Source organism: Fringilla coelebs (genome assembly GCF_963513975.1).
Source record: "Fringilla coelebs genome assembly, chromosome: 6".
Classification (NCBI taxonomy): Eukaryota; Metazoa; Chordata; class Aves; order Passeriformes; family Fringillidae; genus Fringilla; species Fringilla coelebs.
Window position 1 is genome coordinate 11,203,409 of NC_140034.1, and position 59,931 is coordinate 11,263,339.

General features: G+C 41.7%; 2 protein-coding genes across 3 annotated transcripts in view; one reads left to right on the forward strand and one right to left on the reverse strand.

Moving 5' to 3' along the window:
* The window catches only part of HSP90AA1 (heat shock protein 90 alpha family class A member 1), a gene marked incomplete at its 5' end in the record, with an annotated part of 7,307 nt that extends 4,700 nt beyond the window's left edge, over window positions 1–2,607 (forward strand). For both annotated transcript variants that reach the window (XM_084207546.1, XM_084207545.1), the window contains 5 exons: window positions 143–333; window positions 464–611; window positions 980–1,248; window positions 1,371–1,704; window positions 1,864–2,607. In XM_084207546.1, the coding sequence (XP_084063672.1) occupies window positions 143–333; window positions 464–611; window positions 980–1,248; window positions 1,371–1,704; window positions 1,864–1,973 (1,052 nt within the window). In that variant the 3' untranslated portion in view covers window positions 1,974–2,607. The remainder of the gene's footprint in view (window positions 1–142; window positions 334–463; window positions 612–979; window positions 1,249–1,370; window positions 1,705–1,863) is intronic.
* A 10,202-nt stretch (window positions 2,608–12,809) lies between these two features.
* Window positions 12,810–56,186, reverse strand: DYNC1H1 (dynein cytoplasmic 1 heavy chain 1). Its single transcript, XM_084208363.1, has 78 exons — window positions 55,862–56,186; window positions 53,362–53,449; window positions 52,609–52,782; window positions 52,128–52,383; window positions 51,008–51,194; window positions 50,559–50,830; window positions 50,222–50,449; window positions 48,672–49,748; window positions 48,168–48,347; window positions 47,079–47,228; window positions 46,669–46,815; window positions 46,392–46,532; window positions 46,083–46,259; window positions 45,860–45,970; window positions 45,658–45,777; window positions 45,184–45,423; window positions 44,503–44,658; window positions 44,016–44,129; window positions 43,295–43,405; window positions 43,007–43,216; window positions 42,487–42,633; window positions 42,093–42,259; window positions 41,247–41,420; window positions 40,383–40,548; window positions 40,114–40,302; window positions 39,843–40,031; window positions 38,878–39,160; window positions 37,393–37,493; window positions 37,011–37,170; window positions 36,509–36,752; window positions 36,131–36,314; window positions 35,639–35,851; window positions 35,234–35,472; window positions 34,977–35,133; window positions 34,367–34,594; window positions 33,894–34,124; window positions 33,643–33,783; window positions 33,185–33,418; window positions 32,372–32,578; window positions 32,159–32,280; window positions 31,644–31,809; window positions 31,244–31,407; window positions 30,848–30,977; window positions 29,938–30,071; window positions 29,566–29,680; window positions 29,283–29,444; window positions 28,991–29,205; window positions 28,700–28,904; window positions 28,390–28,563; window positions 28,170–28,289; window positions 27,922–28,042; window positions 27,134–27,329; window positions 26,386–26,503; window positions 25,276–25,491; window positions 24,532–24,744; window positions 24,214–24,341; window positions 23,639–23,792; window positions 22,762–22,908; window positions 22,526–22,676; window positions 22,091–22,344; window positions 21,806–21,940; window positions 21,617–21,711; window positions 21,350–21,524; window positions 20,460–20,535; window positions 19,298–19,458; window positions 18,963–19,074; window positions 18,820–18,880; window positions 18,338–18,461; window positions 17,904–18,017; window positions 17,449–17,619; window positions 17,085–17,302; window positions 16,786–16,889; window positions 16,197–16,408; window positions 15,590–15,743; window positions 14,644–14,786; window positions 14,093–14,261; window positions 13,605–13,732; window positions 12,810–13,183 (listed from the first exon to the last, which is right to left on the reverse strand). The coding sequence occupies exons 1-78, from the start codon at window positions 56,130–56,132 to the stop codon at window positions 13,055–13,057; spliced, it is 13,950 nt and encodes a 4,649-aa protein (XP_084064489.1). The 5' UTR covers window positions 56,133–56,186; the 3' UTR covers window positions 12,810–13,054.
* Between the last annotated feature and the right edge of the window lie 3,745 nt (window positions 56,187–59,931).

A 59,931-nucleotide genomic window follows, 5' to 3' on the forward strand; every position in this document is an offset into this window, starting at 1 on the left:
GAGCAGTTAAAAGGATTGCTTAGTACATGTTTATTGGAATTCTAGAAACTAATTGATAATTTCCAGTGGGCAGAGACACATGCAGGTAGAGTGACTGGTAATATTTGTTCGAGACTAACAAAGGTAATTCAATTGTTTGCAGATTTCATGAGAGGTGTGGTAGACTCTGAGGATTTACCTCTGAATATTTCCCGTGAAATGCTGCAACAAAGCAAGATCCTGAAAGTGATCCGGAAGAACTTGGTGAAGAAGTGCTTGGAACTTTTCACTGAGCTGGCTGAAGACAAGGAGAACTACAAGAAGTTCTATGAACAGTTCTCCAAGAACATCAAGGTTTGTAGTCTTTCTGCTGAACGCTGCTGATATTTGCAGTTGCAGATTGTTGTGCCTGAGCTACTAAGCAGAGTTCAGTATTTACCTGAAGGAATCACTTAGTGATTTTTTTTTTCCTTGCTTTTTGTAGCTTGGCATCCACGAGGACTCGCAGAACCGCAAGAAGCTCTCGGAATTGCTGAGGTACTACACATCTGCATCTGGTGATGAGATGGTTTCCCTGAAGGATTACTGCACTCGGATGAAGGAAAACCAGAAACACGTCTACTACATCACTGGTGAGTTGCGGCCTGAAGTGGTCAGAAAGGCCGGCACTGGAGGTTTACCTGCTGGGGGCTTTATAAATGCTGTTACAGGGCTTCTTCTGCTCCTAACAAGGTCTTGATGTTTAAAGTTCCCTTGCTTGGCAGGAATGGGAAGCATTTTTTACTGGGGATTCCTGGAAGTAAAAATTTGCTTCCAAATCAGTTCAGAGTATTAAATGCTGGAGTGTCAGCTCAAACAGCTTGAGTGTCTTTTGCGCTGTTGGTGCCCTTTTTTTCCCTGTGGTTGGGATGTGGAGCACCACAGCTGTTGCATAGGCTCTGCAAAAACTGAACAAGCTGCTGTTAGTGCTGAGGTTCATCTGTGGTGTTGTTTGTTGCAGGTGAAACAAAGGACCAGGTGGCCAACTCTGCTTTTGTGGAGCGTCTTCGCAAACATGGGCTGGAAGTTATCTACATGATTGAGCCTATTGATGAATACTGTGTGCAGCAGCTGAAGGAATTTGAAGGCAAGACCCTGGTTTCTGTAACAAAAGAGGGTCTGGAGCTTCCAGAAGATGAGGAAGAGAAAAAGAAACAGGAGGAGAAGAAAGCAAAGTTTGAAAATCTTTGCAAGATAATGAAAGATATCCTTGAAAAGAAAGTAGAAAAGGTAAAAGTGTAGTACTTGGTTTACCTGTGTGTTAAAGTCAACCTAAAATTAATTTAGGGTAAATCAGTTGTATTTGCTGAAATGCTTAAGCTGCAAACTTTGGCTTTGTATTTCCTCTGCAGGTTGTTGTGTCTAACCGTTTAGTTACTTCTCCATGCTGCATTGTAACAAGCACGTATGGCTGGACTGCCAACATGGAGAGGATCATGAAAGCGCAGGCGTTAAGGGACAACTCCACAATGGGATACATGGCAGCAAAGAAACACCTGGAGATCAATCCTGATCATTCCATCATTGAAACACTGAGGCAGAAAGCAGAGGCTGATAAGAATGACAAGTCTGTGAAGGATCTTGTCATCTTGCTGTATGAGACAGCTCTCCTGTCCTCTGGCTTCAGCTTAGAAGACCCTCAGACACATGCCAACCGCATTTATAGAATGATCAAACTTGGGCTGGGTAAGTTACCAAATCTGTCCGGGCTCCTGTGAACTCGGGGTGTATTGTCTTGGTCCTGCTTGATAGTGTGGAAAATGAACCCTCAGGTGGCTGAAGTACTGTGGAGAGGAAGGGTTTGAGTTGTGCTGTCAGCATTAATGGGTGTTGTTTCCTGCACAGGCATTGATGAAGATGACACTGCTGCAGAAGAAGCCAGTCCAGCAGTCACTGAGGAGATGCCGCCTCTTGAAGGAGATGATGACACATCACGCATGGAGGAGGTGGATTAAACGAGTTTACAGGAACTCATGAATGTTTCCTTGGCTAGTATGAATAAGTTATATTTTGTATATTATGAATGTTACCTGCCAAAAAAAATCTTTGACACTTTGTCTGCATTCCCTCTTTATATTTATTTTCGAAGATGTTATACCTTTATTTTTGTTACATTGCTTTTTCAGCTGATGTGAGATAAAAATGCCATTGAGGGAATATTTTCTTTAACACTGTACAACCCTAAACAGGCAAGTAAGGAGTAGTTATTTTTGTCTGTATTAGCTGGTTGCAGGTGGCAGGGTTTTTGACTTATTCTTAATTGCCAGAAATGTGGAAAGAAGTAACGAAGATGGGAAGACATCAGGGTGTTCAAGTTTGTTTAGTGTTACACAGCTCTTCAATTCTTAAGTGTCTAACATACAGTACCTAGTAACTAGGTATCTAGGAGAGCTGAATCTCTTGGGGAAGCTTTAATCCTTCTGCTCCTAACAAGGTCTTGATGTTTAAAGTTGTTTTTTTATACTGTTCAAGGATTCTGGATTGCACTCTACCATAGAATAGAATCCACTGTAAATCTCTATTGTGACTTATGCAACTCTGCATGTACAGTTCAAACCTAGAACTGTAAGAATAAAAGTGTTAAGAATTGAGCTGTGTCACTGATGTGTTTGTTCACACTAAAACAAAACTGCTCTGCCCATGCCCACATGAGCTGCTATGTATAATGAATAGAGTGTGCTTGGGGATCCCACTACAAAACCAAGTGCCACACCTGAGCAGGAAGGGTATGTGGAAAAGTGATCTGCTCTGAGTTGGGGTATAATTCATGGGATGGTTCAGCAATTGTTCTGAAGTCTGGCTGAATGGAGCTGCAGCCCTGTTCCATGGTGCTGCTGGGAGGTGATCAACTTTTACTTGAGAAGTTTCCAGTAACGTCACAGAGCCTGCCAGGGAGCTAGGTGGTTGTGCTGCATTCAGTACTCCTTGGCACGTCTTGGAATAATGAAGAGAAATTAAATTCTTAGTAAACAGCTCCATTCAGCAATTTGCCCTTGGTGCCCTTTAGCTGACTTTAGGCAGATTGGATTTGGTACAATGTCTTAAATTCAATTAACCAATTTGGGAGGAGGAGGGGTTTAAGGGCAAATTCTGACCAGCTCACCCTGCAGGTTTTGTGTGTCCATTTGTTCTGCTCCATGATGGAGGAGTTCCCAGTATAAAGTAATTCACGTATATATTACAATAGTGTGTTGGTGGTCTTTGGAGTAGTAAGGCGACAAGATGGAGTTTCTGGTCCTAAGTGTATTTCACAGGTACCTAAACTTGGTTTCATGCAAACCAATTCAAAATGAGTTGGACAAGGTGAGGTTTGTAAGGAGATCTTTATGTCACAGCAGCACTCAGGGTGGGGAGAGGCCGACCCCTATTTTATGGATACACTGCAAGCTGAGGAATTCAAGCTGGTGTCCCCATATGTCAGTTCAGTACACTGAGGTGATCACACTGCTCCAAATCTGAATTTGGTATCAAAGATGAGAAACTAAGAGGATGGGTATGAAAATCAGCTGCTTCAATGCTGCTGACACAACTGCTGAAGCCTGAATGTGTGTAACAAGTGGGGCATTTGTAACACCTCACATTCTGTATCATGACATGAAATGTTCAAAATCACTTCACATTATGGTTACCTCATTATAAGTCTGCAGAAGAGACCAGTGCCTGCACATCAGTGAAAGTAGCACTGTCAAAGCAAGGACATCATTTTCTCGGGCAGTGAGGCAGGAGCTGTGGCTCCCCCACAGCCCAGCCTGGGGACTCTGAGGTGTGCTCTGATCTCAAGTGTCCTGTGCCTCGCAGGAGCTGTTTGCTCAGCCTGGGTGAGGTGTTGGTGTGTTCCATCCCCACCCCTCCCTGATGGATGTACTGCAGCTGCTACAACAAACATGGCATCAAGCCAGATGCAGAAAGGGAGTTAGAGTTTCTAGTGTGTGCACCACTACTGAATTCCAGTTTAGGGTGAGGGTGACAGAAGCAATGATCAGGAGGAAAAGACTTCCTTCTTTGATGTTCAGTCTTGGAGGTTATCAGAAGAGCAGACTTCAGCAAGCTTTATATTGCTTCAAGACCTCAGTGTTAAAAAATAGGATTCAATAGTATCAAAACTAAGGGAGATTTCAAGGTATATGTGACTTGTAACTAAGATATATTCTACAAGATCTTCCATAATGTGTAAAAAATAGTAAAAATATCTTCCAGTTAGTAACACTGGGATTTAAAATTTACAGGGATAATGCTAAAGATTTTTCCTCTTGGTCATTGATGACACAAGTCTTAACCTCTCTTGAAAACTAATTTAAGAGAATAATTCAGGTGAAACGTGCATGTTATCTCCACTATTTCTTGCCCTCTCAGAACGTGTTAGGTGTTTCTGAGTCATTCCCTGCATTACCCTGAGCAGCCACACCATAAGAAACCTGGACCTAAGGGAAATCAGAGCTTGCTGGGGCTGGCACAAGTTCTGTGCAGGGCTAAGAGTGACGAGGAGAGGCAGAGCACTGGGAAACGATGGGAATGAACCCTGGAGCGAGCATTGCTGCACCCCTGGGACCCTCGGGCCACCTCCTCATTCCCAGTGCAGCCGCAGGGCTCAGCGATGGCATCACCCGTGTGCCCTGGGAGGGGACACCCAGGTCTCCCTTGGAATGCTGCTGTGCGGCTGCCGCTGCTGCCCGGCCCTGCCCAGAAGGGCACGGGGGTGCTGGGGGGGCCTCGGGCTGGGCTCTTCACCTGCAGCCCCTCGCAGACCGAGCATGGAGCCCAGGGCTTTGCTGCTAGCAAGAATCTGTAGCTAATTTTGGGCAGCCTTTTGTGGGAGTAACGACTCCCAGCCCTGTATTTGGGTGGAGCATGATGGTCATTTGTGCTCATTGAGCTCAGCTGGAGCTGCAGGCACTAACACTGAGCCTCCTCGGCTCCCCCTTCAGCGGTGGGAGGTGCTGTGGGGCGGTTGCTATGTTTTGAAAATGGTTTGAGATTGTGAGAAGAAGGAATAATCATCAGATGGTTTTAGTCTGGGTAGAGAAGGTAAGGAGATGAAGGTAAGGGGAGAAAAGAGCTGTAAGCAACAGTCTCTAGCTCAGCTGGAGGCAGAAATGGGGTGAAGGCTTGCAAGCTGCTCCCGGTACAGCTGCTGTCACTGTCACCCCCACTGGGACTCGTTCCTGGTGCCTTTTCAGCGCAACAACCCACTGCTGGCTTTAGAGTGAGATGTTTGTTTTGCTGAGGTTTTTATACACTAGTCCCTTCTGCACTGTGTAGAAAGATGCAAGAAAGCCAGGTAGGAAAGAGATAATGGCAAGAAAAGGAATTTGATTTGGAATAAAAGTAAGTAAAGATAGTTCCTCATTTCCTATAAAAAGAACAAGAAAGGGAATGGAGATGTGGCTTTTAAAGGGTTAATTCAGATCTGCTTTTTTGTGAAAAACAGACCTGATCCATAGTTCTCCAGTAACTCTGAAAAATACAGTTCCTGGTACTTAAGAACAGTAAAATTGCTGTGCTGGATTGTAAATGATTAAGAAGATGCTCAGAAAGCTCTGTGTGTCCAGCTACAACTGTTCCTCTGCTATAGGGGAGATCATCTGCCCCAGCAAATCACAGGAATAAACATCTTTGGTCACCCTGGCTGCCTCTGGAGGGAACAGGGCGGTGAAGAGGGGGCTCCCCTTCACTGTTGGCTCTTCTGTCAGCCTGAGGGTCCTGTGAGGGAAATGGGGCTCCAGAAAATAAACTGGTGAGAGCAGAGGGGAAGCGTCACATCCCGGGCCACCAGGCCTTGCAAACTGGGGGTGTGTGCTTTTAAATATACATCTATAATATATATATATATATATATATATATATATGTGTGTGTGTGTGTATTTTATATGCACGGGGGAAATGCAGTGACTAAAGGAGCGCAGGCCCACAGAGGCAGCGCTGCTGCCGGGCACCCGGAGCCTTGCAGCGGCACGAAGGATTTCCGTGCACGGGAGGGTTTCACTCCCGAGTTTTCTTGCCTAATTCCCCGTGTTTGGAAGGAGCAGCTCTCCAGGTGGAGGAGGGCGAGCGGGGCCTGTGTGAGGGTGCGGGCCCAGCCCATAAAGCTGCAGGGGCGGGAGGCGCCGGGGCCGGGATGGCCTCGACTGGGAAGAGGCAGCGGCGGAGGAAGAGGCGGGAGGCTGGGCAGGCCATGGAGGGTACGGCAGGGAGGGAGGGAGGGAGGGAGGGAGCCCCGGTAACAGAGCCCTGAGCCCCTGTAACAGAGCCCTGAGCGGGGGAAGGGGATGCCTGAGTGTACAGGGACTGAATTTTGGGAGTGGGGACCTGGAACAGGGGGGTGGCTTATGGCGCAGCTTTGCATTTATCCCTCTCTGCTCTCGTTGGGTGTGTTCAGCACCAATACCTCTTTAAGGATTTAGAAAACTTGCAGTGCCTATAAGAAAGGGAAAAAACCTTCTATGGTCTGGTATAAGCTTCTATTAAAAAATATTTTCCTCACGCTGCATGAAGGAGAAATGAACGAAGTCTTGTTGTGGTAGAATACAGTGGCTGCTTCTTATTTTTTTTTAAACAGAAGCTGCCTTTGATTGTCTATGCGAGGGACTGATCAACTTTTCTAGCATAAAGGGAGTAGCTGTGTCTGGGCATTTTATCTCAGAGAATGTTTTCTCTCATGTGCTCTCCTACCCTCTACCTGTTTCAGTGGATGTTCAGGAAAAGGAGGATTCTGTTAAAAGCCCAGACTGTGTGGAAAGACTGGCACGGAAATACATGGTAACTTTTTAAATTGCTACTTTCTCTACCTGCCTATTAAAAGACAATTCAGAAATGTTTGTTGGTTTGCCCTTGGCCTGATGGTGCAGCTGCCTCGGCTGGAAAAGATTGCATGAAGAACAGGTGTGGATGAATTAATTTAAATGGGAGGGATGGAGGCAACTCCTCCACTTCTGTGCTACCCTGGGGATGAGGGGAGCCGTTTGTTTGTAAGGTCTCTTTCTGAGCAAGAGCTTTAGAAAAGATGAGGGTGTTCATCTGCAGTTACATTTCTGAGCTGTAGGGTTACCAAATGCAAAGAAACAAACAGGACCACAGTGCAAACTAAAAAATGTTTTGTCAAGTTACTCTCAAGGCTGGAGTAACCATTGTTACTCAAGTGTGAGGCATGTTCTGTAATGCTTCCCTTTGTGGTTTTGGGGTGAGGAGTGATGAGAGAGGCTTCTATTTTCCCCTTATGTCTCACTTGCACAACCCAACCAGCACCACAACTGTGGGATATTTGGGAAGACAAGCTGGCTTCAGATGGGGAAGATTTGGAGAAACTCAGCACCTACAGCTGCTGCTAGAACTTCAGCTTCAGCCTGAAGCTGCAGTAGCTTCTACTTTGAGTGGATTTTCTTTCCTTTCCTCCCCTGCAGCAGAAGTGCACAGTGGAGTCAAGCACAGAGTCTGAGTCTGAATCCAGGGCAGAGGTAAGGACTGACTCTGCAGTGTTCTGATGGTGAAGTGACTCCCTGATGTGTATCCAACTCTTCCTTCAGCCTCAATCCAAGGCACGTTGTGGGGTGTTGATTTTGTGTCTGGAAAAAACCCCAAACAACCCCAAACCCAATACTCCCCTTTCCATCAGGCTCTTTCTTACAACTGTTACTAGCTTTGGAAAAGCTGATTCTAAGGGGGTGAGGCAGGAAAGAGGCAGTGTTTTAGGCAGGCACATGCTAAGAAAGTGCTGACCTGAGCTGTTATTGGTGGTTAACTTTCAGCAGCTCTGGTCCAGCGAGATTTCTGCAGCTCTGGGTGGAGAACCTCTACCTTCTGACTGTCCCTTTTAGAGGAGATTAGGAGCAGCTCTGTTGCTGTGGCAATTAGTTATGGATATTGGTAACTTAAATATTGTTCTGTCAAACTTGTGTGTTTAGTGCTGATGAAAAAAGACCTGATGCTGGAGTGGAGAACAAAATACTTAATTTGTGGGTAAAACTCTGTGGAATTGATGCTCACTGTTGGTCCATGTGAATCACTGTGCTTTGTGACTTGGAGAAGCTGCTTGCCAGGAATCTGCTGCCGCTTCACCTTCCAGAAAGGTCAGGGCAAGGCTGGAGTTGTCTGTTCTCCTGTGAGAAACCAGGCTGGAAGTGCAGCTGTGTGAAGGCTGGGTGGGGTGGAAGGGGGGGCTTGGACAGGTCCCAGCCTGAACAAAGAGCTGGCTGCTCTCAGTGAGGCTGCTGAGGAAGGGGCCAGGACTGGGGCATTTCTGTGCTCTTTGGAAAAGCAGAAGGGCTTTGTGGGGGTGTCTCTGTCCTTGAAGCAGCACAAGAATACAAGGTCACAAATGGGCTTGGACTTCAGCTCCTCTGATAAAGCCTTTGGTTTCCTGTTGAGCCCAGATTCCTGAGCCCTCCTCTGTCTCAGCTCTGCTCAGTTCTTCCCCTTCCCACTGGAAGCAGCATGGCACTGACTGGCAGGGTGTTTTCTGAACACTTGGGGTAGATCCTTCTCAAGAAAGAACTTTCCCACTTTCCTTGCTGTTAACTTCTTTTCTGTTGTGAGACTTGGAACCTGGAGTTTGCTTTCTAAAGGGAGTCTCCCTATGTGACCTTTTTTTTTTTAATTAATAGGTCCAGACTCTAAGCACGATTTCAGGATTTCAAATCATCCCCATGTGAAAGAACAGAAAGGGACCTGAGTGGGAGGGAAGGTCTCTAAACTCTAAATTGTATCCTGACTACTTTTATTGAAGTGCTAGTTTGGTCTAGTTTTCTGGTGGCCTGTAATTACTCATTGTTCTCCTTAGTGCAATGCTTTAAGTGCACTAAGACTTACCCTAGCTCTATTTTAGGCTAACTTTACCAAGCCTTTAAAAGTTAGACTGAGACACACTTTTTATTGTCTTTTAGCATAGTGATAATCTGGCTTCCTCCTCTCTAGGATTTCCACCTACTCTGTTTTTCATTTGGCAACTTAAGGGAAAGTGCTTTATAAACCTGTGTTAACTTCTCTTAAATAGGTTGTGCCTAGCCAGCTTGCTGGAGGACCCAAGAAAGCAAAGGAATCCACGGGACTGCAAGTAGGTTTTGGGTATCACACAGTTCTTGGTGTAGCATCCAAAAACTAAAACAGAGGCAGGGAGTGTGTGGATAAACAGAAAAGCTTCCACAGTAAGTCTGTGACTTAGGTTGGAAGGGATTTTAAAGTCCATTTTATGTTGCATCTTGTTTGGTTTGGTTTTTTTTTAGGGACAAATAATCATCCACCATGTTTAGAGATGTTTATTTTAGTTTTTAGATCCTTATGATGGTGATTCAGAAGATGCATCTGTTCACACTGACTGTAGTATGAAAGATGCATCATGGAGAAACAGTGCCTCAAAAGCAGTGCCTTTGGAGGATGCTGATACTTCAGAAGATGAAGAATCCTTCTGTAACCCTCCAGATGTCAGAGAAATTCAGGCAGTAAATGACTGTAGAGCAGCCCTGGAGCTTCCTGGCCTGGAGAAGGATCTGTTGCCATCACCTGAGCCACCTGCAGGCACAGAAGCATTTACCCCCACGGGGCTGACACCTGACCCCGCCTTACCGAGCCTTGTTAACCCTTCAGTCTCCGCGGATCTCCCTGCAGTCCTGGCTGACACTGCTCCACAGCCCCTGCTCGCACCTCACTGTGCTGGCACAACGGCCGAGCAGCCCATAATTAAAAGAAAACAAGGGACTCCTGCTCCAGAGGGGGCTAGTGAAAAACTAAAGAGAAAGAAATTCCGTGCAACTTAATCTAAGGCATGAATAAATAATTGGACAGACTGTTCTGAAGGATCATTCTGGTAGAGATTTCTTTTGCAGCGTGTACCTGAACTAACCAGACTGCCTGAAGCCTGTTACAAATGCACTGCACTGCAGAGTAAGCTCTGAGATCCACCTGAAAAACTGAATCAAAAAAGTTGTGTGGCAATTCCAGTGGAAACTAGCAAAGGTATGACAGACAAGCTCGGTGCCCAGGTCCTCTGGAAGCAGCAGCCCCAGCTCCTGTGTGCAGTACCTGAAGGCAGCTGCTCAGTTTCAGTGTAATTTCACAACACTGACAAGGGTTTGTCGAGGAGGGAAAGAAGAATAACCCCTTGGCTGCAATTACCTTCCAACAGCTATGGCTTGTCTGGCACCTGCTTCATGTCTTGTTTGGCTCCTGCCCTGTCTGACCTCCCTCCGAGTGATGAATGATACAGGTTTGACTACCAACAGCTGAACTGCATCACGCTGAACTGACTGCAACCACTGGCAATCCAGCATTTATTTTCTCCTTCAAAGGGGGAGAAATTGTCTAGTTGCTGTTAACACAGCTGCTCCTTCCTTGTTTGACCAATGTTTTGGGCAGTTTCTGTGTAGCTGCCAGAATAGTGTTTACAATGTGATGTGGAACACATTAACTCAGGTTGCTGAAAGCAATCATTCAGGAGCTCCAGGAATGGTGCCCACAGATGGGAGGCCAGTTAGGGAGCAAAACCTGTCTCTCTGATCTCCCTTTCCTGTATGGTAATTTCTTTAATCAGGTTTAGAATCTGGTTAGTCCATTTGTGTGGGAGGGGAACTACTAAGTATGAAAGTATAATGATGGCTTGAAAGATGTTAGTACCAGCAACTTGTGGAAGCATTTGTTTTGTACAACTGGCAGAGATGTTTTTTAGTTTCCAATTTCTTTCATAGGATGGAAAGCCACTAAAAACATTATTTAACTGCTAACGTTGCACCCTTCCACCTGTGTATTTATTTTATTAAAGCAACTTTTCTTTCATCCTTATTCCCCTAGCTGGAAATGGTTTTTAATCAGCTTGGAACATATGTGGTTAAACAGTAAGTTTCAGAGGCCTTTGCCCTAAGCCAGAGCTACTGTGGTTGCCCCTTGACTTGTCCAGAGGCAGACTGCTGCAGTGAAAAAGGTGAAGTTAATTGAAAAAACCCCAAACAAACCAACAACCAACCACTTGCAGCTATAGATTTGTGTGTACTGCAACTAGGCCACAGCTCTCTCTGGAATGAAGGTGTGTGAAAAGCTTAAGAGTACAACATTGTGAGGCAGCCAAGCCCCTCATTTTAAGTCCTAGCTATCAGACACTCTAGCTATCAGCCCCATAAGCTAAAGCTAAATAAAACTGAACCCCCCTGACTTTCAAACTGCAGACAAAACCCCTAAACTTACCTGAAGAGGATTTCACTTAAAGCAGCTGTTTCACACAGCATGGGAAAAACACAACAGGAGAGGAAGGAAGGAAGTGGAAAGGTAAGCCACATAGGACAGTATCTACTCATAGGAATTTGTTTATTCAGTATGAGAATCCAGATGTGGATTAACTTGTGACCTGAAATTGTACCTTTTGTTAATTTGGGCCTAATGCAGAAGTTAACATAAAAGAGCTGAAGAGTTTGGGAAGCTCAAGCTCTAGGATAGTTGAGACTCTTGATCTCCCCATCAGTGTTTGCCAGTAGGTGGAACTGGTTTAGGCAGAGTTTTAGTAGTAGCTGTAGGTGGTACCACAGCCCAGGTCAAGGAGCTGGGCACAAACAGCAGCTGCTAAAAGGAATGTGCAGGTTCAGTGGAGCTGCCAACAGCCAGCTCTTGATTTAAGCTAATACTTCATACTGCAGCTGGTGCCCAGAGCATGCTGCTAGCAGGAGGTGCTTTTTTCTGTACAATACAATTGAAACTATGCTGGAGGCAGTGATACCAGTTCCACACATATTCTGGTGCTGGAAAGCAAAGTCTGTCATAAAGGCTGAGACAAAGCAAAGGTGTTATAGTTACAACTCATCTTGGATTGTGATGCATGTAGTTCTCATCTCTGTTCCTCACAACTGGGTAAGAACTGCACAAAGGTTATTAAACTGCACGTGATTCACTGGTCTGGGATTCACACTTTGTAAAGTAACAAAATCAGGACAGTTCAATCACAGGGATTAACTTTGCAAAACAGTAGAGAGAGGGCAGACAGCAGAATTCTGTTTTAGTAAACAGCAAGCACTGACCAAAACAAGTATGTGAGGCAGGCTGAGATAGCAATTTTTCTTCCCAGTCCACGCTTGTACAATGGAACCCCTTATCACAGAAAAATTCTAGAGCTGATGAAAGTCACTGCTTTCATAGGAGCAACTGGGGAGGAAGGGGCTCCTAAGATTTCAGTTTTGAGATTAGAAAGCTGTGTACCTGCATTCTTCATACACATCTTTGAACACTTGAATTCAGCCACTGTCAGAGAGGACAGTTGTGCTGAGAGGATGGTCAGAAAGGTAGAAATGCTTAGCCAACGAATTCAGGATCAGAAAAAGCAAGTAAATGCCCAAACTATTACAGCAACCCAAGCAATTAGCAGGAACTCTCAGCTTTCCTAATTTAGCAACGGTTGGTCACATGTGAGAGTCTCAAATAATATTGTAACTCCTTGTGTAAGCATTTAATAGCCTCCTCTTGAGTTACTGAGACATAAATCTGGGGATATATTTCACCATAAAAGCACTTTGAGAAAGAGGAAGCTCTGTGGTCAATAGGACAAGAAAGTTTAGTTCAGGATGCTCCAGCTTCTCAATGCATTGTAGCAGGTTACTTCAAGTAAGACCCAGTCCATTGCAAGTAATTAATGCAATGGCCTGAAATGTAACAGCAGATGTCAGGTTTTGTGTCTTACTGCACTACAGACTTACATTCCAAGGTTCCTGTTACTGGAGGTTAGTTTGAAGAGCAATTCATAAGTATTCTCTGAAAAGATCGTGGGTATAGCAAAATCATCGCTAAGAATTAGATTAACAGAAATAGATGGTCAAAATTTTTGCTATATATTTTATTTAATATAACATAATCCATCAAATATCACACCTACCAATAACCCTCTAAAAACCTCATTCAATCTTCCTTCAAAGAAATCTCTCTGGCCTATCATCTTCCCATTGCACTGTCACCTTTCCAGCCAACTTGACACAAATCCATCTGCTAACCTACCCTGATTACAGAAGTACAGGTGAGCACTACGTAGAAGACTGACACTTACTACAGCATTAACCAGTGAAAATAGATTTGTTCACTCAGTGCAGAGAACTGCAACACCACGCTCATAGAAGCTGCGGGGATCTTCCTTGGTGGCTATTTCAAAGTCAACGGTGAAAATCAGATCAGCACGAGTGAAGTTCAGATAAACTGGTAAAGTAACCTGGGGAAAAAACAAGAATATAGGAGAGTTCTGTAAGACAGCTGAAGAGTGTCACAGGTTTCTCTAACACTGTATGATACCAGTGAGATGAGAATTCAGTCTCAGATAACTCAGTACTCAAATATGAGGGGAAAACCCCAAGACCTAATAAATTTATAGATGCTGCTATAGATATAAATTTGACTTTTGACTTGAACAGCACTGAACAGCATTTTTGAATGTCTCTCCTTTTTATCTATCTACAAAGGAAAGACATAGTCAGCACTAGGTCTGTTTGCTGCTAGCCCTGAAATCAGATCCCAACTGACACCAAGAGTAATTAAGAGAACACCAATTTGATTTGTTGTGCCCAGTACGAGTATCCATAAAGCCTTAGGGCAGAATTGCTAAGGGATATCTAAATATTTTCATCAATACTTACAACATTTGCTTTTTTATCAGCGTTTGTCTGCTTGATCCAGCGAAGCTGTGTAATGGGCAGGACAGTTGAAATAGCATTTGAAAGTGACAGCTTGTTGTTACTGCATGTAGCTCCCTGAAGCTTCAGGCCTGCAAATTGCAATGCAGTTTAGAGTTCTAAGAGCTTTCATACATCCAAAGGTTGTCTCTCTATGTATCATTTAAGGACTAAGTCCACTAGATGAGAAATATTTCATACTGCAAAATGAAAAAGTTGTAGGTGACACACTATGCAGTACCACTTCAATATATACTGATCCTGGTATTGAGATTTATTAGCATTGGAAGTACTTCCCTAATAACTAATGTCAAACTAATTTGAAAATACCTTCAGAAAGTGTGTATTAACTTTTTCAACAATAGCGTCTTTTTCATTTGACGTAGCCCATTTAATATCAGAAGCTTCTAAAAACATTTCAGAGGAAGGTCTCTTCCTTCAGCTCAGTTTACCTGTGACTCCAAAGCTGCAGGCATCCAGGACTGCGTTCTGGGTAGTTGTAACATTGACCTCAAGACAGAGCTCTTCAAGGGACCAACTGTTTGCCTGGGCAACATATTGTCTTGTAGCAGTAATATATGCCTCTGGTACAAACAGGCCACCCAGGCACACATGGATGTTCTATTTGAGGGGGGAAAATATAGGGAAAAAAAGTATTTCAGCTGCAGTATTAATTAATGACTATTATAAATACTTCAGCAGTCTATTTACATTAAAATGTTCCTGCTACTACTGGAACAGTGTAACTGCTAAGATGCTTTTTGCTCTAAGGCTTTGTCTCCCACTGTTCCACAACACTAATGCTCCCTCTGATCTCTGTGCACAGTTACCCTGCTAAGCCTCATCACACTCTGATCAGGAGACGCTCAGCAGTATTTAGAGACATTTCAGAGAACACTGTTCAAGTTCATTGACTGAGGGGCAATTAGAAGTCCTGATGTGAAGACTCCAGAAAGCAGTTACACAGCTCCACCAATAAACCCGAGAAGTCAGCACAAGGTACCTTCAGTTCTTTTGCTCCACCAGATGCAGCTGCCTGGGAAATATTCTGGAGCTGTTTGATGCGCTCACTGAAGTCAGATACCCACTGGATAACAGTCATACCAGCTGGCACCGTGTAATGAGACCAGCTACGAGGCAAAATACCTACAAAGATGTGATTAGAATTAAGTTTTGTTCATATACAGGTTGAAATTACACACTATATTGAAACTTTGAAGACTTGGACTGGAATATTAGCCTCTATTTTAAAAGGCACTTAGTAAGTGAAAACACTTTCAAAGATTAGAGAGCAAATGGCCTCTAGGTCTACTCTGTATTTAAAATGCCACACAATTACAGACACCCTTCAAGAGAAGCTGCAGTTACACACAGCTATTTACTGCAAGACTTAATCTTCAGCTCTGCAAGAAGATTTGAGTTCTTTAGAAAAAGCTGAAGAGGTCAAGTATCTGCATTTCAGAAAATGCTTTTGTCCAAATCACCATGTATTACAACATGCAGCATGTCTGTGAAAATTCCACATGTACAATCTTTAAATAGAAATTCAGAGAGCTTGAATATTTTCTAGATTTTATAGGACCAATACTGCTCATTTGGTGGTATAAATAACTTTGTTCTGTGACAAGTCAGAAACTGAGAGAACTTAGGAAGATTTCAATCTAGAAATTAAGCTGCTAATATAAATTGTACAAAAAAGCCTAATAATATTACTATTAAAGCCAAACTATTATATTATTATTATTGCCTGATTAGGCTCAACTTGGAATCTCATATCAAGCCAATGGAAATTTTATGATCAAATTTAAGTATTACTTCTGTCAAATGACTAAGTCTATCCACATTTTTCTACCATTTTTGGTTTTTTTTTAAGCTGCTGACCACAGCAGCCTCTTACAGAGTGCAAGAAGCAAAGAGAGCCCTGGAGATGCTAGTTGGAACTGCCATACCTTTCACCAGCTCATTTATCAGTGTACGCAGATAGTTGGTTTGTTTCTTTTTCCCTTCGCACACTTGAACCACGTCCGCCAGGTCCTGACGAACATCCTGGAGCAGCTTAGCTCCCATTTTCACCTCTCTCTCAAAGAACCGGAACAGAGGATCCTGATGGTCAAAACATTAAAAGTAAGCCACAGATCTAAGTTCTTGTTGCAAAACTGCTAAGAAAAACAACCCCCAAATTCTGGGTGGATGGAGCAGTAACACTGACTACAAGCACTGAACTGAAGATGCAGCCTGTGGTGCAGAAAGTGATTACAGAAGCTGTTTTATAACCAACAATCTCCTCTCCCTTGGAGAAGCAAGAAAGTAGAAGTTGCAGTTAAACAATTAATGCAGACTGCCTGGCTAGACTGTTTGCCATTGCATTTCTTCAAATGCTACCCAAAAGACATAAACCAGGTTTTAGGAGCAGGTCATTACATGGCTATGACACTCAAAATCAGTGTCGACACAGGTCCCATTGACCCCTCAGCAGTGTAATTGGTAGTTCCAAATCACAATGCACCTGAACTTGTGCTTTTCCTATGTCCCCATTAAATAAAACATAGTTCTTACTTTAATGTTTTCCACAGTCCGCTTCAGATGGTTCAGAGTTTGTGGGATAAGGTGAAGCCAGTTAGAGGCTGTGGTATGCAGTGTTCTCATCCAGGCTGGGCGTCCATCTGATGTAGAATCAGTTCTTGTCTTCTTCTCTGTTTCTGCATAAGCCAGATCATCCTCATCCTCCAGCATCTGCATTTTCAGCATTTTACTGATCATATCTATGCCTAAAACAGAAGATTTGCTGTTAGAGAAGCAGTGGCATCAAGGCTAAAACATCCTACTACATGCAAGAACCAGGACTTTCCATTATTCCTCGTCTAGACCTAAGACTCAGAACTGCCCAGCTGTAGGTGGCTCCAGAAGCTTACAATAAAGCTTTCCAGAATCAAGTTAGGAGCTTGCCACCTGGAAGACTCAATGTAACTGGCTTTTTTTGATTCACAGGCTCCTGGTCAGTTTTTGGATTACTCAAAAACCATTTATGTTGAGGGAGAAGGAGAAAGCTAAAGACTCTTTAACAAAACTTGTATTCCTCCTCTGCTTTTTAGTTAAAATGGTGGCCTGGTACTCTATGGAAGACATTGCTAAGTTCTAGATTTACCTTGTGTGGTGAGAAGAACTTTCTCTGCATTATTTGGCAGTCCCAGCCATGATGGTGTTTGTGTATCTGGGAGCATCTCAACCCACTGGACAAACTCTTCGCGCCTGCAAGGCAGAGCAGAGTTTTAATATTCATTAAAGGGTTTCCTCTGCTAGAATGCCAAGGTAATGCTTTGCCTGAGACAGATGTTTACACAGCACAGAAATACAGGTTATGTGCTTGTTTTTTTTCATCTTTGTGTGCAGTTTTCCAATTAAAAAAAGTTTTACATAAGAGATCACGATAAGGAAATATGATACCTGATTCCATCTGGCATCTGAATATCTTTGTGTCCATCAACCTTGCAAGCCAGTTTGAATTCACTGTCAAAACTTAAGGTGGTGAACAGACGTTCCAAGAAAGTGTTTAACAAACGCTGATCAAATTCATTATCGATACGACCTCCATAGATAGACTGGGCCATCAGTGTCTTCAGTGCAGACCAGGGGATCTTATCAGGGGAAATGTTCTGGCGACCCTATAATTAGCAGGAAACAATTGTTGAATTGCCAACAGGTTTTTTGTGCCTGCTCATTTAATTTCCTTAATTTTTCCAGAACAGACTGTTTCAGTAAAGATCCAAAGTAATGTGTTACTTGTGCCTAAGCACACAACACTACTTGCCTTTGCTGTGTCATCCAGCCAGGTATCCACTGTGTCACAGGCAGATCTCAGGTCAGACTCTCCAAACTCGTACTTCTTGGACCAGCCCAAGGGAGCATAGCGCAGGCGCTCTTGGATAATGGCATGGAACCAGGCAAGCAGGAAATACAAACGAGCACGCTCATTTGGAGACTAGAAGTGGGGAGGAAAAAACCAACACAAAACCAAACAACTGTTACTCCAGTGAACTGATAAAACCAAAGCCTGCTAAAAGACTAGAAAGTATGAGATTTAATGCTAGATTGCTACTGAAACTGAATACATTCTACCAACAGAAAAAGCAACTACTACTTTGCTTGGGTGAGGAGAGAAAAAACACTTCAGGGACATCCTAGTAGCTGAGGTTTTATCATCTAAGGTAAGACTTCAACAAACATTCTTCCATTTAGTTTCATCAAGACAAACCACAGTCTCACCTTGCACATCCTAGAAACTGGAATGCTACTGAAGGTCCTCAGCATGTTTGCCTTTACACCAGGAGGAGGCTCAAACACAAAGATCCGGCCGGCACGTAACAAATTCACTGGCACCTAGAGAAGATCAATAAGCTCAAATCCAGCTGCTTTAGCCTGCACTAAATTAAATCCCAGCACAATTTGCATTAGCTTCAAAACCTCATGGTGAGCACATGAAATACTTGGAGATTAGGGAAATCAGCAAAAGGAACAGTATCAAGTTCACAGCCACAGTTCAGTCATCAGGAAGCAAGGATAATAACTGCCCTGACAGGTGAGTATTTTCCTTCTTCTTTACTGCAGAAGGCAGTCATGAGAGAGCCTTCACTGGGGAGCACTCTTAGCTGTGCTAGCCAGTTACTCAGCAAGATAATAAAATTTTAGATCACTGTTACCTTTGGATTAATCTCCATGGTAAGGAAGAGCCTGAAGCAAGCATGGGGTTGCAGGGAATGTAGTTTCTTTTCTAGCTGCATGAGCCACCCAGGAGCCAGGTGAACGTTCTTCAGCATTACCCATCTGTGAATTTTTGAAACAAAACAAGTACTTTTTAGTGAACAGCTTATGGATCCTAGCTGTGATCATCACAAAGAGCAACAGAATGTATCAATGCTACAGATTTTCCTCCCTCTTTTAAACTTGCCTTCTACATAGAATCAGTTACTATGTACTATAAATTACTTAACTTTCTTGTTTGCAGATACAACCTACTTCTCCTGAAAATATTTAAACAGATATGCTTGCTAATAAAAACTTAAATTCAAAAGATAGGCCTACTCTTTTGTTCTACTCACAGTTTTATCCCTTTAACCAATAAACTTCCCCCTTTTACCTTTCCACTAGGCAGTATTCTAGCTGAAAATGAAACAGAACTTACCTTCCAGATTTCACTGCTGTGTTTATTGCTTTATCTGCTTGGTTAAACCCTTCAGCAGAACCTAAAAGACAGAAGAGTTGCTAAATCTCTTACTGCTAACAATTTCATTTATGCTTAGATGTTGAAATAAGGTATGCTCTTACCAATAGCAATAGAAGTAATCTGTGTATTCTGCTCAGCTGCAAGGTCTTCAACATGACCACTGGCATCATAGCCAGGCACTGAACACATCAGCACAGGGGTATTTGGTTTCACCTGTGCTCCAAGAAGTTGAAAAGGATATGAATCAATCACAAGATAAATACGAGAATGCAGTAAGCTCAGGGTTTCTTCCCTCTGTACAACTAAAACTATGCTGTTACTCTTAGTTTTACTTTAAAAAAAAATCCACTCATACCAGAGAAGAGAAAGTGGAAGAAATGTTCATTGTGGAACGCATGCAAAGTGGCCCATAGCATTTCAAAACCAAGTAGCTTACCTCTGTATCCACAATGTGTGTCAGATCCAAAGGCTGCTCCATGATGGACATGAAAGACTCTCCAAGATTTGTTGAAACAAAGGTATGTGCCATGGCCAACAAACGATCTGGACGGAAGGCCTGGATCAGAAGCAAGCGATGAATGGCCTGTCCAATGGGAGCTGGAAACAGGAGACAGGATTAGATGGACCCTCCTCTCTTCAATTCTCCATTCAATTTCTCCCCATCTTGTTCTGAAGACTACATATTTAGAAAGTTAATTATCCTTTTGGAAGATCTGATGCAACTTTTTAATGAAATGCTTAATATTTTGTTTTCAATTTGACAACTGAAAAAAAAAAATAGCAGCTTCAGCTGGTTTACAAAATCTACAGGCTAAAATTACTGACTTGAGTGACTTTCATTTCCAGGGACAACAGATCTTTTCACATCTTCTCACTCACAAAATGCTTGACTAGCATGGAGAGGGTAGATAACCTAGAGCTGCTTCAGTTAATGTTCCAGCAATTTCAGTAAGCAGCTAGTAAATATGAGCTTAGAATCCTTAATTTAGAAAGCTACAGGAATGAGCATGGAATGATCAAAGACAGCAACACTTCCTGAAGTTACCCTTCAGATAGGGGAGGAACTGAAGGGCAACAGTTACTCTCAAGTACTAATTAAAAAATTAGCACTGACAACTAATGTAGCCAGAGGTAACTTCATGCTTAGGTACAACTGCAGGTCTAAAACTCTATTAGACCAGCCCCTCAGAAGATCTGTGTCTTGGAGCTTTTTAGAGTATTGAGATATCTCCAGACTGGCAATCACCAAGGTTAATCCAAACTATTATGCAATCTAATGAGATTGTAGAATTACGTTTCATCCTCAGTGGAAGACCAGATCACAAGTTAAGGTGCAGCAACCAAGTGTAGTAACTACTGCTTAGAACAATTTGGTTTAAAAAAATCCAGTGAAAACAAACAAACCTCCAAAAAAAACCAGAACCAGAACCAAACCAGAACCAAACCCACTAGACTTGAGATTCTTATACAATCTCAACTTTATGATTTTCTCAACCATTAAGGTCCAAAATTAAGTTCTTCTTTAGAATTCCTTTTAAAATCGTAATAACTACTTAGTGCAGTAGGACAGATATGGACAACAGTGCACATTCACTTACTTGCAGGTTTTTCTTCAGTCCAAAGGTATGGTACAGTCTGTTCTGGGGAACTGCTGTCCAGCCAGATACAGAATTGCTGTATTGAAAAAAAAAATGCAAAAATCCTGAAGTTGACTTTCAATATATCAGAAACGTACAGCAAGGATATGTAAAACCCAAATTACACTTTGTCTATTATCCTATCTTTAGATATGCCAAATCATTTCACTGATATGCCTCATTTCACTGATAGCCTCCAGCACACTGGATTCTACAGATCTCTATCAAGTCCCAGGCCAAGCTGTAAGCTATTTTACCTCAGGCAGAACAGTTTGAGAAAAATTAGATGTAAAGAGAGTTCAACTTCTAATATAAAAATTATAAAACCCCAGGTACTATTTAAGATATGGATGTAATTTATGACATACAGTTTCACAGTCAAGACAAAGATGAATTACTCTTTGAACACTTCAGTCATGAGAAGGAGCAGCATTCAGCAGCTGAGTACTATCCAAATTGATTCCACTTAGGCACGTCCAAGAGCCCACCATAATGAAGTTACGTGTGGCTGAGGCTGCTTCCCTCTACTGCATATTATCACACAATAGTGAGGCAGCAAAATCCATGCAGTGTCACACTTTCTGCAACTATGGGAACCAAAGCTGGTCAGCCACAAAGCCAGAGGCATGGTGAAACTGTTTCTGAATGATGAACTGTGCTGGTCTTTACAAGTTTCACTGGGTTATGAGGGAAATAAGAACATTCATTTCCACAGCTACAACTAGTTAATCTTTAGGACTTCCCTTTTCACAGCAGGAGAGCTTGCCTGTAAGCATGAAGCTTTTCAAGCAGACACCTGAAAAGCTTAACAAGATAGTTCAGTGGAAAAACAGAACCTAGGCAACACTCACCTCATCAGCCTGAACTTTTGAAACAAGGTCCTTAAATGCAGGTAGGCAGCTCAACCTCATCATTGCCTCTGTCTGCTCTACAGTCAAACCATTGATTTTGGGGAGAGATGCAGTGTTTAGTACAATCTCCTTCCCTCTCAAGAAGTGCTGGAATTCTGCATCATATGTAGGCTCCCTAATGTTAAGGGAAAAGAAGACTTTAGCTAGATGCCTTCAAGACAGCCATCCCTTCTTCAACTAAAGTGAAGCAAGAAAACAAACATTTACCCAATGGTGCCTTTCAGTTTGATCCGGGCCAACAACATGGCAAATGTTATGTGATCCTGGTGCAGCATGCCACGTGCCACTCGGTTGAAGGCCACCTAGGAACAAAACAGAGTAGTAGTGTAAGAAGCTTTCAACCCTGACCCTTCAAAAATTATTAAAGAATTACATTTATTAATTAAAAAACTGAACCTGAAAGAGATCCTTTGTGATGATTGAGAGACGATGAGTATGGTCTGTAATTCCCTTCAGATTTGGGTTCTCATACAAGACATTGTGATAGATGTCCAAGAAAAACTGGAGGGAGTATTGGTACAGGAAATGTATCTGAAAGAGAATAGAGTTTATTTTTCCTCTCCACAACCGTGCTGTTTGATAACCAACAGAGTATGCCTACCAAACTGCAATATTGGGCAATGCCTATTTAGCTTTAACCAGTAAACACTCAAAGCTCCTGAGAGGAAGAACTCAACCTACCTGTTTCAGTGACTCCATGGTAAAGTAGATACTGCTACAAGCTGTAGAAAGAGGCAAGTACTGCTGAGAAACAGTCTCCACTTCTTGCATGACAATATCAGTCTCTTCTACTTTTCTGGTGACCTCTGCTGCTTCCTTCTTCAGGTTCTCAAGTGTAGTAATGATGGTGTCATCATCCAGGATACGTCCCTTCACTTCATTAAGTGCTTGGAGCAGGGATTTTTCCAACTGACGTAAGCGCAGCTGAAATTCACCTTAATTAGAAGGAAAAAAAAAGTCATACATACATATGTACAGATATCTTAAAGAATTATGTGAATTGTGCGTAGTTTGCCATTGGGCATCCTGAAAAAAGAGTATGAAGACACATTGTACTCTTAGAGTATTGAACTGTATTCTATTAGAACAGGAGGAAGTTAATTTTGATAAACATACCCTGAAGCTTGAGGAGGTCAGAGCGTTTTTCATCGACATCTGGTCTTTCAGCTTTCAGGACTTCATTCAGACACTGGCTCTGCAAGCTGCTGCGAGTTACCGTGAAGTTTACAAACGTGACACGAGAGCAGAGGTCTGGTGGGAATTCAACCTGTCACAGGAAACATGAAAAGGTTTTCTCAGGTCTCTTCATGCCATTTCTACAAACAGGACTGCTTTTGATCGATTTTACTTACTGTTGGATCTCTGGTGGAAAGGAAGATAACGAAGGATGGTGACAAATCAATATCTTGGTCTCCCAGAGTAATCAGAACTCTGCCTCCAGTTCTTCGGACTTCACGATTCAGAACAGGATTCAGAACTGGATCATAGCTCTCCACATCCTAGAAAGACAGACATGTTAAAGACTGTTGTTCGCAAATGTCTCAAGCTAAAATTCCCAATCCAGGAGGGGCTTAAAATTCTGGTAAGCAAACAATTGGCAGTTGGTTTGGAATAGGGATCACATTCAGAAGGTATCTGTATCTGCACTTTAGATGTGTAGTTGAGCTGCACAGGTACAGAAGAGAAGTATTATTAGTGGCTGTAATTTTGTTAGCTCTACTGCAGGTAAGCCCTACTCTAAACAGCACAAACAACAGTTACTGATCTTTTCCATTTCCATACTAAGAAGTGAAAAACATACCCATTTCAAGTGAAAGTCAATTATTCCTACAGCTGCCTATTTCTTCATATTACTGAAATTTCTCCCTGATACTCAGAGCAGATTTAGTGCTATATAACTAACCATATTAGTTTTTGTTGTCTATGGCTAGAGAAACCACATAAAAACAAAGGAACAGATAGACAGGTTGCAAGTAATTTTATAGTATGGAAAGATAATTTCAAAATAAAAGAATTTCATCTTGAAATGGTGGAAAAAGAAATACCTTCTTTTGATTTTGTAGCTCACTAATTCTTCTCAGGACTTACACCACATGTATCACTAGTTTACTTGTTAAGTTGTAAATTGAAAATAAAGTTGCTTGCATGTTACTAAGAGAACAACTGCGAACTTATACATAGGACAGAATTCAAGAATTTAAATAGCTTCTACACAATCATACCACTAACCTGAACTAGAAGTGGGTTACCAAATCTCAAGGCACTTTCCAAATTCTTCCTGAAAGCGTCATCCAAGAAGCTTGTACGAGTTATCTTACGGTCTTTATATTCATTCATGATAAACTCTGTAGCTTGCCCAGAGGGATCGATGATCAACGGATACCTTAAGTTAATAATAAAACACTTTCATTAGTTAGATTTTGATTGCAGAAAGTGTCTAAGCAATTTTATGAATTTACATTTTATTATTCGTCTCAACTCTAAAACCTTATTTAATTCCTTCACTGAGGCATGTTCAATGACTCACTTTAGTTTTGAAGATAAGTTTGTATTTGGGCAACAAAATAGTTCAAATTTTAAAATACCTCAAGCCAATTTATTTTAACAGCTAAGCATAACAAAAAAGGCAAGCAAAGGTGAATGAGAGTTTTTATGTTTACACATGGTTGAGAAGCTTTTATGAACATTAGAACTTCACACCCCAGTGAAACAGTGCTTCGCAGGAGCTACTGAGATTCAACAGGTGCAAGCCCTGCCTGCTGCAAGAACGTTGCTTAAGAAGTTCACATCTTAGAATGAAGTACCTGTTGAAGCGTTTGAGCATGATGGCATTCTCTGTGCACAGGTCATCTGCAGGCAGGGAACTCGCCTGCCAGCGCAGCCGCTCATCGGCGTTGGAAAGGTACTCGGTCCTGGCGATGTCTGTGCGGAACTGCAGGAAGCAAACAAAGTTATATATTAACTTGACATTCTCCAACCAGCTGGTGAAGATATTTTAAGTAAATGCAGCTCTACAAAGCTGCAACAGCTGTCCAACAGCTCCATTCTTTACCTAGCAATCTTAAAGCTTAACTCCTGCAGTAAATCAATTCACGGTTAACTTATCATGACTGTATCTTTACCTGGATATTTGCTTGCTGCAAATGGTGAGACCATGTAGTGAACAGATTCTGACGCATCTGCTGATCAAAGTAGCCAGCGTAGGCAATAAAAGCTCCTGAAAGTAAACAGTCTCCTGCAATAGTGGACATCTGGTTTTTGAAAGTTTCACTTGTCTTCTCCCATCTTTCACGTTCAGCAGAAAGACTCTTCAGAAGAGCTGTGCTACGGTTTACCTAGAAATAAGTGGTGAAGGTAGATTCTTTAGATGATGAAATGTTCTTATACTACAAGTCTCTCAGAACACTTAAATTCTGACTCAAGGCCCAAGTTAAATTTAAAAGCTCAGAACAAGATAAATTTGGGGCTCTTCAGTGCTAATTTATTAAGCTGATTCTAACTGTTACCTTGAGGAACTTAGAAGTGCTAAGTACTAGTAGAGTAGCAACATACTGAGATCAAGTAGAGAAATCCCCTCCTTGAAGTCCAGTTAAGACATTATAATCCCACTACATCCATATCTGTTTTCAAAGGCTTTCTATATATTTTAAACCATATGAGAACTGTCTTGTTAATCAAGTAGCAACATAAGTTGATATTCCTCTAACTCCAGACAGGCTTCTTGAGAAGGCTCATGACACCCAGAGATGAAACAGCCCAAATGTACTGCACAGGGGAACCAAATTCACTCTCAAAATCGAAGAACAATTCAATTTCAGACTGTCAAAGATCAAAGAAAGAAAAATTATTGGTATATGAAGTCTTACTTTTGCTTCAACAGCAGCCAAGTCTGCCTTAATAGCTTGAGCCTCCGAAATCAGTACTGCATATTCTTCTTTGTAACGGGCAATACTGGCCTCAAGATCACGAATCATCTGCTCCACTTCATTTGCTTTCTGTTGGTTGTCTTTGGCATCATCCTCCAGCTTCTGCAGCTCATTGCGTAGAGGTTCCACTCTTTTCAACATGTCAGCATAGTTCAGCTGCAAATGGAAAATAGAACCTTTACACTTTCTAAAATGACATGTTAACAGGAACCACAGCACTTAGGTATATACTATCAACTGCTTAACAGCTACTTTAGAGACAGAAACTTAGTATTGTTTATCAGTCCCTAGGACTCTAGTTTAAACTAAGCACAGATACATAAGTAATTTCTTTTTGCAAGATCCTTGTACTGCTCTGTAGATTTACACAAAGTCATTCAAAAGGTTCAGACCCCACTAAGAAGTGCACAGAATTGTTTTACATAAATATTCAATGGGGTGTCCATGCCAGTACTGTGTTAATCCACCCTTCTCAGCAGTGAAATGAGTAAAGCTAAGCCACAGAAGAATTAGGACAGGGCCTGTTGGCAAGATTCAAGTAAAATAGTCTCTTCAGATCAAGCCATTCCAAGCAGGCACTGTTTTAACGAGCCAAAAATTTTGCTGCATTGGAACACCAACAGCAAGTAAAACCATTCTTGGGTACCTCACTCTGGGGGCAAGGTACCCAAAGCCGATTCCTTTAGGAAACATAAAAGTCTGCCTTGAGTGTGTCCTACTCTGGGGCACGACAAATGAAGTCTCATTAAGAGGACTTAATTGCATTTTCCACTGGAAAACTGTTTTGTCCTGTAGAATAACATCACATACAGAAAGTATTCACCAGTGTTCACTGTAAACCTAAAGTTTTTCAGTGCAGAGGCTCTATCACAACTGGCCAATAATTCACTGGCATGGCACTATATATATCCCATTAGCATTCATTTCTTTGAGGCAAAGTAGCTTGCAATACTTAGCTGAATAAAGGCAAATTCAGAGCCTTTAGACATTGCTATGTGACTTCTAGCTCACTCTTTTCACCTTGCCTTTGCTTCCTCAAGCTGACTTTACCTGTGCAATTGCCCATTTCACCATAGGTCCACAGGCCAGTGATGCTCTGTTTACAATTTCATAGTTGTAACTTGGATTTGACAGGTAGTTTTTCTTCATCTTCTCCCGGATGGCATCACTGCAAGGGAAAAATTTATACAGATAGCATGAGTACACTATGTCAGCACACAGGTGCTCAGTATCCCTTTATCTAGCCTGCCTTCCACAGCTGACAAGAAACATTTCCTGTCAGTTTTGCTGAGTAGTAGCTGGGATGTTCAACATGTAGTTTCAGCTTACAGGTTATAAAAAAATTTTAACAATATTTTAAGAATAGTCATTCACAAACTGCTAAATCTGCTCTCAAAAAATGAAGTTGGAAGGGAATTCAGATGTCTCTAGTCTGATCTTTTGTTCACACTTAGAGCCACCCAGGAAGCTGACCTCCTAAGCTGAATAAAGCCTTCAGTAGCCTGGTCTGTTACTGCTACAAAACCACTTTCAAATGACAATGTGGCTTTGGACACCAACACACTGCTTTGCAACCATGTCACTAAGTCACACAACAAGCAGCTGCTTTGCCCCAATTTTCATGACAGACTACTGAAGCTAAGGTGTATTTCTTGCATGTACCATCTGCATGTTCACCATGTGCAATAAGCTGGTGTCAAAAGAAGTCAAAGCAATTACACAGAGGAAAAGTCCAGTTAAGACCCTCTGTTCTTTGTAAATTGTTTGCTCACATAAATATCTCACAGTTGCACTTCACCTGATTTCCTCAGCAGAGAAGTTAACAATGGTTGGAATGAAGTTCTCTCTCATGATGATGGAACGTATTTGTTTCCAGTCAGTGGTGCTTTCGCCTAACAGCAGGCAGATGGACTCCAGGGCCAGCTTAACTGCTGCAGGTGGATTAGCCATGGAACGGACCTCTACCAGGTGCTGCTTCTTTATTGACTTCACAGCTAACCAGTGCCAGAAAGATGAAGAGCGTTGATTGGGAAGAAAACAAACAGTTAGCAAAGCCCAGCAGAGTATCCTGGATTTGTAAAAATGCTTTAAGATTCTAAAAAGGAATATGAGGCTATTAGAGAAGCAGATACTACTGAATAACTACTATATTACAAGACACACATCCATGAATGTCAGTTTGCCAAATGGGCACAGGACTCTGCTGCTTAAAAATGATTCACTCAAACCAGTGATTTAATCTACATGGTTTAATGAATGGGCAGCTTGACTGTATGCTGTCTGTTCAGCAGCAAGGCATCACTGGTTTTTCTACAGCTGGACTGCCAGAAACTAAGCCACAAGCCATAGAAGAAGTATCAAGAATCAGATTGGTACTATTACTCACAGGAAAGGAAAAAAAAAAAGGCCCAAAATCACAGCTCAAAGACTGTGAATTTAAAAGGGAGTTCTTCAATTGTGTTCGGCCCCATGCTACGAGCCTACAATTTTATTAGACAGGATCAACCCAGACCACAAGAAAACACATTCCCATAGACGAGTTTTAGATCCAAGACCACAGTGTGATCTCTTGAGGTGCTAACATACCATTCTGAGCTTCAATGACAGCAGGCTCCACCTTGTCAAGATCTTCCTTCACACTCATCTGCTTGTCTGCAATGACCTCCTGCTGCTTGTGCAGCTGTTCCTGAATCTCCTGGCTCATAACCTATAAAGAAATTTCACAGAAAAAATACTGCTTTTTAGAAGCTGCAATTCTTCCAGTACTTGGTCTGTAGGCTCTGTTTTGTAAATGAAATAGCTGCTATGCATAGAGATTTAACAAAAATTTTTACCTTTTTCTTCTCAGCTTCCTGCTGGTCTTTCACCATCTTTTTCAACTTGTCATTGGCTGCTGCATTTTTCACTTCCAGCTCCTGGCTCTTTATTCTTAGGTCACGCCGCAATTCCTCCACCTAAAATTGGTTGCAAGACGGAAGAGAGAATTCATATTGAGCACTGAGATCTATTTACTCACTCCAGCTTTACAGAGGGCAAAGTTTTAAGAATACATACCTGATCAACTGTTTCCTTGATTTTTCTGAGACCAACATTCAGATGCATTTGCTGTTCCTCCAGCTCACTTCGCTTCTCATTGAACAAGTTGGCATAATGGTTGATGAAGTCCAGATAGTGGCGTGGTGTGATTGCCATGGTTCTGCCTCCTCGTTTCGCCAGCCGAGCATTAGCCTTGAGGGAACAAAGTGTTGTAGAGCATGCACTGTTTTAAAATTTATCTGGATTCCAAGGATCATAGTTTTTAGAAAACTGGTGAATGATGCCATGGCCTAGAGGTAAGTGTAAGTTAAGCAGTGTAATAACATACCTGGTGAAGAGTCTGATGAACAAACACACAGCTATTAACAATAGCCTCCCTGTGCGATGGTGGTTGTGGCAGCTTATCATACACAACTGGCATGTAATCAGGCACAATGTAATTTGGTTTTTCAAGATCCATTTTGCTTGTGAACTCTTTGCCAACTTGGTACAGTGCCTCAGTTGACCAGTCTCCAAACCAGTTCAGGACACATCTGAAATACAAAGGATTTGTGAAGACCTCCTCAAAAGCAGTGTTTTAATGGTACCTGTAAAATATTTTGGAATATGCAGCAATTACCTGTTGAAGAGTGCAGGAGATGTAGCTGCCCTGTCCTTCAGGCCCTCAGAAGATGGATTCATAGTGAACACTACATGGAGATTGCGAATAACTTGGCTGGTGAACCATTTGTAAAGTTCCTCATGTGAATCTAACATTAAACCTTCTTTCTGTGCTCCTTCTTTACACTGAGTCATGAGGGTAGCGTATTCATCTCCTTCAAAGAGACCAGGAACCTAATTCAAAAGGTAAGTTTTGTTGTAGCTTATGGTTGCAAAAAGGTGCAAAAAATATTTATCTAAAATCTTCTTACCTCTCCATTGGCTAGGAGAGTGTTCATTCTCTCCAGGAATCCAGAATCCAAGACATTTGACTCATCCATAATAAAAGCTATTTTTTCATTTTTGCAGCCAGAGCGTCTCAATACTGTCCTAAGGTCTTCATCAAAATCTTCACCTGTGTATTTTCTGTGAACCTGGTAAGAGTTTACATGGATCACTGACATTTTGGTTTAGCTTTTAATGGGATTTTAGGGGTCAATACATCAGTGGGAGTTTTCACTTAAAGGATTTTAGAAATAAACTTAACACACCAACCTTGATTTGGTAGACACTCAAACCGTTCATCCAGGCAACAAATCTTGACAGGGTTGTTTTCCCTGCTCCACTGACTCCAATTAGCAGCAGGTGGCCCTGTGGCTGACGGAAGATTCTGAAAAAGAACAAAACCAAGTGTGATTGATAAGAGTTAACAACTTACTGAAGCGTTTCCTAGAACACCTAAGCTTCAAGTTAGTACCAAAACTGACACACCTTTCCAGATAGGATCCTGCTATCTGGAGGCTGGCAGTATATTTTCTATAGACACCAATGAGACCATGCTCCTTTCTTACTCTGTACTGAGGCTATTCTGGTTTAGAGTAACTCTACATACTGCTTATATGAGCAGCAATGGAAGTCTGAACTTACCGGTCAATTCTTAACACATGATCCAAGACTTCATTGAACAGGACAAGTGGTACATCAAGTTCTTCTTCATAGAAGACTTTAAGCCTAGCTTTCACATAGTCTCTCAATTCTTCTTGATCCACTGGAATATAATCCTAAAAAAACCAATACAGTCAATACAGTACAGAAGTTAAGATTAAGGGAATTTGCTTAGGGTTAAATTTATGAGTACACCAAAGTAGAACTACTAGAATACTTGAAATAGCAATCCTCTACAAAATTTAAGAACATTGTAGCCATTTAAATTGCACAGGAACCTGCCCGCTGCCTAGAGTGTCACAGGTAGCAGCACAAGGTTTAAACACTGTAACTACTGAACCTACCACAGGCTGAGCCTGGGCTGCCAGAGACTGGGAAGTAGCACTACAGACTAAATCCCTTCCCCAATTTATTTTAAACAGCCTTTCCTAGTCACTTACTTATATCACTACCTACCTAAAAGCTAGGTAGACTTTTGCCTAAACTCACCAGGATTTGTACAGGTTACCCAATTGGATCATTTCAGATTATAAGAAACAGGTCACAAGAAAATGTGTAATAATATCAGTATTGCTCAAGGGTAACTGCCTAATCCAAGAGATTCCATAAGGAATAACTGTCACCTGACAGTGTCACAATATTAGTGAGAAATATTATTTTATACTGCCTTTACATTCCATGGTGGCTCTCACAATAACATCCCTGGCATAACAGCTATTAAAGTTGTGGCAGAGTTCACTTCAGATAATCATATTAAAAATTTCTTGGAGATCAATTTAACAGCATGATGGGCACCGATTATCACTTTAATACAGTCATAAGAGCTGCACCACTCAATTGCACCTAACCTATTTAATTTTGGGGTTCATTTTTTTTTGAAATTTTAACTTGCCTTTGACAGCCAGTTGCTGTACAAGATAGGTCTGCTCATAGCCTTTTCTTTGTCAATGTTGGGGAAGTGTTTCAGAGCAACCATGTCAATGTTCTCATCAGTCCAGCGTCTCTCCTCATCTTCCACAAGTCTGGACAAAGAATTAAGTCAGTGAGTACAGGCCTCTGTAACAGGATGCTATAATTACACCACATGGCAGCACTACGACTAAAGCGCATTTTTGCTTTGTAGAGATAAAACTCCTAAGAGAGTCAAGCTGGAGTGAAAAAAAATATTCTCACTGGTATTTCAGCTATTTAACATAAAGCACACTTTTAGTCTGATGTTCTAATGAAAGTTGGCAAAGGAGTAGGCAACTTTTTATGGTTTTGCTTCCCCAGCTCATGAATTTTTTACCTGTCCTGGAAGAGACGTAAGGCTTCATGGGCCCAAATCCTGATAAGGCCTTCAACTGGTAAGGTTTCCAGTGGTCTTAATGCTTCAAATATACCTCTCACCCACCGAGTCATTTCACGAGGTGAGTAGATGTAATGTGGCTGTGTGTCTTGAGTGAATCTCTCCTAAAAATTTAAATTTAATTAGTTACTTTATCTCAAAGTTGCACCGTACTTTTTACAGGACTTGGCATTACAAGATATTACTCTGACAGCATAATTCAGTCGTTTTTACCAGAATTCAAGTAATTAGCTGAGTTCTTGTACACATACTATCCATGTGAAAGGCTAACAACACATGCTAAATGAAGCATAGAAGAAAGCTTTCTGACTGGAGTTTGGAGTTGCACTTAACAAATTACCTGAGACATTGTGTAGAATTCTACCATAGCAGCAGTGAGAGGCTCTGCATACGTGCGAAGCGATGGGATCAGCCTCAGCATTGCACGGTTGAATGTTCCATATATCTGAGTAAGTGAAGCTGGTCCAGGATAGTCCACGTAAACCACAGGAACATGCCGTAAAAATCTGAAAGATTAGCATATTTCACAGTACAGAAAGTCAAATTACTATCTGTATTCTCTTGGTTATCTTTTACCAAAATTAAATAACTGTTTGATTCAAAACCATCAGCAGCAGCTGTAGCTGATTTGGTTGCTCCCATTCTTAAGGGTTTCAGACAGGTGATTCAACAGCCTAATACTGAGTCCACTGCTGGGCTGCCACAGCAAGAACCAAGCAGCAGATCGTGCAAAAGCAAGGAACAAAATTTCAGCACAGCTGTTGTTAAACAAGTGTATTAAGAACAGTTTACATAATCAATGCTTCAGTTTTGACTCCTATTCCATTGTTACCTAGAATTTACTAGCCGCATTACCTATGTGACAGAGGTTTTCTTCCAGGATCAGTAGGTGGATTACATGCACCAACAAACTGAATTCTCTCCAGCTTCACCCATGTCTGGTCAGATGTACGGTAGAATCCTCCATGTTCCACCATCTAGAACACAAACATAATATCAAATCAGTGGAACATTTTATTTCCCTATAAGTAGCTGTTGTGATACAGTTGATTACAAAGAAAAACAAACCTGTCTAATGAAGGATATGACTCTCTGTGTGCCATACTTGTCCATATCTGGCAAGTTGATTTCATCACAGAACAGCACCAGCCACTTTCCTAACTGCACAGGAGCCAGCACCACTCCATTAGGGGTACGCCTGTATTCACAGTAGTGATCAAAAGTTTTCAACAGCAGTTCTGGAGTGGTAGCACTTGAAAAGTTGAGTCCAACCACCTTAAAAAGAATATAGTGGAAAAAAAATTAAAATACACTAAGGACTGAAAGACAGTGTATCAAGAGTCCTGGAAACAGGTATGTTTGGCTGTTCACAATGGAAGTATATATACCATCCACATTACAGGTATATTACCACATATATACTGCAATATACAGCCTAGATACTCTTTGCTTCCCACTGCAGGTTCTCCATTTACCATGCAGCAATGCTTCTTGCCCAACCCTGTATTTTGAACATGACAGCCTCATGTAACTGTCACTCCACCTAAATACACAGAAGGATGAGAGCTGCTCTTAAACATTTGCACAGTATTTTTAAATACTGAATGCAGGAATGCTTCTCTGTTACTGAAGTGGCAAAGGAAGAAAGCAGCTTTAGGCTAAGGAACTTGAGAAATGAATTTGTATTCTCAACATGTTTTTTATTTTTCACTATATATGCACATGACTGACTGAGGTAAAGCTATCACTGAGTTTCGGCTAGGAAATAAATTCCATGCTATCTTTAATCTTAAAAAGATTAAAGACTTGGTACTACTCTGTAATTCACATACCCATGTGCACACACACACACACACACACACACACACATCTCTTGTGTACCTCCATGTCAGGCAGAGCTCTGAGAGCACTGAAAAGGGTCATGGTCTTTCCAGAACCTGGTGGTCCACAGAGCACCAGAGGTTTGTGTTCTGCCAGCCAAGTGTACAGCAATGCTTCATGGCGAACTGTATCTAGGGTTGGCACTACAACATCAGGAGCTGCAACTTTGTGTGTTTCAACTTCAATTTGAGGAACTTTGGATTGCCATGGCACCCATTCACCTGTAATGGACACCTAGAAGCACAAAAATATGATTAGACAATTTAGAAGAGGAATCCAGCTCAACTTTAGTTAAATTTATTTTTTTTAAGTGACATTAAATTTGATGTGTTTGTTGAAGTGTGAAACTGTAAAATTTAAGATAGTCTAGCAGTTTATTCTCCAGGTTTGCCTCCAAAATCTAAAGCAAGCTTTTAAGAAAATGAAAGAGCAACATTTCCAGCACAAGAAAGGTTTACCTCATAGTCAATGATAGGTATGTTGGGTGCAGTTGGCAGTGGCACAGTGGTGATTCTCCTAATGTATTCTCCCAGCTCCGCTCTCATTTTCAAGCGACTGTCTCCAGAGAGAGACCACAGTATCGCATAGACCAGGTACCTCTGTAAGAAGCAACAGCAGCAGCCATTGGTTTTAGAGTAAGGGAACAAAGCCCAGTGAGTAACTCAAATCTAGGCAAACACAGGAGTCACTTAGGGCAAACTGCATTTACCTGGATGTAACGCTCCAGCTGGTCTATCTGCATCGGGAAGTCGGGATGGTTGGCATTGTACTGGGCCACGTTGCGGCAAGCCTGGTGCAACATTGAGAACAGGGAGCCGAGGCAGCGCAGGCGCGTGAGGTCCATGATGTGCTCCAGCTTGAAAGCGTGCTCAAGTGCCTTGGTCACCAGGCCATTGGAGGTGAAATATGGCTGCATTATTGTTGCAGCATCTCTCTGAATCTGTTGGGGGAGACCAAACACTGCTCTAAGCATTTGCTTCTCATTTGACTACCAGGCAGAAAGAAAAGGTTTTGTTTAAGGTTTGAAATGCTTCATATTAAAAAAAAAAAAAAAAAAAAAAGGAAAAATATGTAAAGAGGAAGTCAGCTTTTCTTTGATAGGCTATCATAAATTCTGTGTATGGTGTACCTGTGATACAAGCATTTTTACTACTTTATCCCATAACAAAATCTAAGTTGTACCTGCAACATTGGGGATGCTGCTTCTTCTCCTTCATCTTCTTTGCCCTTTCGCCTGCGCTGAGCTTCCTCCTCACCTTCATCCAGAGGAATGCTTCTAAGTCTGGCCAGGAAGTTATTGAATATCATGTCTGTACTAAGAACATCCTCACTGAACCAGACCATGCCACACCTTGACACAGTAGCCAAAGTGGCATATTTCAGATCCTGTACTTCAAACATGATACGCACCTGAAAAAAAGAAATTTAAAATAACATTTAGGAGTAAAACCAATCAACTAAAACAATACAAAAACCCTTTCCCTGAAAAAACAGAGAGCTTTTAAAATATGCAGATTTGCATTTAGACTCTGAATAATCAATATCAGCATTATACTGTCCTAAGGTAAGTTCATCATTATTGACATTTACCATAAGACTTATATAATTCCCATTTTGTCTTACAGGGTCAGAGTAAGTGTAGCATGTTACAATAACCCTTTACTCCAGCAAACCACAATCTGAACTCAGCATTTGCTTGTGATGAGAAAGAGGCACAACTACAGTACATAGTAAATTAAACCAACAAGCTTATCCACAGCACATAAATACATTGTAAAAAAAGGAAGATTACATTTGGTGGAAGGCTGAGACGTTCTCCATTTGGCAGAGTCAGAAGTTTGTTGTCATCCAGAACAGAGTTCAAGTTCTCAACCCATTCAGGGTCTACATCACCATCAAAGATAATCCACTGACGTTTTTGTAGCTCACCTCTCACATTGTCTATGATTCTATAATAAAGAAAATATTAATTGAAGGAGAGAATTAAGGTGAGATTATCCCAGGCACAAATGTACCAGCCATTTTGTATTTGTGCTATTACAGACTTACTTTCTCAGGACATGTGTAAACAAGCCATCTGTCCATTCCCTGGTATTTGGATCCAAAGTCCCATAGAGGTGATCTTTGCTGATTGCTTTTGGATCTATAATGTGAGCAACACCTTCCACACCCTCCAGACGTTCAAGGGCCTTCAGAAGTACTCTCCAGGCCATACTCTTTCCACTTCCAGAAGGACCAACCATCATCAAACCATGATTTATCTGTGTAATCTGATACAGCTGAAGAACCTGTGACACAAAAAATGTACCAATTAGCTTCAGCAGGTAATCTAAGCTTTTAGGTATAGTTTGTATAAGACAAGAAAAATGTAAAAGCTTTCGACTTTTCATAATATAAAAGGAAATTTAGTCTTATACATAAACTTAACTGCACATTTTCAGTTTTATATTTTACCTTTTCAACCCACATGCCACCAACTTCTTCTCCATCACCATAGGTAAGGTACATTTCCTGACACACTTTCTTAAGTTCCTCTCTCAAGGCTGTCATCTCTCCACGGTGATATTGTACTCCAGGGAATACATCAGAAAGGAGACTGAACAGCAGTGGAATGTCTTCTGCAACCAGTTTTGGTACCATGGTTTCACATACACTTTGGATCAGGATCTGCAGAGAGAGAGTCACATTTCATTGAAGATTTATTAAGTTCACTTTACCAAACATGTTTGACAATAAGTGTCATGGATGCACCACCTCATATGAATGATTTTTTTCACTATGATTCAAAGACTTAGAAGTCATGTTTAACTTTGTGCTTTTAAGCTATCAAATTACCTTTGGTAACTAACATTATTTTGTTACTAAATGGTAAACACTGAAGGGTTACTTTCTTTGTTTAGTGTGCATCCTCTATCACAGAAGTAAAGAAGTTTGCACACACGTTACCTCTTGCTCTGGCAAGTTCTCAGCGATTTCTCCCTCATCAACGACTTCCCCACGCTCTTCCTTCTCCCGCTTTATCTTCTGAATCCTCTCCCTCTTCACATTACCTGCACTAACCAGCACACTCTTCAGTGCTCTCAGGCCAAAATCATAGTGACTTTGGGAGGACAGCTGTTCATCACAAAGTCTAAGAAGCAAAAGAGACAAAATACAATTTGATTCTCAGTATGAACCAACATAACACTCAGTAAATGTCATTCTTTACTTGAAACTATTGCTTCAAATGATTGCTGCACAATGTGCTTAGTGAGTTGCAAAGAATATTACAACTTTGAACAATAAATTCTATTACTACTGACTGCAGCCAAACTTGTTACTCACTTGAAGAATGGTACTATCTTATTGGCAAGAACTTCAGCAGTACGGAAACCTTGGGAGTACAGCATGACCTGGGCAATCAACTGACGGTCTGGCTTTGTCATTGCCAAGCTACGGAACAACTTCTTCAAATTGTCAGGCAGATTAGATCTGCCTGCATAGCCAGGATTCATGGTGATGAAGATAGCCATGTCAGGGCTCACTTTGACTTGTTTGTTCAGCAGCTCACAGGTAATGGGTGTTGCAGCTGAAAAGAGAGTGCATTTAGTTATACCTGAGTCAGTGATCCATCACTCTGAGAACTGAAGTCATACATTCTATATTAATTTCCTACAGAAATGGACAGCAGCTTCTCCAGTACTGCAACTCAAACAGTATACATTTCTACCAGCTGAAAGCTACATGAAATATTTAAGTTTTGACATAAAGTAGCTTCATCCTTGCATAATTTGCGAGAAATATAGCTGAGCAACAAAACATGAAGGACATTAGAGAAGTTACATACTCTTGTCATAGTTGGGGTTGGAATGCTCTCGCAAGGCTTCCTGGATGCACTGAACTTGCTGTGAAACTGCAGAGAGCATTCTCTCCTCCAGTCTGTTGAACTCATCAAAGCAGCCCCATGCACCCACTTGGCAAAGTCCCACAAAGATGCGTCCCATTGCCTGCACAGAGGGGGAAATTCACTCAATTGCATTGGCAAAAGGAGCAGAGAAGAGCACTTTATGCAATGCATCCAAGGCAGAGAGAAGCTGTGTTTATTTGTTGGTTATTGTATTTATAGTATTGTAAGAGTTATGAAAGGGTTCTGAAGTTCAGCTTTCACTGCTTCACAGAACCACAGATCATAGCTCCCTATTACTTCACATTGTACTGCAGTGTGTTACCTGGAAGTCAAATGTTTCATCGCAGTTGAAAACCAACACAAAGCGGCCGAGCTGATGTCCAAGAGCTTTAACAGATTCTGTTTTACCAGTACCAGCAGGACCTGTTTTTGAAATGAGATGGACATGTTTTAGAGTTTACTATCAGAATAGCTCTGCCAATTTGTGCAATCTGCCAGCATGTGGATTCTGAAGGTGCCTGTTCAATGAAGAGGGTTCAAACAAAACCTAAAACTGTTTTGACTTCCCCCAAAAGACCATTTTATTCTTTGCTATCTTAGTTAAAAGTGTCCTGCATGTTCATATTAACACTGTATTGTGGGGATGCACATCCTTTCCCCAGTCCACCCCCAAACCCCATCCCAGGCCACACTAGTCTCAGGAATGCTTGTTAGGCCTTGGCCTACATTAACAGCACCCCTTGTGCTTATAAGAAACCCTGTCTGCTCCCGCAGCTTCTGTTGTCTAACAAGCTCCTGTTTTCTACTTAATAGCCCTGAGAGTTCTGTTTTTTCTGTCTGAACTACAGAGCCAATAGAGTAATATTTTTGGTGTTAGACTTTTCAAGGAAAGTTCCAGCAACCACCAACTCGGATTGTGGCCAGGATGGAGATTTACTGATGACTAAAATCAGTAATTTTGCAACTCTATAAACAGTGGTCCTAAGTTGGACCCTTTGAGACCTGCAGCAGGCTGTGAGAGATCTGCAGATCTGAGATCTGCAGCAGGCTGTGACCAGGATCTCCTTCCCAGTGGGATGCCTCTTGGAGCTTGTGAACTCTCCAGTTTGCAATGGAGGATTGCCTTGAAAGCTGACAATTCAACCTGGACTGATATTCCCCACTTCTTGAGACCAAATCCTTCATTTCTGGAGAGCTGCAAAGGCATCTGATGTATTTCACTGAATTTAAAGTAAGTTTTTTCATAGGTATATCTTTGCACATACTTCATATCTGTGTGCCTTATGAGTGTTGCCAATTTAGGTCTATAATTAATCTACAATTTTGTCAAGTTAGTGCTGTGCTTATAGAAAAATCCTACTGAATAATTTTTTTTAATTAATCAGTTGTTCAAGTACTGCTATTATTGTATTGATTAGGTAATTAAGTTTTGCTAAATCCTTTAGACCTTGACTTGATCCAGTCTAAAGTTAAGTTTGGCAAGGGAGTTCACTCTGATTGTTGTGACCCAATAGTAGTCTCCTTTACCCCTTTGCATCCCTTACTGTTATCCCTGCCTTTCCTTCTGTGTCCCCAGTCTCCACATATACCATTTTAGGTTTTTTTAATCAGATTTTTCCTTGTCTGCTTTATCTGTTTAGTAAGTAATAGAATGAACCTTGCCATACAATTTGCTGTGCTTTTACAAATTCCTATTAAACCCGCCTTTACTGATTCCTCACTGGTGATTCTTTGAGTGACCTAAACCACTTGTTCTCAAATATATTAGAGAAGATAAGAATTTTATACACTTGTCTCACAAACTCACCAAATGGTGATCCTCCAAGTCTTGCCTCCAGGGCTTGTGTCATTGTCAGGTAGCAGCGGTCAGTGAGAGGAGTCTGCACCAGCTTATCCTGAACCCCAAGGTACTCAAAACCATAGTTGAATTTGGCATTTGCCATCTGAATGGAGAGCTGCTGCAGCACATCTGTCTGCTTTGGGTCAAAGTAGAACCGCATTTGGCTGAGCCACTCGAAGGATTTGGAGTTGTCGATCTTGCTTTTGATCAGTGATCTTGTAACATCTCTCTGGTGCACCAACTCAGTGATCTGGAGAAGGAAGGGACTCCTTAAGACCACAACAATACAAGCCAATAAAGACAGGCTAATAAAGACAGGAATCCTACAGTTTCTCAGATTAGCACAGTGAACTGCCATCACTTAGAAATCATGACCTAAACCCAGTCTCTGGTTTAAAATCTGTTGCTACAAAGCCAAAACTAACAATGTTGCCTACTATTCTTGAGGACTTGCCTAGTTTACAGCAAAGCACTTTGGCCCAGTCAGCCTGTTAATCCATTACACTACTGAACATGGTATTTTACTTGCCAGAAACCAGGTATTTCCCTCTAGAAATAACCCAGGATCATTTTAACTCTCCCTTCACCTTCAAACTCTATCTACAAACAAAAGCATATTATGATTACAATAATAAGCAGCTTAATGACATATTTCACATTTGAATGAAAAAACCCAGTAACTTCCATACCTGGAAGATCCAGTTTGAAGATCAATTCACTGAGACAGCATATAATATGGTATCATGCATTAAGCTGACTAGAGTGAAAAACTACCACCACCTACATTAAGGATCAGGCCTTAATGTAATTGCTTAAATCACACAAAAATCTTTTCCTGGAGGAATAGTAAGTCTTAGACTGATCAACTTTTTCATTAAAATTTAAAAATGCTCACCTGTAAACACTGAAGAGGAAATGGAGTTTTTACTTACCAAGTGCTCCAGTTTCCTTCTGCGAAGGGGTGGCTGCTCCATCAGCACAGAGTCTGCCAGGACATTGAGTGTGACCTCAACATTGGCTAGCACAGACTGGAGAGGACTGTTGTCTCCACCTCCACCATTGAGGGCTGACTCCACATTCTCAGACCAAGCAATCTGGGCTGACAGCACAACAAGCTGAGCCTGTGTGAAAAAACCCTCATCAGATAGTTTTCCTTGTTGAAGTAACCAAGCTGCAGTATACTTAAGTGTTCCGCATTAATACCTGGTATTTGTCAATCCAAGAGATGTACACTGCTGGATCAATTGAAGTTGCTTTTCCAAAGATTTCTACTTCAGTAACAGACTCTGCAAGCAATTTAGCAAGAGTCACTCTCATCTCTTTTTCAACAAGAGTGAGCCACTCATTGATCTTGGGATGTTCTGTGATGGAGACGGGTGTTTTGAACAGCACCTGCAAGAATTAAAGGCTTAAGTCAGCCCACATCCACTTATTTTCAGATTTTTATTTAAAAGTAAATACTGCAGCTATACCTCCTCTCCTTCACGTGAGGATATCCCAAGAACCACAGAATTGTCTTCATTGAGAATAATGCTAGAAACTCCAGCAAACATTTTCTTGAAGTGTTTCTGCAACTTAGCCACATTTTTGCTGTTTCCAATGATTTCAAGCAAGTCTTCATCACCAACAAAGTAGAACCTATTAATCACATAAAATTAGATCTATATCAAAACTTCAACTATCACTTTTAATTTATAATTAATGCTTCATCCATGGCCACCACACAGAAGTAATTGACAACCATTTCCTCAACACTGCAAGAGTGCATGAACCACAGATTTGCTAGCAGTTATACCCCAGTGCTACCTTTACGTTCATGTGGTCTGTACCATACAGAAGTGTATACAATGCTCCATAGTGTGGACAATTTTCTTATCCATCTCTGAAATACCAGCAGTAGAGTTTGGGATCGAATTGCCTGTTAGGAAGAACTCCCACTCAGTACCTCCCTCACTCTTATTTTCTCATGCTAAGTGACAAATGAGTTGAGGGCTACAGGTAAGTCAAAATCAATGACCTAAATACTGGACTGTGACAATTTAGACACTGTCCTTTAATCAAATGGCAGAAGAAGCTCTTCAGTTTACAGAAATCAGCTGCAATGGTTCCTTAGGCAATATCCAAATACTGAAACTAACCACAGATGAGTAAGTAAGGGAAGTTTCAGCCCCACTTCTGGAGAAGCAGCTGTAACTGAATTATGTATATAGACAATACCTAAGTAAATGGTCATAACATCTCAGATATATGCACCACAGAACTGGTAGAGGCTTTACAGAGCAGTACACCAATTCCTGCACAGAAACATCAGATTACTTCAGGAGTCAACTGCTTACCGAGGGAAAGAGGACCTCTCCCTTTCCAAGTATTCTCCCAGGGCTTTCTGTATCTTCCCAAGTAAGTCTGCCAGTCTCTCTAATGATCTCTGCACACCTTGAATGTTAAGAACATCCATCACAAGTGGAGATTTGGATACCTTTTTCATGAGTGCCAAGAATTCAGTGCTGATGCTGCAAGTAAAATAACACAATACATTAGTGCAAACTAAGTAATCACCAACCAAAGTTATTTGTCTCTAAATGACCACTCCACCTTTAATGGCTGCAGCAGCTCTAGGGAACATAAGCCTAAATTCCCCAAATTACTCTTCATCTACCTCAAGCCTTCAATAACAAAATCTAAGTTCTTTGTAATGTTCAATCTACCAAGTCCAGAGCAGGTCTACTTATCTTTACTTCCTGAAGTGACGCATAAATCTGATTCTTTGATCTGACTGGAATTGTGTGGAATGAGTAAGTATGATCAGATCAACTTAGAAGAGACGAAGTAAATAATGTTTAAAGGGTGAGATTAAAGGCTGCAGCAACAGAAATCTATTTGTTGCAGCCACAATGCCAGAAAAACCCTTAAAGTAACTGACAGGAACTAGCAAGGAAGTTGGACCCAAGTCTGAACCATCTTCTAAAAACTGTACATCAGCCCATTTACTACAAACATTTTCTGCCATAGTTGCACCTCTTTGCTTGATGAACTTGTATCTACAGCAGCTGTAATCCAGCTGGACCAGGTAAGAATGCAGCCAGTATTTCAACTCAGAGAGTGCTACAGTGAGTCATGAAGTTTCAGGCCTGCCCACAGGGTGCCCCAAGGGAGGCAAAAAACCAACAAAATGAAAAAGTTACCTCTGGAACCGCTGGGTCTCCACAGGCAGCAAGTGCTTGATGTCTGCACTGCCAGTAAAGATACCCTCCAGGTAGACCCACCGCCTTTGGACATCTATCCAGACATCAAAGAGTGCCATGATACGGTTCAGCTTATCTTCCCAGCTAAGGGCATCTTCCTCAAACACCTGAAGTTTAAGCACTACATTAATATTCATTTTAATATTACAAAGTGTTTGTCTACTAATAATTATTAGAGGAAACAGTTTTTTGAGAGTTACAAACTATGCATTACACAATTAACAGTCTGTCAGCTTTAAACGGTGAATATAGTCCCTGCTTACAAAAATATAAACTAAACAGAAGGGGAAGGCAGAAATAAACTAAAATTCTTTAGCTTTGTTCTCCATTTTACCTTGTAGTATGGTGACAGCTTCATAGCAGACACGCTGTTAATGTGCTCTTTGACTTTGTTGAAAAGGTCATCCCATCCACGAATCAAACGACACTTGTTCTGGTAATTGACCAAGTCCAGTTCATAGGTGTTCCACACTTCTCTTATCTGAAGAAAAAGATGACATCAATAATTTCTGCTCCAACATAGTTACAAAGTAGAAATGTATTACAGTAATCAGATACTATTTTTTTTACCCAAAGATTCTGGCTTTACGCTTAAGCTTTTGTTAAAAATATTGAAACTATGATGCAGTTCAAGGTGGGATCTTTGCAGTCCCTACCAAGAACTGCTTTCCCCAAACAATGCAAGTTTCTTCAGAGGAAGTTTACAAAGTTTTAAACTGTTCCCCAAACCAGAGCAAAACATGGAGTCTTAGCACTTGTTTCAACAGCTTAGACAAGTTTACTACACAAGTAGCCACTTTACAGCAACCCTCAGATTTGCTATTACATGCATACATACAAGGGCTGATACTAGCCTGTTTCAAGAACTCTTCCAAAGCCATCTCTCCCTGAGCCACAAGCAGAACATCTTTGACGATTGCTTCATTTCTCTGTAGGTCGACATCCCAGATCTGGCCCAGTGTCAATTCTGAGACAACCCAGTTAACATGAAGCCTCTTCATCAGTTGTTTCCAGTGTCGGTCTTTAAGTGCCTCGGATTTCAGTTCAATAACTAACATGTTTATCTTCAGAAGAAAAGAAAGCAAGTTACATCTCTGAATGTGAATATAAAATACATACATTTTAGAAATGTGGGCACTTACCTTCATGTAGCCCTTCAGAAGTCTCTGGACATACTCATAGGAGGCGTACTGTCGCAAACGGGCAGGGAAGTTTTTCAGCTGGTTCAGGAGACCATCCAAGTTTTGTCGAAGCTGTCAGTAACACAAAAGCAATGAAATCTTTCTCTACAAGTCCTGTGCACATAATCATACAAATTACCTATATATTTGTTACAGAAAACTCTCTCTAATGAGACATTAGCAACAGGACAGCTCTTACAAATATTATCCTTGTTTGCCTAAGATGTGGTTACTCCAGAGCTGAGGATGCAATTTTATTGGTCTGGTTGAGATTCATGATGCAGTCTTGTCACAGGCAGTTAGTTTATAGATTAGTGTTCTTTATGCTCTTTACCTCCGGAGCACTGAACTAAAATCAATGCTGTTTACCCAACTGCATAATGAAGTTTCTCTAATGAGGTCCAACAGACTATTAAAAACAGCAGTTTCTTCTCTGTAGTTGCAGTCAAATCTCAAATTATGGAAGCTGCATAAATTCCCTGTATGATTACTTAAATTATGACAATCCTGTGAATATTTTTTATCTTACTTTCAGAAGAAACATGCTCACAAGATATTGAAAAAGGTACCTAAACACTGAAAATGATCTTGACAATAGAGAATGTCTGTCTCAAGAGGTCTAATTCCTGATTTGCATATACTTGTGGCAGTTATATTGTTAATGCACACAAAAGTGAAGTACCTTGCGAGGCTGTACTGAGACCCAGGGTTGTTCTTTCATTTGATCAATTTGTTCCCAGACCTTAGAGAGTTCAGACCAGACACCTTTGAGATCCTGCAGCTCTTCAAGGGCTACCTGTAATAAAGAATGTATCAGACATTAGCAGTTATTCTTAATTTCTTCAAAGTCAACAGCATGGGGTGAGTTAAACAAAATACTTCTAATCCATCAAAACTGTCCTTTGTACAGTTTGCCAGTTCAATAGAACTGCAACAGCAAGTGACCAAGATGAAATTTTCCATCTCAGATCATATACCAGTTTCAAAAGAATAAGACAGTCAAGGAAGAGATCACAGACAAGCTCTGAAGGCTAGAACTGAGTCAGTGTGGAGACTGTGCCCTCATATTAGTACAGCACACACTACAAGTCACTCTCCTGAGGGAGAAAACGATGGAACTGAAACATTTTTATCCAAAACTGGCAAGCAGGTGTGTGAGCAGGCTGTACCTGGACGCGCTCTTCACTGCCACTGAGCAGCCCAGTGTCTGTAAGCTCCAGAGCTTCCTTGGCCTTGGCACACTTCTCACGGTCATCCTTCAGCCTGCCGAATTTTCCTTCATAAATGGTAAGAGCTTGAAGAGCCTCTTCTGGACGCAGATTTCCCTAAAGTTTGCATGGGATACATTAATCCAATAATCCTACAGTTACACTGAAGGCAAGTTAAAAGTGGGGACTAAATATAAATGTTGGTTTGTATCATTTTTTTACATTTCCATTTTGCTGACTATAAGACAACATATGATTCCACAATAAGTCCCATTTCATTTTTACATGCAGTTTTTTGCTTTACTAAAAAGCACTTCAGAAAAAAAAAGGCAAAAAGCAGCTTGCTTCTGAATCCTCCTACATGCATACCTCTGACATATATTTGTTTCAGACAAAGTTCTCTTAGTTAATGAATGTAATAATGAAGTAATTTACTTTTCTGCACCTAAGAGAGGCCTACGTTTTAATGGTAAATTTCCCTCTGCAACTATTGCCAAAAATCAACACACTGGCAGGTTATTACAGAATCCTTAAAAAGAGTTTTACTTTCCCCTAAAATGAAAAACTGCAAAAAAAAGCATAAAAACAAACGGAATGCAGAACATCTACCTCATTCACTGAATAGTAACCATCACTACTTACTGTTACAGGCTTTGTTTTCTCCCAGTCTGTCAACAAGTCAGTTGTTCGGCTCTCTACTGCACGATCCTCTTGAACTATTTTCATCTGCAGATTTGCTACTTGTTGTTGAATGGCAGAATCCTTCCTACGCATAATATCATTGAAGGCACCCCATTCTCCTTCAATGTTGTCAATGTAGAGCCAAGAGGAAGGGAACTGGAACCTTTGCTTCTCAAGCAAGCGCTGACCATTGCGATAAAGCTACAAGACACAGTGGTTTTAAGTTAAAAACACAAAACTTAAGCTGCAAGGCTAAATAAACACACTTTAATAAATGCTTACTATAGAGCTCAGAGGATTTTTCAGAATATAAAGTTCACATTTGTTTTTAAGAGAACTTGAATATTATTTTATGATTATGATGAAGCTGTATTTTATGAGCTAAGCCTGACATTTCCACAAGTCAGAATCATTAACAAAAGACAACAAACATACCTCAACTTGCTTTTCAAACTGTTTGATTTTACGTTTCAAGGACTGCACGTATGTGATGAACGTCACGGCATCTGATGTGCTAGCAGTGTCCACAGAATGCTGCTCCAGCTCTTGACGGGACTGTTAAGGGTACAAATAAGTGTTTTAGCATTCTACAACAGCTGATCTGAAAGTGAAAAACTGGAATTAAGACTCTTCTTACCTTAGAAATTTGTGAATGAAACTCTGTCATATTCTGACCAAGCATTTGGCCAAATTTGCTGAGCACCTCCTTGTGCCAGGAGTCATACTTCAAGTTCACCTTTGATTGTACCTACAAGTGAATAATGTTACATAATAGTAATTTGTCACCCTTGCTTTTTTCTGTTATACACTTATTCTGAAATTAGATTTGTTTATCATAACAAATAATTAAGATTTCTCACCTTGCCATAGTCTATGACAACAGGTCCAAACTCCTTTCTGGTTTCTGCATTGTCAAATGTTCCTCTTGCCTTTCTTATCTGAACCAAAAGGGCCTGCCACTTATTCAGGTCTTCTCCAAGACGGTTGTATATATTTTCAGCCTGCATGTCCCACAGACACTGGTACTGCAGCCAAACCTAATGGAGGTATTTCACAATGTTCAGAACTTCTCCAGTATATGCCAAAACACGTGTAGCCCTCCAGCCCCCAGGAAAACTGAAAGTCCATGTTAATTTAAGCTGTTCCATTATATCCTGTCAGCCTCCTACCTTGACATACTGCTCCACTTCAGTCACAATTCCCATGACAGCTGAGTATGACTCCTCCAGAGCTGCAGGGCCATCAGGCATCCTTGTCAATGCGTTACGATAGAACTTCTCTTCCTCAGACAGCTCGTAATGCACTCCAACCTAAGAACCACAGTTATACTTGTGATTTCCAGGGCACTCAGGTTTGGTTTTAGATCAACACACTAATACATTGAGGACATTTAATTACTAAGTGAAAGCAATTGCTCTGACTTAGATACAGCTTCATTACACTTACTTGGTATCTCTGACTTTGAATTCTTGGCAGCGACAGGATTACCATTTTCCAAGAAAACATTTCTTGGTAAAGTTTGTATCTACAGTCTTCAATTGGTGGATTCAAGTATATCACCTGGTTGGTTATTCTTAGTTCGTGTACAATGTTCTGCAGAAATAGTAAAAACACCCAGTTTTACTGGCAGATACTGCTACATATAGACAAGAATTCTGGACTTCCAAGAAGTACTTTTTAAAAATCACCTTGCTCTTAAATGGAAAGAGGAAAATATTTCTCCAAAAACAGATGCAAGAAGGAATATTTATTTACCATATAGGCCTCAGAAATAATTTCTGCATTAGTTAATTGACAATATGGAAAAAACCCAACCAATCTAATGCAAAAAAATAAAAAAACACAGGAAAACTTACTTTGATCTTGGGTTCACCACCAGGCTTATGGCTCACTTGAGGAGCATCTGTATCCATGTCAACTTCTGCTTTGTCATCTGCTTGTCCCAGAAGAACCTGGGTCCAGGCCCTCAGTCCAGCTTGCAAACGAACACCCAAGATTCTTTCAATCTAAAGAAAATGAGAGACACTGGAGGAAAAACCTGCATATTCACTGCATGAAGATCCCCACTATCAATATATTCTGACAGGCACACTACACCACCTCAAAGAACCAAGTGATCCTTTATAAAGCAATTCCAGCGCCAGAAGGGGCTTACAAGAATTGGAGGGACTGTTTACTAGGGCTTGTAGCAACAAGACAGGGAATAATGACTTTAAATTGAAAGAAAGGAGGTTTAGATTAGGTATTAGGCTGGTGGGGCACTGAAACAGGTTACCCAGAGACATTATGGATGCCCCATCCCTGGAAGTGTTCCAGGCCAAGCTGGATGGGGCTTTGAGCTACCAAGTCAGTGGCATCACTGCCCATGGCATGGGGGCTACAACTAGATGATCTCTAAGGTCTCTACCAATCCAAACCATTCCATGATTAAAGAGGTTTAGGAGTTTTGGTAAATTTGCACTGAATATAATTCAAACCTTCTCCTCCTCCCCATGGACTTAAATGTAATGAAACAATTTTAACCATATTGAAGTTGGCCTAGTGACCAATAACCTGAAACTTAACAGGCAGAAGCAAACAATATGATGGCAACAAGTCTTTGCTACCAGGATAGCAAATTTCCACCACTCTTTATCTACCTTGCTCTCCAGCATCCTCTAGGTTGTCAAACTCTATCAAACTTTTTTCTTCAAAAGACAAAACTCCCTTTGAATTAACTGATCCCGAAAGTCAACAGTAAAAAAAAAAACAAAACCCAACACTGGTCTTGCATCTTCTGCATACCAAAAATGCACTGAAATTTCCAGGGAATGAGAATTTAGTCTCTAGTATGACTATAAGGAAAACTCTCCCTCAGTGACTATGAAGACAACAATCAAAATATATTTTGCACCTGAATAAAATGTTACCTCTAAATACATACTACTCCTCGATCTCAAACCTACCTCCATATCCAACTTATTGACCCAGATTGGCAAATTTGAGTATGAATGAAGATTTAAATCATCCACAGCTTTCTGAACTCTGTTCAAGATTTCAGAGAAAGTCTTGTGATCATACATGCATGTTTCCAATGATCTCACTTCCAGGTCTATCTTCTCTTCAATAATGAGCAGATCATCCACCTAAGACAGTTTAGGAAAAATGGGACGGTTAGTTTGACAGCTTAGATCAAGGAAACAATAATTCAGTAATGGTTAATCATGTATCTTTATTTGGATGTAGCAATCCATCGATTTTAGCATTATCAAATGAAAATAGTACTGCTAATAGCAATTTTAGCACTATTAAAAGATTCATCCAGTTGGCCAATTTGTGCTGACTCAATGAGCTACTTAAACCAAAAGCTGCAGAACTGGTTCTCAGCTATCCAATGACACTTTTGGATAACCACACATTACTGAATTATAAATGTAAAAGTTTTGCAGAGTTTGACAGAAAACACAAACCTTTTCCTGGAAACTGAAGACAGTCTCAGCCAAGCGCTGTACGTATGGATCAAGCTTGTATGATTCCCACACGAGTGCAATTCCTTCTGCAATCAAAGCCTGCACCTCTTTCTTCAAGCCAGCGACCAGCAGTGAGATAGTATTACGCTCTTCTACTTTCTCACATGTTCGCTCATACGTGCGGACACTTTCAATGAGAGAAATAGCAAATGGATAGAGTTGGTTTGCTTGGTGAGCTTTGTTAACAATTGCTAGCGGGACACGGAAACCAAGCCACTTCAGGTTTCGGACTTCTTTTGAAAGTGTAATTATTTCTGGCAGGAAGTTGACTTTCAGTTTCAGGACATTTCCAGTTCTGCCTCGAACACGAGTGCTTTCGATGGTGAAAATGCGACCGGAGACACCAAGGTTGCGTTGCTGAACTTTTCTTGCCCAGTCATCAAAGATCTCCTGAGTGTTGAGCTTCATGCGAAAGCTATCTCCATCCTGCTTTAGCTTCTGACCTTCCACATGGTTCTCCCAGCCTTTGCCAAGGACATCCTCCACACGCTTCATGTAAGCGGTGAGCTGCCTGTCGATCTGTTTTGCCCAAATTATAGACCCAGACACAGGAGGCAAGTCACGAACGTGACTCATTTTACACGCTTGACTCTGTGGATACTGTACTTTAAATTTGTCGTGGAGAGATTCGATATCATCCTTCACACGCTGGATCAACTGTGTTTGGTACTCACGAATGGCACCGCGAATGTGAGGTCTGACAAACAAGGCGTTAAAGCGGGAGAAGATTCTGAACATTTCATTGGCATTCTTTGCTGTACCGAGCTGGTCTCTCAAACGGGCTGTTATCCTTGTTTCAACTCTGTCAATTCTTTCATCATAGCGCTTCATTGCTGCCTCCCAGGCTTCTGTACCTTCTTTGGAAACATCTAATCCATCTACTTCCTTAACATTCTCATAAGCAAGATTGACTTCTTCAATTGCATTAGCATCTGCAGCATCAAAAAGGACTTCTGCTACTTTCATATCCTGTGGTTCAGGTACCTCTCCTTGATTTTGCTGGGCAACAGCTGTTACCTACATTAGAATCACAGTTTAATGAGTTGGATACTTCAGAATTTCCCGGGAAGTAGCAAAATGCAATTGGTTCTAAAAAATATTGCACAAACCCCCAGCCAATCAGCGATAAATTCTTAACAAACTTTCAGTCATGCTTCAGAATTAACCTCCAGTAGGAACAGGGCAGCACAGTTACTTTACAAACTTCCACTACTGTGCAGCATAATCTCATTTTCCACTGTGGTTTAGCCAAGTTCAAGGATTTAAACATTTATTAATCTCCTCTGTGTTATGTCTAGACTTGCTGAGTTTATTAAGACGAGCATGTATTATGCAATGTAAGTCAGAATTAAACCTAAGCCTATTAACGAGGGTTCAAAACTAAACATGGAAACTGAATGTTACTCTACATTTGTGATGGCAACTTCAAGTAACAGTAACACTCCTGAAGAAGCCACACAGATTTTCTGTTTTGTAACAACCAAGATTACCTGAGGTCGCAAGACTCTCACAATGACAGCTCTCAGCTGCTCATGCTGACGTCTGAATTTCCTCATTTGATCAAGACGACTCTGGAGTTTCCTGTGAGCGGGATTGATGCGCCACACCATCTTCAGGTTCTCCTCCCTTTTTCTCTTCACAATATCTCTCAGGAGAACTTGCAGCTTCTCATATTCATCATCCCAGGTTTGGAATACTTCAAAGCATGCAACCATTACCTGAAAAAAGTTTTAGAACAGGAACTTCAGCTCCCAAATGAAATGCTTCTTGAAAGTCACTGTCCAACACAAAAATACAGCAACCAGTATCACAAAGCCATGAACATACCTTTTCAAATTCTTCATAGGCCACATGCATCAGTTTTCTGGTTCCCAACACTTTAAGCAGCTGAGAGCTCAGATCTCTTGAAATTGCCTCCACTAAACGCAATGCCCTTTGGATTGGGTATTTTGTGTTCCTGATTTTTCTCAAATGGGTAAATATTGCAACAAGGGCCTGCCTGATTTTGTCCAGCTCCGTAGCAGACAGCAAGTCATTCAGTGGAAAGTCTTTCATCAGTGGATTATAGTCATTCACAGTTTCCAGTGCCTGCTTCAGACCTAAATGGAAAAGATTTTGAATGTAACTTTTCCTTTCATTGACCAAAATGTCTATCTATGTAACCAGTCCAAGGTTCCTCTAAACAGCACTGCTCTTTGCAGCACAATGTTCTGGTTTTTTAACAGTTTAAGTTCTGTATGACATTTGAGAAAAATATTATTGAACAGATATTTTACCTGTGTCAGTATCAAAGCTGACAGTTGCATGGAAACGTTTGCCATGTTTCAGAATGTCCAGAGTCAGCAGAACTTCTGGACTTTCCCGTTTCTCCTGAATGCGGTACAGAGCCCTTTCCAAATTTAACCAGAAGCTTATCTCCTGTAATGCAGTGCCTGATGCAGGATCTCGATCTAATTTGGTCACCTTCAAAGTAACGGAGAGAAAGAGAAGGGAGAGAGAAAAGCATTTAATTTATATGCTTCAGCTGTAAAAACTTGCTTAAATATAATTGAAACATGCAACAGCTGCCAGGTTTTAATAACCCAACCTCAGACAGTTTTGGCATTCATTCTTTGGAAAGTGTAGGAACTGTATGCAACATGTGACAAGTGTAATTCCAGAGATCCTAAAGGTTGGTTTTAGGACCGTCATGTAATAATCTTCAGCATAGCCTAAAAATGTCATCTGCCTGCTTTCCTGAGCAGTGTCTGCATTCTGGCTAAAGGCAGATGAGCCAAGCAAGATAACAAGTGTTTTATGCTCTTAAGCAAGAAAAGACAACACAGTTCCATGAGCAATAGGTGTTTCCTGTGCAACAGAAGTAAAAAGCCAGACTAGTATCTCAGATGCTGCTTTTGAGTAACACCAAACACCAGGAGAACAGCAGTTATTTTGAAAAGTAACAGGCAGAAGTATGAGATTACAAGATAGGGCTGGGGCAACCATTGCAAAGTAGTTGTGGATGCACCAGGGGCAAATAACAAAACAGGCCAAATCAGATGTGTTCCTCAATCTGCCGTAAAGATCTGAAGAACAGTTACAAAATTCACAGGATTACTGCCAGTTACTTGAGTCTACTACAATATGTAAAACAAAGTCATACTCTTGGTTATTTGTCAAACAATTTAGACTAGAATCCAAATTTAGACTAGGCCCAGCCTAATTTTAGACTAGACTTAGCCTAATTGAGACCAATGTCTCTGGTGACTCAAAAACATGGTCTGAGATCTTCAGAGCATCCTGCACAAGCAGCATTTTAGCAGTTAAACTGTGAAGAAGATACACAGTACTACACAGAAATTCTTATTACTTAGTTACTTTTTTGCTTTTTTTTCCTCCTGTTCTTTATTTGGTTACCTTTTGTATTTCTCTAATCCAGCGATTGACTCCAGACTGTAACTGATTAAGGAACAATGGATCCTCAGCCTTCTCACCAAAATCTGTAACTTTTGGTTTTTCTCCACGTTCATAACACTGCTTGGCAACATTGGTAATGGTTGCATGAATGGGCAGACTGATCTCTGGAATTTCAATATTCTGTTGCAAATGCAAGAGGCCCATTTCAAGCTCTGCAATCTTTTTCTCAACTGAAGGAGCCATTTTATCTCCATCCCTGAAAAAGCACAGATGTTTACACATAAGAAGGCAAACCAAAAACCACACATAACACATTTAGACCTGAACTGCTTCCCCAGAGTCAGCAACAGCATCATACCAACTGTGTGCTTAAACAATTCACGTGACTCACCTTGAAGTGTCACTGTTGTTTGTTACTTGTTTAAAATCATGAAACACTTTAGTTAATTAGCACAGAAATGCAGTATTTCTACTGAATTACCTGTCTGCTTTGCCAGATTCTCGGATATAGGACTTGAAGAAGGGAGCAACAGCGTTGCTAATGAAAGAGTGCAATGTTTCATATGGAGAGTCTTCACTGAGAGTGAGCACTCTGAGCTGGGAAGACACTGGCTTGTCAGCATCGATCACTGCTGTACGTTTAATGAACGCCAGGCTACAGAACAGAGAAGAGAGTTACTAACCAATCATCTGACACTTAAGTGACACAATGGCTTAAATCTGACTGCAACTGTAGGAGTCAAATGGCAATCTGCATTCATCATACTTCACAAACTTTCTTCTAAGAGACTCGAATACAAGTATTCCAAATAAATACATCTTTACAGTTCAGCAATAAGCAAGCCAAGCTATCAATAAGGACTCTGAAATAGGGGCACACTAAAGACAAAACACATTTTACAAAGCTTCAGAGTCAAATATGCCTCAATATGAGTGACAAATATGTAACAGACAGACTTAACCCAAGTTGTGTATGTTACAGCTGCATGTATGCCAAAATTAATAAAAATTTGTTTCTTTAACCCCATAGCTAAAAGTCCTAGGTCCACTCCTTTAAGCCTCATGACACACCCATTTTTTTAATCAGAGCCTCTGCCTTGAAAAGCTTGAATAAAAACACTGCCTGAAAGCAATAGGTAAACCGAAGGTAAATTTGTAGGTAAAGCAGGTAAATTTGCTTATACAAGTTTTGCATACATAGAGTAGAAATGTTAAGATCTATTTTCCAATTCACCTGTTTGACTTTATTCCATAATGAATGTCGGTGCTGATACTGTAGGAAATGAACTCTTTTTCCTCTTCTCCTTCATCTCCCACATCCTCTGCAAAAAAATATTGTATGTAAGAAATAATTTCTAACACATCTGCCACTCCTTCTCAACCACCTTCTGCTATTACCAGACTATTTTCTAACCTTTAAGCTCCATACCAACTTAATTAACTAAATTAGGTCAAAAGTAGCTTTGCAATATGCCTCAGATGCAGAATGGGTTCATTGCCTTTAAACAAAACTCCATTAAGATTTAGGTTGCTATAAAACTAATAAAGCATTACAGCAAGTGAATTATAACTCACATTCTGAGAGAGAAATCTGCAATACAGAATGTGCATTTATTTGCAGAGGTATGTTGCCAGGACAACTATGCTCCAGTGAGTACATTAAACAGTTGCTTTTTTCTTCCGGAGGTGGCTTTGTATTTTCAGACATCTACTTTGAAAATTATTTGGAAATTAAGTCTCTGAACAACAACAACAACAAAAAAAAATCTCTTGACTGAACAAAAAGCCAAGCTGTGGGAAGTACTCAGGCATTAGCACAGCCAGTGCATCACAGATGATGTAATTGCTGAGGATGCAGGCAGCCGTGCTGCAATGCAGTGATTTCAGTGCAGAAGGTTACTCCAGGTTGGGGGACACACTCTGACTGGACACATTAGAGCAGACTCTGTCCTGCTCTGTCCCCTGCAGGCTGGGGAGCTGGTGGTACCAGAGAGCAGCTTTCATTATGCAGAAATAAGGCTTCTGTTTTATCATACTTGTAATCAATAATCTACTTAATGCTATGCAGTCCATGGACAAGCTTCAATAATAACACTGTTTTTTAACAGTGTCAGGGCTCTCCATATGCTGCTGGAGATTTCAGATCTGTTACATTTGAACACCTGGCTGTCATTCACAAAAATCCACTCTGCCCAAGTAACCGCTGTTAAACCAGAAGACACGGACAGAAATGGCATCTGTGCACCAGAAATTAATATTTGGGTTTTGGCATGTAATGAATCTTTCAATTTCTTTTTATGCATACATATATAAGAACACCTATGCCATGAGCCTGGACATAACCGATCACCACTATATTATTTCCAACCTGAACTAGGGATAACCATTCTCATGATCCAGGCACAGCAAAAATACAGGAATCATCTGCATTAATATTAAATGGTTTTCTTTAAACCTTATTTAACACTGTATCATGAATTCATAAAGACAGCTGTTCTTTTATTCTCTTTGAGAAAATCAACCCTACTGGAAAAGATGTCTCAAACTTTGGAAGGGGAAAGAGGAGGATGATCTGGGTACAGCTAAAAAATAAACAATGATGGGGTATTTTTAAGCAACATCTGAAGTTTACAATTAATAGACAGGGAATGAAAGAACCTTCTTGATGTTCCTCTCTGTGTGCAGCAACTGCAGGGCATATATCAGGACGTTAAATTGTCTCTCTTCTAATTGACATGTTAATTAGTACAATATGAAACACAATTTAAATAGGATTAGATATATACAGGAACAGAACCACCAGCATACTAGGAGTAGGGATTCAGAAGTTTAATAGAATTTTGCAAGCTCATGCTGGCAGGCAGGTAGCCATTTACGGACTGTATGGGCTTGTTTAACCCTAAAAGCCTGCATTATTGATGAAACCTTGCTGTATTTTGTCACTGTTTATTAGGCTGCATTCTGTGACACTAAGAGCCTATTTAGCAACAGATTTGTTGACAAGTCTTTTTGGAAATAAATAGTTACAGCAGCACGTGAGTAACAAAGACACTCCAGCCACAATCTCAGCTTGGCTGCAGTATTTCATGCAGCATTTGATGCGGTTCTGAGCGCAAGCAGGACGGCCACCAGGCTTTGAAAACAAAACAAAGGCACTGCAAGGTCCACATCTTCCTTTGTCAATTACAGAAACTCCCTAATTAACCATGAAACGACGCGTTTTACAGGTCGATTCAGGCTGGGGTTATTTTTTTCCCTTTATCCGGGGTTTTGGCGCTCTCGCTCTGTTTCAGAGCGGCTATCTGCCTCGCCCAGGAGGTCACTTCCCGAGAGCCTGGCTGCCGCAGGAGCGCTCCCACGGCCGACTGACGAAGCACTTTGGGTGCCTTTCCAAGCAGGACCGGCCGCGGCACGCCCGGATTTGCGTCCACAGCGAGCCCGCAGCCCCGCCGCGCATCCTCCTGGGCCCCGGACCGCGAAACAAAGGCGGCGGGGGAGGCCGGGCCCGCGGCGGCGGCCAACGGGACTCGCCCGCAGCCCAGGCTGTGCCGCCACCGCCCGAGCCCGACAGCGAACCCGCGGTGCCCGGCCCGGCGCCTCCCGGCCGGGGCCGCGCTGAGGCGGAGCGCGGAGCGGGGCCGCGGCGGAGGCGCGCCCCTCCCACCCGCGGCAGGGCGGCGGCCGCGGCCGGCAGCGGCCATTTTGCCACCGAGGCGGCTCCGCTCCCGCCTCACCTTTGAGTGTGGAACGCTCCACCAGCACCGTGTGGACCTGCGGGTCGGAGAGGAACTTGCGCATATGCTCCACGGCGCCCTTCTCCTCCAGCGCCGCTTCCAGCGCCGCCGGCGCCTCGCCGCCATCCTCCAGCAGCAGCGGCACCAGCTTGCGCAGGTGCTTCTGCAGCACCGAGACGTCGGCCACGTTCTGCACCGCCGAGCCCGACACCTCCATGCCGCCTTCCTCGCTGCCGGGGCCGCCGCCCCCGCCGCCGCCGGAGTCGGACATGCCGAGGCAGAGGGACACCGGCCGGCACCACGCTCCGCCCGCCCGGCCGCGCCCCGGCTGAGCCCGCCCGCCGCGCCGCCAGCCCCGCCCGGCCGCGCCGCGGGGGAGCCTGGGACGGGCGGCCCGGCACCGCCCGGCACGGCCCACTCCGCCCCGCCCCGCCCCGCCCGGGCAGCGGCCGCTCCCCGCCGCCACCTATTCGTAGAATCACGGAGCTGTTTATTTTGGGAGAGACCTTAAAAATCACGGTTCCAGCATGCCTACCATAGGCAGCACCACCTTCTACTAGACCAGGCTGCTCAGGGCCCCGTCCAACATGGCCTAGAGCGCTGTCAGGGATGGGCGTCCACAGCTTCTCTGTGGGGCAAACCGTTTCAGTGCTTCGCCATCCTCACAGTAAAGAACGTCCTCCTAATAGCTAATCTAAACCTTCTGCCTTTCAGTCTGCATCCATTCCCCTTGTTCTGTCACTACATGTTCTTGTAAAAAGCTTCTCTGCGTCTTTCTTGAAAGCTTCTTTTAGTTACTGAAGGGTTCCCCACAGGAACCCTTCCACAAGGGTTTTATCAGAGTGGTTTACTCTGGACGGAGAGGGCGGGACGTGAGCGAAAAGGGGAAGGCAAAGCCTCCCCCCCACTGCCCTGGCAGCAGCACCCGGGAGAGATGTGTCCTGCCGCTGCTGCCTCCTTACCTGGAAGATAAAGCAGGCCCGAGGCTCGTTTGTCCAAAGGAAAACAGTGTTTAAGTGAAAAATCAGGCCAGAAGCCATAAATAAGGTCAGGTGGCGAAAATGACATATTCCCGTGAAGAAAGCAGCAGGCCAACTGCAAGGCCTCTTCAGTGAAGTATCTCCGGTGCTTTACATGCCCAGCTAGCCAGCTGTACTAATTACAGTTTAATCAATCCAGCACCCAAACCAATAATCTCAGTCTTTGGTGAGACTGCTTCCCAAAAGCAAAGGACATGTAAGGAGACAGGGACAAAGAGTACTTCAGTGAGAAATGGGATTTTATTAAAAGTGAAAGAATTTAAGAATTTAATTTTTAAAAATTCCTAAGCATCTGTTACAGCTGTCATATCTCAATGTATGTTTGACTGATCGAGGTATTAGATGAGTTTAACTCACTGCTGCTGAGATGGAGCATCCTGCTCCTCCTTGCCCAAACTAGTCCCCCAGTCCTGCCTGACATTTGGAGGTGTTTGGGAGAGGGGAGGGGGCAGTGAAGTTCCAAAGCAATTCCACTGACCCTGCAAAAGAACACTAGGGATGGTGGGTGACCCACAGCCTGAAACTCCAGCTTTTGCTCATATGGAAGTAGAAAAGGGAATGTTGTCCCCAAAAGAAAAGCAAAACAACCATACAAAACTGCATCTGAACCTCCCATGCATTTCTTCAGTAGATACACAGGGAAATACACAGACCCCCAGGCCCAGGATCTGTTCAGATGTACTGCCCAAGAAGTAAGGAAGCTGGAATGGAATATCCTGCCAAGCAAAGGAAGACCTGATCTGTAAGCCTCTACACGAGTGTAACTCAGAATTGAAGTGTTTATGTCCAGCTAGGACACTAGAAATCTGCAAAGCCCACCCACATATCCCAGCTCCTCTATTTCTACCAAGGGAAATAGCATGCCGTGCTCAGGCAGGCTCCTAAAGCATTTATGAGTCCATTTTACCTTTTTACCTTTGAAAAAACAGATTTCTTAAGTAGTAAAAATCTCAAACATTCTTGTCTGTAAGAAAAATTATTTGTTCAGCAATTAAGTTTCAACTGCAAGCACCAAAACTACAGAGGTGATTGCTTTTTGATGAATCAAATCTACTTAACACCCTCCCCCCGCCCCCGCCAAGGTAATTTTTTTGATGAAGAAAAATACTGGTAAATACTCCTCTGAGTACTCTCTTCATAGAATGGTTACTGAGACAGTGTTTAAAACAACACTCACCTATTTCAATTTTCTGAAGCCTAGTTTGCCCACACCTTCTAATTCTACTACATGAAGGTTGTTCCAGGATTGTGTTTTTTATGAAAAAAAGTGCTAACTTTGCATGGCCGTCTGAATTCCACCAAGGCTATCCTGTCTTGGCTGACAGCTCTCCAATGCAGGGAGAATTAGCTACTTCTTACATCCATACAGTAAGCACCAGCACAGGCCAAGCACCCCAAACCCACAGGTTAAATTAACATTCTGGATGTGGTGATGTTCATTAGAAGGGTGTTGATAATATTCCTAACTAATCTAGATACATCTCAAGTGTAACTTGCATCTCTTTGGAGGTGAGCTCAATGATTCAAATGGCAAGCTCATTCTTCTGGAGCAGGCATCATCTGCCATGCCACTGTCACAGAATTTCTGTAGCTTACAAAGCAAGATACAATATCTCACTGCTGTAAAACTATTGCCAGGAAAAAACGCAAATAAGGAAAATAAGGAAGTAAGTAGAAGAAAGCGCGAGAGGGATAGGAAATTAAAATTCAAGTAAATATTTATATATATTGCTGCTGACTTGCAGAAAAAGTAGGGTCAAAAAACCCTCAACAAGTCTCATCTTAGTGTAGGTTTTAAAATCAGAAATGCTCCATGTGCAACAAGTCTTGAATTCTGATATCCAAGTGTAAGGCCACTTTCAATTAAAAGCCAGCACAGGTAGGGACTTTGTATTCCTTTAATCCCTTCAGCCTTATCTACTGTTCTAAGGGAAGCAGGAGGAAGATGCAAATTAACTTAAAGGAAATTGAGGCAGAGACAAGATAAACTAATTTTTAGTATAAGATCTCTTCTGCAGTCAAAGCCTATGGAGAGAGGAAAGGCTTTACTTGCTCAATCAGGGTGAAAAACAATTTGCCTTGATCTGGTTCTAGGTAATTATGTATGTCCTTTTCCTGGGCACACAGAAGACCTGGCCCTTCTTACAAGTGTAAGAAGCCACTGAAATCAGCCATCCAAAGGGAAAGACTGCCAATATGACACATTTCCCATATAATTTAACTAAAGACATGCATTTCATATGAACTTGTCAAGATACAAGACTTACTCCTAGAAAATGCAATACAAAGTATGTAGAAAGAAAACCTTTTTTGTCATTTATAAAATAATTTTATAATTCTTTTATATATAAAGAATTTGTAATTTATAAAAGAAACAACTTCAGCAGGAAAAAAAAAAAAAAAAGGATTTTTCCTATACTTAACATTAATTTGGTAGTATTTGAGACCAAACCAAAGGAAAATATCCCAACAAGTAACCATTAGAGCAAATCACCTCCTTTCTCATCTCTAATCCTCTTGCATCTTTAATTCTTCAGCGACTGAACTAGAAGAATTACTATGGCAGGGTCTTCATGCTAGCATGGACTTGCTCAGTGTGGTTTTTTGGATCACAAAAATGCCTAGAATAGCTCAAGGCAATTATGTGACTGCTCTCTCCCCTCCTCACCACAGGGTCAGCGCTTACAAATCTTCCCGAGAGTGTGCAGCCCTCCCCGGGGAGGGAATGAATGCAGTCCCTGCGTGCCTGGCTCCAGCGAGAGCCAGCTGCAGCCGTGCTGCTCTTCAACGAGCTGAGGAAGGAATAATGCACTGCCTTCTTTTAGCTCCACAGTAAATTCTCCTTTGGGATTTTGTTAATAGAAAATGTTTAACTACATCCAAGTTTTATTGCATAAAGACAGGCCAAGCCAAGTCTCCTCATAGAAAAGAAACTATAATCCAGTTATATATACTCTCCGGGGAGACAGCGATATGGTAATTAGAATGGCATTTCTTAATTAGCTATACACAGTCTCCACAATCACTGCA

Coding starts and splice junctions, on each gene's coding strand:
- DYNC1H1 (XM_084208363.1), bottom strand. CDS start 56,132: ATGTCCGACTCCGGCGGCGGCGGGGGCGGCGGCCCCGGCAGCGAGGAA. Junction 53,450..55,861: donor GGAGCGTTCCACACTCAAAG/GTGAGGCGGGAG, acceptor ATTTTTTTGCAG/AGGATGTGGGAGATGAAGGA. Junction 45,778..45,859: donor TTCATTCACAAATTTCTAAG/GTAAGAAGAGTC, acceptor TACCCTTAACAG/TCCCGTCAAGAGCTGGAGCA.